The sequence below is a fragment of the Electrophorus electricus genome, chromosome 12 (assembly GCF_041902795.1).
Source record: "Electrophorus electricus isolate QZ-2024a chromosome 12, ASM4190279v1, whole genome shotgun sequence".
Lineage (NCBI taxonomy): Eukaryota > Metazoa > Chordata > Actinopteri > Gymnotiformes > Gymnotidae > Electrophorus > Electrophorus electricus.
In genome coordinates this window covers 7,343,357-7,404,097 of record NC_137508.1, presented here as the reverse complement: position 1 = coordinate 7,404,097, position 60,741 = coordinate 7,343,357, and the positions used below count along the sequence as shown (strand labels likewise).

General features: G+C 37.0%; 6 protein-coding genes and 1 pseudogene across 9 annotated transcripts; 5 read left to right on the top strand and 2 right to left on the bottom strand.

The window, feature by feature from the left end:
* The first annotated feature begins 2,504 nt into the window (after positions 1 to 2,504).
* On the top strand, positions 2,505 to 3,264 carry LOC113580945 (DNA damage-inducible transcript 4 protein pseudogene; annotated as a pseudogene).
* Positions 3,265 to 3,498: 234 nt separating this feature from the next.
* On the bottom strand, positions 3,499 to 8,264 carry dnajb12a (DnaJ heat shock protein family (Hsp40) member B12a). Of its 2 annotated transcripts, XM_027015808.3 has the most exons (9): positions 8,103 to 8,263; positions 7,503 to 7,680; positions 7,215 to 7,360; positions 6,916 to 7,089; positions 6,625 to 6,704; positions 5,503 to 5,612; positions 5,160 to 5,332; positions 4,696 to 4,829; positions 3,499 to 4,570 (listed from the first exon to the last, which is right to left on the bottom strand). In XM_027015808.3, exons 1-8 carry the CDS (start codon positions 8,233 to 8,235, stop codon positions 4,705 to 4,707), a joined length of 1,119 nt encoding a protein of 372 aa, XP_026871609.2. In that variant the 5' UTR covers positions 8,236 to 8,263; the 3' UTR covers positions 3,499 to 4,570; positions 4,696 to 4,704. The 2 variants fall into 2 exon arrangements, with proteins under 2 accessions (XP_026871609.2, XP_081581106.1); XM_081724980.1 differs by lacking the exon at positions 6,625 to 6,704 and having other exon boundaries at positions 6,916 to 7,061; positions 8,103 to 8,264.
* A 66-nt stretch (positions 8,265 to 8,330) lies between these two features.
* trmt2b (tRNA methyltransferase 2B) lies at positions 8,331 to 10,888 on the top strand. Its single transcript, XM_027015807.3, has one exon. The coding sequence runs from the start codon at positions 8,441 to 8,443 to the stop codon at positions 9,899 to 9,901; it is 1,461 nt and encodes a 486-aa protein (XP_026871608.2). The 5' UTR covers positions 8,331 to 8,440; the 3' UTR covers positions 9,902 to 10,888.
* A 778-nt stretch (positions 10,889 to 11,666) lies between these two features.
* On the top strand, positions 11,667 to 17,959 carry scdb (stearoyl-CoA desaturase b). The gene is made up of 6 exons (XM_027015804.3): positions 11,667 to 11,836; positions 12,027 to 12,292; positions 13,058 to 13,188; positions 13,435 to 13,640; positions 14,528 to 14,760; positions 15,292 to 17,959. The coding sequence occupies exons 1-6, from the start codon at positions 11,799 to 11,801 to the stop codon at positions 15,489 to 15,491; spliced, it is 1,074 nt and encodes a 357-aa protein (XP_026871605.1). The 5' UTR covers positions 11,667 to 11,798; the 3' UTR covers positions 15,492 to 17,959.
* A 173-nt stretch (positions 17,960 to 18,132) lies between these two features.
* On the top strand, positions 18,133 to 24,363 carry wnt8b (wingless-type MMTV integration site family, member 8b). The gene is made up of 6 exons (XM_027015801.3): positions 18,133 to 19,785; positions 20,283 to 20,316; positions 20,931 to 21,069; positions 22,039 to 22,164; positions 22,297 to 22,439; positions 23,600 to 24,363. Exons 1-6 carry the CDS (start codon positions 19,715 to 19,717, stop codon positions 24,161 to 24,163), a joined length of 1,077 nt encoding a protein of 358 aa, XP_026871602.1. The 5' UTR covers positions 18,133 to 19,714; the 3' UTR covers positions 24,164 to 24,363.
* Positions 24,364 to 29,690: 5,327 nt separating this feature from the next.
* hif1an (hypoxia inducible factor 1 subunit alpha inhibitor) lies at positions 29,691 to 41,046 on the top strand. Of its 2 annotated transcripts, XM_027015806.3 has the most exons (8): positions 29,693 to 30,091; positions 31,752 to 32,002; positions 35,730 to 35,878; positions 36,179 to 36,324; positions 36,661 to 36,767; positions 37,402 to 37,465; positions 37,959 to 38,069; positions 38,693 to 41,046. In XM_027015806.3, the coding sequence occupies exons 1-8, from the start codon at positions 29,930 to 29,932 to the stop codon at positions 38,747 to 38,749; spliced, it is 1,047 nt and encodes a 348-aa protein (XP_026871607.1). In that variant the 5' UTR covers positions 29,693 to 29,929; the 3' UTR covers positions 38,750 to 41,046. The 2 variants fall into 2 exon arrangements, with proteins under 2 accessions (XP_081580967.1, XP_026871607.1); XM_081724841.1 differs by lacking the exons at positions 37,402 to 37,465; positions 37,959 to 38,069; positions 38,693 to 41,046 and adding an exon at positions 37,174 to 37,395 and having other exon boundaries at positions 29,691 to 30,091.
* Positions 41,047 to 41,253: 207 nt separating this feature from the next.
* On the bottom strand, positions 41,254 to 50,438 carry cuedc2 (CUE domain containing 2). Of its 2 annotated transcripts, none has more exons than XM_027015788.3 (9): positions 50,268 to 50,438; positions 49,323 to 49,401; positions 49,090 to 49,233; positions 44,348 to 44,409; positions 44,094 to 44,212; positions 43,704 to 43,868; positions 43,313 to 43,377; positions 42,598 to 42,658; positions 41,254 to 42,441 (listed from the first exon to the last, which is right to left on the bottom strand). In XM_027015788.3, the coding sequence occupies exons 2-9, from the start codon at positions 49,394 to 49,396 to the stop codon at positions 42,295 to 42,297; spliced, it is 837 nt and encodes a 278-aa protein (XP_026871589.2). In that variant the 5' UTR covers positions 49,397 to 49,401; positions 50,268 to 50,438; the 3' UTR covers positions 41,254 to 42,294. The 2 variants fall into 2 exon arrangements, with proteins under 2 accessions (XP_026871589.2, XP_026871588.2); XM_027015787.3 differs by having other exon boundaries at positions 50,289 to 50,438.
* Between the last annotated feature and the right edge of the window lie 10,303 nt (positions 50,439 to 60,741).

The window sequence follows — 60,741 nt, the reverse complement described above, 5'->3', positions numbered from 1 at the left end:
CCGTAGGCTATTCGGGCCCTGAATCAGCGCAACTGATGAACTGTGGGGACTCTGCACTCTGGGTATGATGTCAATAACATCATAACAAACTGTAAAAAACTGTAAAATTGTACAAATTGTAAAAGCTGTAAGATTGTATCTTCATTGTATATATGCATATCCATACACTCCCCTTCCATTCATTATTTATCTGGACAATATTTATTCATTAGTGCGCATCTGTTTCCGTGATCTGCATATTTTATGTAACTCTCCTCGGCTACAGGCTACAGGCAGAGCAGTCACCAAAGGCATTTCACTGCCAGTTATACTGTGTATGACTGTATGTGACAAATAAACTTTGAACTTTGAACTTAATATTTTCTATATTTTGTTCAGGTTTTGGTGTTTCCTAACCCCCCCCCCAAAAAAAAGACTTGGGCCATTATTTTTAGGAAGGTGTCGATATTGAATAGAATGCGGAGGTTGGTCACGTTTGAGCAATAGAACATCTGTGGTTTTATGACTTGACTCAGGTGTGATGTCACTGCTTTATTGTTTTGATTGGATTTTACTGAGTCACGTTTTGATCTGGAAACAAAAGTTTTGACTATGCGTTAGGCAGTTGAATTGAAATGTATTTAATTAAAATAAACATTTTTTAAAAGAAACTTAGTTTGTCTCTTGCTCGCGTTTCGAAAACGTGTTTGTTTTACTGACTCCAACGTGGTGGTACAACTGCAGTGAATAATATAGAGTGCCACGACTCTATAGAAATACAACATTTGTTAAGACTAGGATTGGATAAATGAACGGATAAAAGTACTCAAAAAAGATTAAAGGTCTGGTACCTAGATTCTGTATTAGCTAACTGGCACAATCTAAGCACCACTAAGAAGAATATTAACAATGTGGTACAAGCCTTTTTGAAATTCCTGGCATGGCAAATCAGAGATTATTAAGGTCTACTTCACGTAGTAGTCAAACTAATTAAGTACAGAACACCACGTTTTAAGGGAGACAAAGCACTTTGATAAATTCGTTTAGTGTGTATTTAAGTGTGCATACGTCTTCATAGTGGCATTATAAACAATTTAATGTGTTTGATATCCTGCATGTCTTAGGCTTAGCATCTTACTGAAGCCTACTAGTTTAAAATCAATCCATATTCAGTATGAGCACTGTAAAACCTAACAATTTAGCCCTACAGAAACGGTCCTGTCATCCGCAGGAAGGACGACGCGTGATCTTCGGCATTTACCAACAACGTGCTAGGCTAATTTGGTGAAATAAGGCGGCTGGGATAAAAGGGAGGGGTGTCCCGAACTATCCAAGGCCAGTTTCAGCAGGATAGAACGTTGTAAACGTGCTCTAGCATCTGATTGGTTTAGGGGTGATAGCGCGATTCATTTCTTTGCCGCGAACAAAATAGTCCTTGAAAAATAAAGAACGTTGGCACGTAGATACGTAAAAATAACAGTGGAAGTGGCACATGTAATGTAGCACTTTATCAAATACTTTTTATTATTATTTTCGCTGCTAGGTCTGCTAGGTCCTTGGGACTTGTAAGAAAAGATGCTGAATTGGACAAATGGCTAGAAATGTAACTGACATCAAGCGTAAATAAAAGAAGCATGTAAAGAATTCTATACTATGGCGATATTTTATGTAAACATGCTTCGAAAACAAACTTGCGTCCTGGATTCTGTTTACCACTTAGTAAGATGGTCATTCAATCCATCACTGTAAACCTTCCGAAATAAAGGACTGGATGCCATTTTCAATGCGAAGACATTGGTCATTATCTTATCTGAGCTTTCCTCAGATTTGTATTTTTATTATCAAGTAGTCGATCTAAATTTGGTAAGAGCATTTTAGACCACTTACTGTGCTCCGTCAACTTGGATTGATTTACAAAAACTTGGAATTGGAGCAGTTCGTTTCTTCGGCTAATTTAAATATGTTTAAAAGTTTGTATTGCTATGTCGGCTCTTGTCATTAACTGATATGAGGGCCCCTTCCTCCCTTTATTATAATGTTATTTTAATCGTGTCATTGTGCTCTGCCGTCTTGACCATTGGCTCGCTTCTAAATAAGATTTTAATCTGTGTTACTACACTATCTAGATAGATACATTTGATTTATCTGGGTTACCTTAAGCTAATTCATTCCACGCTCCCACCTGTAAACCAAATGTCCAGAAGCCTAGCTAATAATTTGACATCATGACTTCAGCGGATCATCAAAGTTTAAACTATGGCCAATAAATTTCACCTTCCGCACGTACAGGGGTTATAGGTGAGGGTATATTTAAACCTCGAACGTGACCCAGAGGGGTGTGCTAAAAATCTGATTTGCCTAGAAGTGTATAAGTAGTTCTTGGAACAGATTCTGTAGTTCTCTAGGTAGCAAAACACGTATTCAGTAGCTAGTCTGCCTAACCCAGAAGAAGAACCTACTTTGTGAGATTCTGCATTTTCTGATAACATTTAGGCACACATTGCCACAGAACTGGTTAGTTTACCATGAACTATTCAATGCCAGAATCTGATATTTTAAAACGCCTGTCCTGGGGAAAAGGCGTACAAAATCTATTTGGAAGGTAATCACGTAAACGACACAAAAACAATCGTCACCTCCGGAAAGAACCATCCAGGTGTGTCTAAATAACCTAGTATTCGTTTTAAATCGCTTTGTTTTGAAAAGTGATGCTAAACAATAGACTAAGGTTATAGCGCCAACCTTTAAAATATCAGTAAAAAAAAAAAAAAAACAACTTACCCCTTGTAGGATTTAAAGTGGTTTTACCAGAAAGCGACCCTTTCGAATAGGCTCTGGGTTCATGAGGTGGCCGATGTCAGAGCTCTAGGATGTTCCAGGCTTTTCGTTCCACATCATTTACTGGACCGAATTGGACAGGAGCTCCTCCATCTGGCAGCTAGTGAACCCTGTGGCCTGAGAGGAGCTCTAATTGACTTACGTGTAGAGAATGGTAATACCTATCAGACTATTGGGCAGATATCTGTGGACTCTTATACTGTACCAACTTTTCATTTGACATTTCTGCTGCGCCCTGACTGTGAAGGACTGCGGCCAAAGTTTACAAGTAATCTTAATAATTCTGTTAGCACAGGCTTCACAGTAGTCAAAAGTAGTTTTACAGTTAGATGTAGTGTACATAGAAAAATTATGACCAGATGGTGTTCAAAGTGGACACCAATGTCTATATGCAAAACCCTTATGGGTCTCTTTGCATTTTTTTTTCTTATTCAAGAAACTGTGTAAATATTTATTTATGGGTAGACATTGACATTGTTTTCAATCAAAGTAATATAAATTGCCCATTACTGGACTAAGAGCACTTAAAGAAATGCAACTCTAAAAGCACACTTTTATCAGACATTTTGTTCCATCATCATGACACTGTTGTGCTTTATTTCAAGATTTATAAATGCAAGATCAATTTTATAAGCTGCAATAGTGTTAATAGATGTTTGTGCAGAAAAAAAAGCAATACCATTACATTTGCATTGATTTATTTATATTTATTGTTATGTACGTATGGCCCAGGGAATTGTATACAAATAAAATCTGTGTGATGCCATTAAACTTAAATTCTTAATCCAGTAATTGATTGGGTGGTTGTAAATACTAGCTATTTTAAGGAACAGACTTCTCCAAGAGTCAAAGTTTTTTTTTTTTCCTTCAGTTCAATAAAACACAACAAATAGTGAGTATTTGGCAACTGTAAAGCTACCAGTGCACTGAAGTATTTCAGTACTCTCACATAACATGGCATCTTGAGTTTCTAACAACAAAACCTGTTTAATGCCCAAAATATTTTAAATAATTTATACTTTCCAAGAATATCAAAAGGCCATCATCAACATTGTTATAAAAGGGGGTGTCAGGATTACTGTAATGGAACCATATCTTTAAATCATGACTTTTTCAATGAGACGTTTGATAGATAAGGGACCTTATAATAAAAATGACTCAATTTTAGGATGAGTCCATTTTAATACTGATCAAAAATTATTTTCATTTAAGATTAATGATTTTTAAAAAAATGAACAGGCAAATCTACATTGAACAATTAATTAAATAACAAATGGTAACAACTGAATTTAAACTGCTCTTGCTTAAAGTTCTTGCTTTAAAAAAAAGTAGGTCCAAACAAATACTATACATCTTATGTGGCTCAGATAACCCAAACAGTGTTCTAAAATTGCTTAGAACTGGGGTGCACAGACTTACAAGAAAGAAAGCATCAAGCTAGCAGCATATATCTTACCACTCAGAATACAGCTATTAAGTCCTTAACCTCCAAATCCACAGGTGATCACTTTGACAAATAATATTTTTATCATTGTACCAGGTTTCAGCAATAGCTACCCAATAACGTTCAACTTTGCCAATATTATGAGGGTGAGGAAAGACAACACATTCCACAGCCACACCGATATAGGTTCTTTTTTTGCAGTTTCTGGAACTGGCACAAATTCCCACCCTACTTTTAGTGAGGTTTAGTGAGAGCAGACGTTTTCTGTGCTTGGCCACCTTCAAACATGATGCTCATCATTGAACCTACCTGAATAAAAGCAATTACATTAGATAAAAATACCATAGAAAACCAATCAAAAGTTTAATTACAGATGTTGTAAATTATGATTAAATAACAATCTGGCCAACTGTTTGTAAGATTATAAAACTTACTCATTTCTCTCAGTGTCTGTGTAGCAGAACCTGAATGTCTGATAGCTTTGAGCAACTGGGTGTACCCATTTTTTGTGCCCTTTGGTACAAGTCTGAGTCTCCAAAATAACGTGCTCGGTACAACAAGCCTTCCTCTGCAAGTAAAAATACATAATCGAAGTTTGATAATTTCATGTGTCAGGATAATTTTAAGTTTGTTTTTATTATCATATATAATCTTAAACTATTTTCTAATTAAATTACTGGCCACACAGCTGTAGGAGAGTGCAAATCACTTAACCACTTCAGAAATTTGCAAATGTCATGATAGTCCTACCATCCAAGTGAAACTACTCAGGCTGCAATTTTGCAAGATCACATTGCAGTGTGACTTAATTACATCTTAAATGTTAATGCCATGTTACTGTTCCACTGCTATGAGTAATTTTACTGTGTGCATCAAGAATAAGAATTAGGTTACTTACTCTGTTGTTTTTCTTTCCAACAGTTGTTTCTAAGATTTGAAATGTAGTCCTCCTCCACACTACGCTCAACATTCTTTAGATTCATTCCACTATATTCCTCTGAAAAGTGGTCACCCACATAGTAAGGCACCTTCAGATTAGCAGTCTGTCGCCTGTTGGTATGACCTGAAGATCTGCATAGATTAAAAGGTAAGGAAAGGTGAATTTTGAAAGAAATGTGTCAATGTTAATATTGTCCAAGGCAAAATCTTTGTTTCATTTGAAGGTGGATTAGGAAATGTATATTATGTCAAATAAGAAAAAGTTTAGTCTAGGAATGAAGAGTGAGGCATTGCAAACTCACGGTCTGTGGCTGAGACTGTAGGGAGGGCTGGAAACAATCATTTGGCTGAGGGCCGAAACTATGATGAGGATAAGGATGGGCATCAGCTGAACAAACAAAGCAAGGCTTCCCTAGATTATGAGAAATAGCGCAACGATAAATTGTTACACATTGTTTACTTTTCGCCCATGGGGTCATTCATCTTGTACCTAGTCATTGTGCAGTAATTAGTAATAAGTAATTCATATATTATACTAAAACCTACTGTGATATGTAGAAACTGTCCAAAGAATGTTTATTTAATGCTTATTAAAGTATTCAACCCTCTTAAAAAGTTAACAAATTCATTTGGACCACAAATTATACACGTTATTCCAAGTCAAACTCCATATGTCGGATCTAATAAAATTTCCCAAAAAAAAAAAAAAAAAAAAAAAAAAAAAAAAAAAAAATCAGAAGCATTTAACCCCTTCAGACAAATGCTCAGTAGAACTACCTTTTTCTGCATTAAGTTTTAAATCTGTGCAGCTAAATTTCCACCAGATTTGCACAAAGATTAGGATGTTTTCACCAATTCTGCCTAGTAAATTTGCTCCAAGTTGATCTGGTTCAAGTGCCACAGATTTCTTTTTTTTAATAGGTTGTTCTATAGTATCTCCATGTTTTGCACTGTACTTCAGTTTTAACAAGATGCCCAAAAGCATCTTTTGCTTTTATGCAGTTTTTTGGGATTGCCTTGTCTAGGCACTGCCTGGGTAGTAGGATGCAGCCCACAACTCATCCAACAATGCTTACTGGGATATCCAAACATGTGAGTAATATTGGTTAGTCTTTAGACTGTTGATTTCTATAAGATCTCCAATTTCCTTCAATGCTCTTTGGTTTTCATTTTAACAGCTTTCTTTCAGATTCAGAGTCTGACCACTTGAATTAAAGGGATTGTTTATACAAAAGACAATGATTAATGATTCACAGGTAGAGAACAATTGTAATCCAAATGCAAATTCATTAGAGCACTATTTTTCATCTGTGTAAACTAGGAAGTTCCACAGCACAGAATGCAAACAGAATTTTTAGTTAATAATGTCACTGTATAAGGTTTTACTATATATATTAATTCATTCCCAGCATACTACCACTTACATCTCTCTGCTGTTCTCGTCGTTCTTGCCTGTGATTATGCCCAAATCTCATCCGGCCATTACTATAAACATGGACATTACCTGGGGAGAAGAGTCATGGAAATAGTCATGACCCAACTTTCCAAAGTCATTCAATATGCAAGTGCATAAAGTGTTTGTTTTCCTGAAACCCCCAACATTGGCTTCAACAGACTTCCAGAGTGCTATCAAAAAAACAACAAAAAAACCAACCAAACAACAACAAAAAAAAATCATAGAAAAACTTGCACATGGGACCTACCACCTTACTTACTAGATGGAAATCCACCCCCGAAAAACATGTTGAAGAGATCCTCAGGAGAGATATCTGCCTCAAAGCCACGATGAAAATGGCCATGACGCGACTGATGGACTTTCTCCTCACCGTAAAGGTCATACTGCTTCCGCTTCTCAACGTTACTAAGAACAGCATACGCATTTCCTATAGCTATGACCAAACATGGAATAGGCAAATTGCTTTAGAAAATCAAAAGCTGACATGCCTAGTAGTGATTTAGTGTTTATTTATTGAATGCTGAGCTGGAAGTTAAAAAGCATAAGCATTAATATTACCTTTAAATGCTTCTGTAGCACCAGGGGCATGGTTTTTATCTGGATGAAATTTTAAAGCCAGCTTTCTATAAGCTTTTTTCAGATCATCATCTGAGGCATCTTTGCTGACTCCAAGAATCTCATAATAGTTTTTGCACTTTTTTATCCTAAAAGGGTAGGATATAGTTAGAAATTGCAAAGGAAAGTATTACAATACACAAAACACAAAAACTAACGTAACTAAACTAAAAGCAGCTAAACCCGCATGTGGAGGAAAGCCAAACAAACAAAATACAGCAACAAACACACCTTTTGACTGCATCCAGTTGATCTTGTGTGTATGACTTGGTTCCATCTGTGGCACTTTCCCCTGGTGTCTGCTCGCCAGCACTGTTAGTTTTATGCTTTAAACCAATACCGTCATTTTCTCCACAGTTACTGTGACTGCAGTGTACATTTCCATTCGGAGATATGGACTCTAATAAACCTATAACAATAATTTATATGAGGCAAATAGGCATGTGCTAATCCTGGCTGCACCTGTAGTTAACAGCAAGCAAGCCTAGCTACAACATATGCGTCTGACGTGGAAAGATAACATACTGGCTAGCTAGCATAGTCTGGCTACCAGTGCCAAGCATAATACAATTTGAAACTGCCATAAAACAAGAAAGACTTAAACAGTATATAAACAACAACAAAAACTGTAATAGAAGATATAGAAGACAAGGTTCATTCGCTTGTGCACAAAAGCTAAAGACTCCCAGCTAGTGTTTGCTAAGATAACGCTAGGCTTATTAACTTTGGCCAACAAGATAGCTACCTAGCTACATAAGCTAACAGCTACAGACTTAGTTCTAGTGGTTATTCCCTGTCTTGATTTAATACTCGAAACAAATCTTTACGTACGTTTCGCCTTCTCGGTGGGAAACAATTTCTGTGCCTTCTCCAGAAATCTTTTAGCTTTGTCGGGTTGGCTATCCCGAAGTGCTGCAATTGATATTTCAATGCACCGTTCCGCTTCGTCCTTGTTTGATTCCATTGCGACGGCGGAACTTAACTAGTTATTAGGCGCCGCATAATGACGTTACAAAAACGAGGAGCCAAAATAATGCGTCATGGCCTATGCTGCTGCAGGCCTGCGGAAAGCATGAGCGGTCCATTTTGTCGTTCTTTGTGTCTGTTAAAGAAAAGTTGCGTTTCGTAGTCTATAATGTTATTTGAACGTCAGTACTCATTGTACCTCGATGATTTCAGCTTTCAGAGACCGTGTTCTTAAAATACGCTTGAATAATATGTTCACAGCATTGTTAAAACGTGCTGGTATCCTAGCGAGATCACCTGTTAGATATAAATCAGTTAATCGCAGTTCAGTTACTGCTGGCAACATCGAACAGAAAAAGAGAATAAAGAAACTCAAGCCTCCAGGCTGGGATGTTCTCTCATGGGAAGACATTTTGGCTCAGTCTGTGACTCCTTTATGGCGACTAAGCTATGATGAGCAGCTCCAGTGGAAACAAGAACAGCAACACAGGATCTTACTTCAGATGACAAATCAGCTGGTACAGGACTCATCATTTACATCCAATAAGGGAGAGCTAACTTTTCCTCTTCTGCCCATAGTGCCTTCACCAGTGAGGGACGGATATCGTAATAAATCAACCTTTTCAGTTAACATTGGAGTAGATGGAAATCCAAAGACTGTAGGACTTTACACTGGCACTGGGAAAGGTAGAAACATTGTTTGTGTTCATGGTGACCATCTTCTTAACATTCCATCAAAGCACAAGTTGGTTGGAAGGTGTTATGAAGAGTTCATACGTTTCTCACCATTAAAGCCATGCATATTGTTTCATGATGGAGGTCACTGGAGAGAAATTACAGTGAGAACGAACTCTGCTGGTAACACACTGGCCATAGTATACTTCCATCCACAAAATTTAACTCCTGAGGAGGTTGGTGTCCAAAAAGCAGCTCTAGTAGATTATTTCACAAATGGTCCTGGGACAGTTTGCCAGCTGGACTCTCTTTATTTCCAGGAGAGCACCATGACCAGATGTAGTCATGAGGACTCTCCATACCAGCTCCTGTATGGAGAACCCTGTATCTACGAGGAGATCCTTGGCATGAAATTCCGCATATCTGCTGATTCATTTTTTCAGGTGAACAGAAGTGCAGCAGAAGCCTTGTATAAGACAATAGCAGACCTAAATAAGACCTGTGAAGAGGGAACTCTGTTGGATGTGTGCTGTGGTACGGGAACTATTGGCATCTCACTGTCCACACGGATGAAGAAGGTCATTGGTATTGAACTTCTTCAGCAGGCTGTAGAGGATGCAAAATATAATGCAGCATTTAATGGCATTCAGAATTGTGAGTTTCTCTCAGGAAAAGCTGAGGCTGTTCTTCCAGACCTGATACCAACCTTGTGCGCTAATGGGGGGCTCACAGCTATTGTGAATCCATCCAGGGCAGGTCTGCATTATAGAGTAATAAGGGCACTGCGCAACAACTCAGTCATACGAAGACTTATCTACATTTCCTGCAAACCAGAAGGAGAAGCAATGAGGAACTTCAGGGAGCTTTGTAGAAAGCCTGATTGGCAGAGAAAGCTCACTGGAGAGGCATTTATGCCAACAGTGGCAGTCCCTGTGGACATGTTTCCACACACACCTCACTGTGAACTGGTACTTGTTTTTGAACGATAGGGTAAACTACATATTTTTTGCAAAAAACCTTTTCAATGTCAGTTTACATGTTAAGAACAGGGTTACTGTTCATTTTAAGAATGTTAGAATTTTTCAGTTTAATACTTACTATACATAATATGTCTAATTATGATTTGTTGTGTGGTCTGAAGCATTTGTGAAAATATGGAATATATGATAAACCATTTTGAAACAATTTGGTATTCCAGAGAAACCTTGTTCTCAAGGTTGTTTGGATAATCAGTATTCAGTGTTGCTTCATAAAGTCTGTTTGCCTAGTCCAAAATGCTGAACACATGTTAATGGTATGATTTGCATGATATGGTATGATCACAGAAGATTAACTAAAGCTTTTAAGGCTTGGCCCCAGAAGATATACATGCAGAAGAGTGTCATAGTACTGTGAAATGTGGCAATTGTTGCTGTTTTGCATTTAAAGGCATTCCAAATCCACACAAAAAATGGCACAAATCAAGCTGTTGCAATGGATTTGTCAATCTGCTGACCTAACCTCTTCTGTGAAATGTTGTGCAAATACATGGTCTGCTTTTTTTAATGAAATAATTCTCCTGTGGTGCAAGACACAGTTTGACATAATGATTTTTTGAGTCCTCAATTTTTTGTTCAGATTGAATGTCAGTAGTTCCTGAGGTGACTGCAACATATGAAAAGACCGTTCTAAATGTAGTCTTATCTTCCATGTGTTTTACTCTGCACAGATTGCCAGTATTTTTTCAGGTATTACGATAAGTGAGCTTTGCAGAATGAATGTGTGATTCCTTTATTCCCAAAGTCATAAGAATATGTAATAAATCGGATTACTCTTGGTCTAATGTGCCCACAAATCTAGATTAGCATTTCAGAATGTGCAAGCATGTACATGACGACGGAGACAGACTGTTAAAAAGATGGTCAGATTCTACCCCAATAGAAAAGAGACAAGACAGTACGATTCTTATGGGTTAGTAGGGGGAGTAGTGTGAATCAGAAGAATAACGTTTTGTTTCATGTGGATGCTACGGAAAATGGATCCGTTTATCTGCCTGAATTCTGCTTATTTTTTAAAAAGATATTCAGCACTTTGTCAGTCTTGGCAGAGTCGACTGTTGCCTTAAATTATGAATCCAGAAATTTATATTTAAGGGTTTGAAACTGAAACCTGCTGATATTAGATATAAACCAGTTTAACACTGAATCACTGCTATGTATTTTCATAAAAACGTAGCTACGGAATCTGAACTTTTGTTATAGCATATAGGTTTTTCGTATGTACTTATTGGAAACTATCAACAAGTTATGAAATGAAATGAAACCGGTTAGCTAATAAGGTAATTAATAGCATGATTGTTGCAGCCATGCAGAAATGTGAGGGCGAGACGTCTACGGTGCTCAGGTTATGTAGGTTATTCTCAGTGTTCACGCGCTAGCTGTAAGAAGATCGTGCGTGCATATTAAGCTCTGGTGCGCTGTAGCGGAAGATTTGCTGTAGGTTTTTTGCCACGTTTTCTGGGTATAATATCTTGCTTCAAACCACCTCTTTAAAAGTTATTCTAAGCAATATTTTTAATAATTTTTTTAGCTTCTAGTTTGGACTGTTATGTTATATACTGGACCCCAAAATATCAATTCCATGGCCTGTTATTATTAGGTAATTATGTGCCATCATATTAATAGCCATTGCAATAGCTATCTAGAAGGGACGCGGCGAATGGTCACAGAGGGGAAAAGGGTTCATCCTGAACGTCAGACGATCACGCGACCAATGAAAGTGGCAAGAATAGGTGGCATGTATTCCGCCCCAACCAATTGCAGTTATTTAAAGAATCCAGTGGCATAGGTAAGTAGGTGGAAGCAAGCGGTAAAAGCCCGTTGCCTTCTACTGGTCCTGTTGTACGTCATGCATGTTAACTCGTCTGTGCTGCAGCAAAACAAAAGGTAAGTTGTGTGAATTGGAGTTATGTGAATCAGCGCTTAAAACCACTGTGTATTCTGCGTTAAACTGGTCACCGCGGTGTCGGCCTACTTTATGATGTAGATAAAGACCCACCCATAAAGGACCTAAATGAATATTGTTCTATAGTGGTGATGGTGTACCCTGTAAACAATGATGCCTTCTCTTCCGCAGAACGCGGTTGTTAGAGGACAGTTGTGAAAATATGACTGACACACAGAGGAGAAATTCCTACCAAACTAGACAACAAAACCCTGAAGAAATAGCTGAAACAAGCTTGGACGACGATATTTTTGATGAATCTTACAAGGAGAAAGATGGCCCGCAACCTCCAAGACAGATAGTATGGAGAAATGTTGTGTTGATGACTTTCCTTCACATCGGTGCTGTTTACGGACTGATAATAATTACATCCGCATCTGCCTTGACCGTATTATGGAGTGAGTGTACTGTTACAATGTATTCCATGAGCAAATATGTTATCAAACTGACAATATGCACTTGTTTAGGCGAAGATCTTTTTGAATGGCTATGCAATAATACGCACTAAGAGAAGGCTTTCTGTACTTGGAGGCAGAGGGCGTTCCGGTTACGTTCTTTCGAAATTAAGGATGGGATGAGCGCATAATCTATTGTTGGCGAAGAAAGTCTATATCGCTAGGTGCATAATATGTCAAATTTGGCCCTTTTCTGATACAGTTTTAAAAAGTAATTTTTATCAAATAACATTGTTTAAAAAAACCCAAAACATTTTATTACTGTTTATAAGAGACTGGCATATGTGAGGGAGAGAGAGAAAAAGTGGAGGGAGACTCTGCAACCTTGCCAGCAGTCAAAATTGTGTCCCTGTGTGGTTTTATTTGATTGTTGTTGTTGGTGGCTTTTTGCTTGTTTGTTTGTTTGTTTGTTTTTTTGCATCATTGTACTGCATAATATTTTATCCAGTTGAACAATGCACAATCAGCATTCCGATAAGCACTCCATTGTAAGCTGGAGAGGCTCATAACAGTATGTCTTTCTCCCCTGGGATCTCAGTGTCTAAGCAGCCTTGTCTGAAAACACATAGTGACATTCAGCTCTCATGCAAAACATCTTTGAGGAGGAAAGGCACACGTCCCAGACATAGAGGCATATTAAAACTAGCAACTGTATAGTAGTGAAGGTTAAATTAACATTCCACTCTATTTTTTCCCTTTTCCTTTAAGCATGTGTGTGTTATGTCATAAGTGCCCTGGGAGTGACAGCAGGAGCTCATCGACTCTGGAGCCACAGGTCCTACAAAGCTAAACTGCCATTAAGAATCTTCCTAGCCATTGCCAACTCCATGGCTTTTCAGGTAACTAGATGAAGAGATTGAACTATGTGGAAAAATTCTAAATGCAAATATGTATGTAGACTCTGGGGGCTATGATCAGATAACATGCAATATGGCCTGAATAAAAATACTTTAAACCTGAGTGCAGCATAGTTCTGTATGAGCTTTACCTTATTTTTTCATGATGACGCACGTCATGTTGTTTCACTTGGAATGATACTGTAATGGTTTGCTGATGGTTTGTCATTGCAATCTCTGTCCTTTCAGAATGATATTTTTGAGTGGTCTAGAGACCACCGTGTTCATCACAAGTATTCAGAGACTAGTGCAGACCCACACAATGCCACAAGAGGCTTCTTCTTTGCTCATATTGGCTGGCTGTTGGTTCGTAAGCACCCAGAAGTTATTGAGAAAGGGACCAAACTCGACCTCAGTGACCTTAAAGCAGATGAAGTTGTCATGTTCCAGAGAAGGTATGAATGATTATGATTTGATGGATGATTTTTAAAAATGTTTTTTCATATTTTTTCAACATTTTTTGGGGTGGGGGGTTGTTTATTTGAAAACACTATCCAGATGAACCATTAACTATGCATTTAATATTGTGGTTGTAAAAGCTTGGGTTTGACTTGGTTTATCAATCACAAGAGGAGCAAAACACCAGGGGAAAGTTAATGAAATTTGCAAAATAGCTAGCAACCATTTCTCTTAAACTCCTAGTATCTCACATTCACCCCCCCACGCCTCACACCCAAGACGAAATTGTTCAACTCAAATCTATGGCCTTGACATAGGTTATGGAGAGGAACACTGGCAGAATATCAGGGGTACTATGTAAGAGTGTTGCACACATAGTGGTGCTTGTTCCACTGTGTTTCTGGCATCTCTGCAGCCAAACCTGCTGATCCAGGGTGCTGCCTGTGCCAAAGCACACATCGGGCCACAGCCAGTGAATGAGCAGCACACAGTCACCTGACCTACTCTTGTGAGCCCTATCCCACAATAGCCCAGAACCTCTTTGAAAAAGGGATTAAGAAAGCATTCCTTTAAAACATATTTCAGGGAGTTGGCAAATCAGATTGGTGACTGGCTTGTCAGCATTTTTTACAGCAAGTAAAAGTTTTGATAATCATGTTTAACATAGTTCAGATTTGTAAGCCATCTTATGCAGGGGGTATTAGACATGGATAAGAAACTACGTCAACACAAGGTAAATATTTTGCTGAAAACATTGGTCAAGCAGTTGGGTATCAGTAACATGTATCAGTTTTCTGTGATCTGCATTCTCTGTCTTCCTTTGTACTTTGATAATAAGTTTAACTTGAGTTAACCTTTTTGGATTTCTTCACTATTCCTTTAGGTATTATAAGCTGTCTGTGGTGGTGATGTGCTTCCTCGTACCCATGTTGGTGCCTTGGTACCTGTGGGGGGAGAGCTTGTGGGTAGGATACTTCATACCAGGCCTGCTAAGGTACACTGTGGTCCTCAATGCCACTTGGCTGGTCAATAGTGCTGCCCACATGTGGGGTATGAGGCCCTATGACTGCAACATTAACCCCAGAGAAAACACGTTTGTTGCCTTCAGTGCTGTAGGTAGGACATTTGTTATACTTCTGCTCTTGTACTTTGTATTTTTAAATCACATAACAGTACATTTTACAAAGCTGTTAATACATCGATAGAATCTGTTCATGTTTGTACAAGATGTCTATACATTAAATGCTGACAAAAATGATAGGATTCGTAATAAGGCAGGACTTTATCATGAAATGCCTATAATAAGAGCACAGGATACATTTATTTTTGAAAATAGACAGACATAATGGGGCATTTGGAACAAGTGTATTAAAGTTAATCCTAATGGTAACACATCCACGACCACTCAGTATTAGTGTTGAGGGATGTTTTTGTGATGTTAGTTAGGTTTGTTCCTTTGCAATTGTGTTGACGATTCAATCCATGGGTTCAGATGTTCAGTTTGATATATTTCAGTTCTGACTACAGTCAGAACAACACAAACTGGTTGTCCTATCTTAACATACATTTATCTGTGGTACCATCAGACCACTTGTGAACTTTTACCGATATGTTTATAGTGGGATGACATTTATTATTTCATTTTAGGAGAAGGCTTCCACAACTATCACCACACATTTCCATATGACTATGCTACAAGTGAGTATGGCAGTCGGCTGAACATCACCAAGGCATTTATTGATCTAATGTGTTACTTTGGCCTGGCCAAGGACTGCAAGAGGGTGCCTCATGACACAGTCATGGCTCGGGTGCGACGCACTGGTGATAGCAGTCACAAAAGTGGTTAGCTTGTTTTTAATGTTTCAGAAGCCAAAATATATAATGACAAGCCAAGCTCACTATTTAAACATATTTTCAGTGAGTGTGCAGTGAAGGTCCTAGTAATGTTTTCACTTTACAGTGAAGTAGGAATTCCTTTCTTAAGTTGTCAGACTAATATGGGCTCTAGGATCACACTTCCATTTTTGTATTTATCAGTATCAAAATGTGGTCCTTACTTTGCAGAAGAAGACTTTAATTTGGGAAAAATAGCTTGCTTCTTCTCTGCCTCAGAGGCAAGAGCTGTAAGAGTATTTTTTAAACAGTTGCACACCTCCTTAGGGCACTTCCCTGATAGACATAGTAGTTGGTCTGCTGTCTGTTAAAATTCAGCTTTGACTTAAGAAAATCATTCCAATATACTATGCAAACTTCAAGTACAGCTTGTAATAAACATAGCATGTGTGTGCTATTAATTTCTTGGCACTTTTGGATTTCAGTCACAAGGTATTGTGAAACTAACTTTGAAAATATTTTATACTTTAAAGCTATTCATCAAATATATGTGTTTATTTTTTGGTGCATACTATCAATAGACTTTAAACTAAATTGAACTATGATAGTAATTTCTATAATTCATGTATAAAAGACATCTAAACAGTCCTTCAGAATTATTATCTTGGAAGACACTCCTGCAGGCCAGATGTGGGTTGTTTGCATTAAAAATTCTGGCAGTGTTACAACATTTAACATAAATTTCTCTATTGCCCACTCCATTTGCCACAGCCCCAAGTTTTCATCTATGTGTGATGAAGTGGAAGCAATGGAGCAGAGACCATGTGCCATACATAATGCATTGGCTCCTGGCTCTCTGCTCCTCTTCAACTCCACCAACAGATGTTCAGTGAGGTCTATGTCAGGGCACAAAGATGTCTATTGCAAAAAACAAATTGTTGTAAATGAGCCATGTTTGTATCTGGAAGATTGTTGTTATTCAGAGCCCAGAACCCTGACACTGGACAGTTCCCTGCTAGACTCTCACCAAGTCTGCACTTTAAAAATATCTTGGAACTCTGTTATATCATGTAACATCTATCCTAACAAAGTTGTTAGGGACTTTGGAAGTAAAACAGCCCAATCCACCAACAAACATCATAGTTGGGTTTGTCTTGGTATGTATGACCACCTATCCATTACCAACCCAGCAAAAAGTTCTGTTTTGGTTTCAATGATTTCATATGACTACACAATACATTCCTATGGGAAGATAAACAAACAATCAGACAAACAAACAAACAAACTTCCATGTGCTTACTTTTTTGGTATGATGAGGGTACAGGCCAGGGATGGTATCAATTCAAAACTAAAATCATAGCATTTGTGGGGTTTTTTTCCCTCTGAGGCCATACTTCTAATTGTTTTGGATGTAAATGTCTTCATGCAGGCAGGTTTAACATCTGTTTACTTATAGAGTCAGTGAATATATCAGAACTTATAATAATTGATAAACATACCTTAATGAAAATGCTTGTACAAATTATATTTTATAGTTTTCTCTCAGACTCTTAAATAACACCCTGATGCCCACCATGTTTACCAAGGATTTCAATAATTTGTGGAGGGTTTGTCTACTTTTCAATGTGCTTTTGAGAATTGAGGATTTTTTTTAATTAAAGTGAAAACGAAATTCAGAAGTGTTTTTTTTTTTTCATTTCAGTTTTGCAAAATCCTGTAGTTTTGGCATCATTGCATATGATTTTACATACTGGAATGCAGTAATCCTAATTAGAATATTTTTTCTAAGGGAATTTTTCAAGCCTCATTAAACAAAATTTTGTGTTTGTTAAAGGTTATTGTAATAATACTGCTGACAGATGAATACCAGTGATGGCCAGTGCCCTATGGAAAATAACTGCCAAGGCCTAGTGCTGACAGCCAATCATATTTCTCTGGTGCATGTAATCATGAAACTGCATTGGATTCATGAAAGTGAACTGGGTTCAGTATGAAAAAAGTGTAATTTTTTTTTGGTGGGATTTGAAATATTCTTTAAAATGAGCATGTTTATTAATTTGGCAAACTAAAATGTACTTTACAAAAATGGCTTAATCATTATTTGGACTCTACAGTTGACATATATTTAATCAAAGAATAACTATAATGATCTCCCTTAAAGTATTCCATAATTACAAAATATACAGAAAGGAAGTTAAAAGTAGACATAAGCTTCCAAATGCTACACATACAATGTATACTACACATACGTATACTTGTTTATCACATGAAAACCAATTTTATAAAATTTGTTACTATTTACCCATATTTTAATGCAAGTAATTTTCACACTCCAAAAAAAAATTATTTTTTTTTTAAAGAAATGTTGTTTCCACTTTAAGTAACAATAAACCAACTTTTCTAAAAGGGGTTGTGCTGTGAAATTTTGAATCAATATTAATGTCTTCTTCTTAATTTAATAAAAATTGTGTATTTATGACAACTTCAGTCTGATATCAAACATTTTTTTTGGACGATCAGTCACGTAGTGTCATAACAATTTCATGATTCCCCCCCCCCACCCCCTGTCAATTTCATGAAAATAGAATACCGCCCGAAAACGGTAATGACGTGGTTTGGCAGCAGCTCTAAGGCCGCTTAGAGCAGCTCTATGATGCATAGCAACGGTACTCTTGCGCCATCTTCTGAAAGCACGTAAGATACACATAACCGAACAGGATGCAAATCAAGACTAAGGTTGCATGTCATGGTTTTTCAGTCCGTCATTGCCTTCTAAATATCTTCACTATAGCTTATTGTCCTTGGGGCTATTTATTGGGATGTTGACTAACACACAACACATAAAATAAAATAAAGCGTCACTTTTTTTTTTTCACGAAATGCATTTGTAATAAATTACTTGATTTATCAATTAAACCATAAGTTTTAAAGGTTCTGCAAGCTATATGCTAGTTATTAATGGTTATCGTCAGTGAAAAAAGTTAAAAGTAAAATAATAATTCAATAGGTCTGAACTTAAATAGACAATCACACTGAATAAATTGACTACATTAATACATTAATAAATTGAATTCTACTTTATCTGTATATTTGTTTCCTTTGTAATCTTTATTGTGAATATTGTGTTTTATATTTTGAGACCCGCGAACAGTTTAATTAAATCCATTTACCACTTAGTCCCAAACATTCCACGGAATCTTCCAAATAATTTTACTTTACAAAGAACAAAATGAATTATGCAGAAGCTAAAGCAGTGGGCCCGAAGGCCATGGGTAGTCAGACAAGGGTTCAAAAAAGAGAAAAGGCTACATCACAAAGAGTTTAAGTGAGTCCTGATCAGAAGTGCAAATGGTGTTATCATTGCTTCGTTTTTCTACACCCTGTTCATCTACTTATTATCTATTTATTTTATTCCTAATTTGTCTCCCTTTTCCGATTAATGCAGTTTTCGTTTGATAGATTTCGTTTGACACGATTTTTTTTTAATCGTGTCCATTTTAAATCACCTGAATATACGGATTATGTATTATTGGTATGGTAGATCTCAATCTTTAGTGTTTATACTCGTTACACTAATTCTCTTTAATTTACATTCAAAACAAGTCAATGCGTCCTAATAAAAAAAAAATCAAACAGTAGGTCTATAAAGGTATCTAGAAAACCAGCAAGTAACCATTTTCAGTATACTTAACTAGATCGGCCTGGATTAGGAACGATTTGATCTAAATTGCTTTTGTAGAACCGTGCTAATTTCCTTATCAGAAAAGAATCCAAATAACATTTGCTGTTTGATCCACGCGATGATTCCAGTAATCCCTCACCATTATCATTCACTAGGATACTGTATCAAACTCTTTCAGGTTGCTCTTTAAATTAAGTTTTAAGGCACAATTTGAGGAGATCAGTGATCCCATTCCGATTTCATATTAATTCACTCCAACTGTTAACACGCAGTGAGCTCTTCCCAGCTATTTGTCCTCGAGGAACCCAGGGTGCCCTTTTGATCATTTCAATCTCTCCTTGGTACAATAGCTCTGATTGGCTGAAGGAGTAAGAAGGGGAAAATCTTTAATTAAGCAGATAATCTCTTGTTGGGATGAGAGTGGCTCCATTTCAGAGCCCCCCTTGGCTCACACATGAGACCCTAGCCTCTGAGTTCTGCATGTATGTAAGATTTATAGCTTGTTTGTAGGTTATTTGGCTTTTCAAGGTAAAGTACTAACAGTCCTCTCTCAGGATGTTCATACACTTGGACATTTATTACTACATTTTCATCTTGATGGTTCACATGAAATCTTGCTGCAGCTGGTAAGTTATTGTACATTTTTTGCTTTTATTTTTAAGATTTACTCTTAAACTAATATTTGCATTGTGAAAATGAAAACTAAATACTAGCAAATACTTTTTTCCATATGATAACGAAGTATATGTTTTTGTAGTAAAACTATAATCTAGAAAAGAATTGGGCCTGCTTGATGATGAGGGAAACATGGCAGTTTTCGTAATAACCATCAGAATATAGAAAAATTGCTGCATGCATCGTATGAAACTGCATTATTATGCATGGTATCTTGGTAGCAAAATTTTATGAGGCAACGTCATGAGGTTTCAAATAATTTAGATATTTCAAAATCTCTGTTTTTGGATCTCGCCGTTTTGAACACATTATGTATGAGTACAACTGAATTTATATTCATATATTAGATGCTACTTTGTCACGTGAATTTATATATTACTTAAAATACAGGAATTTGGGTGAGCGCTTACACCCTTGTACTTAGTTAATAGGCTGCTCTGTCTTCCAGGTCAGTGAATAATTTCCTGATGACTGGCCCAAAGGTAAGCTTGTGTTCTTTTAATCTTCTCGCAAGATCTTTACCAGAGAGATAGAGGGGAGTTCTCAAAATGGTCTAGCATTTACCAATTTAAGTATTCCATTATTTTATGATGTAGATGATGGCCCTGCATACAGGCCCAAGGACAAAGATTCAAATATTTATTAAAAAAAACCTAATAGCTTTCATACACTTGATCTCATTTACACTGTTAAGTTCTTAGAGACCCAACTGTACTGAATGGCCAAGGCAGTGGGCTTTGAATGGTGGTCATTATTAGCACACCAGTTGCCTATGAGAGTATTTGTAGTGCAATGTTTCCTAAACCACTTGAGACATATTAGTATGTATCAGTGACAGTTTCAACAGGCTGCATAGTTAAAAAAAAAACAAACAAACAACCCCATAATTGACATCTATGTGTTGTTGGGTTTCAGTGGTTTTGTTCATGAAATATAAGCTTCAGGTTAAAAGTATGAATATATTATATTACTATTAGTCTGTGTGCTACAAAGATTCATATATATATATATATATATATATATATATATATATATATATATATATATATATATATATAAAATTACTATTAATACATTAAACTGTCTATTTTTGCAGGCCTACCTGATCTATTCTAGTAGTGTGGCAGCAGGGGCTCAGAGTGGGATTGAAGAATGCAAGTATCAGTTTGCTTGGGACCGCTGGAACTGTCCAGAGCGAGCCCTTCAGCTCTCCACCCATAGTGGACTTAGGAGTGGTGAGTGTTAGTGCCTAGTCAAGGATCAACTTGCTTAATCAGGTGTCCAGTTTTATATTCCTAATAAATATAAAATTATATCATTTAGAGAAAGCTTTCCTAAAAACAAAACAAATAAACAAACAACAACTTTTGGGATGCGCAGTGAAGCCTGATATGGTAATGCTATATCTTTGTTTGTTTGCTTATTTATATGCAGTTTGTATCTATGCAGAGGCAGATATGGTTGCCATTAAATGCAATGCTTTAGGATTGCTGTCTTGTGTCTTGGTTCGCTGTCTTTGAAACTGTATTTTAAATTTTCTCTGGGCCACTTTAGAGTTTATTCACTCTAACAAGGCTTAAATAATTAGGACAAAATCAATATCTATTAATAACCCATCACTGACTCTGTTTCTGTCTATGGTAGAAACAAGCAGCCATGTAGTTGGGGAATTAGAAAATAAACGTAATGAAGTTAAGTTCATATACAGAAATGGCATTAAGTCTGGTATTAAGTTTTACAGTAACTCTACCTAAAACAAACAGGAAGCATGTTCTGTATTATATCTCACTGTTTGCTTTGATCATACATATTGTTTTCTCACGTGGATTAAACCTAGTCTGTTGGAAGGTAAATAGAAAGGCCACCTAGAGGATGAGACAGTGAGAGATGTGCAATCAATGTCCTGTTGATCTGAAGGGTGTGGGTCAAAGGTTTGCCTTAGGCTCCTTTCACTGGACATTTCTCAAGTGCCACAAAGGAACCTGACCCAGTCTAGTGCTGACCTCTGTCCAGCTGAGATCTTATTCCAGCTGTGCGCTTTGCTGTTTGATTCAACTAACAAATGTGTGAACAACAAAAAAGCATAATTAATATCTCATGAAATGCAGAAGAAATTAAATATAGTGTCTTATCAAAGTACACCATTCAGTGCTGTATATGAGGAGTGTGACTACAAAAATAATTTTTGTTACTTCCATTTGCAGCAAATCGGGAGACAGCTTTTGTCCATGCCATCAGCTCTGCTGGGGTCATGTACACTCTTACAAGGAATTGCAGCCTCGGAGACTTTGACAACTGTGGTTGTGATGACACCAGAAATGGTCAACGAGGTATTTCAAATATATATAAAATGTATTAATGTTGATTAATTTATTTTTATTGTCAAGCTAGTTTATTTGTTGTCTAGCTAGTTTATCTGGTGATCTATAACTCACCACTTTAAAATGCTTTCTGTGTTTCAGGTGGCCAAGGCTGGTTGTGGGGAGGCTGCAGTGATAATGTGGGATTTGGAGAGGCCATCTCCAAGCAGTTTGTAGATGCCCTAGAAACTGGGCAAGATGCACGAGCTGCCATGAACCTACACAACAACGAAGCTGGTCGCAAGGTATCCTTCCACCCATCCTGAATGTTCCGACAAGGGTTCTCCAGTTCCTCTCACAGACTTTAGTCTATGAGAGAGTGCTAGAGATATTCTGGAGGAGAGGGGATTTAGTCTTACATTATAAGATGGGAAATGTAGGCAGCTCCCTTGGCCACCAACAGAATGTAAAGTGCCTTTTGAATCATTTTTCAGTGCTTCCAATGATCGCTTACCACCCAAGAGTTTCATTCATGGCCTTATAAGCAAGGTGCCACTCGTTCCCTTAGCAGTGTGTGCGCTGTACCAGATGGGCCTATTTACGGCCTGTGAATGTCTTTTATGACAAGACCTTAGCTCAAGATTCTTGGGATCAGTGGTGCAAGCTTAATTAGAAGACCTAGGGGGGCACACGTTGCAAAGGTTCTGTATTCTGTTGCTTCCCAAATAAGTGTTTAGTTTTATTCTTGCGATAAGGATCTTACATTTATGTTGGTCTTTGTTGCACTTGAGAGAGCCACAGGCATCACATCCATGCAGCTGAAGTGTTCTTTGTTTTTCCTGCCAGTGCCCCGTCTGCAGGTTTTGTCAGCTCACTATGGCACCTGGAGCATCATTGTAACTGAAAAAAATGCAAAAGAATTCTTTCATTTCCCCCTGAATGGATTAACCATTGGGTCTGCCCATGGCAGAAAACATGTTGACAATGGCCTTGCAAAATAAATACTCCCCTTTCCTGTGTCGAACAATTCAGCTCGCTGTGAAACCTTGATTCTGTCTCCCATCAACAGCAAATACTTCTCTGAAAAAAGAGACGCCCCTTTCAAATGACAGATGTTTGTTTCGGCTGAAGTCAAGAAATATTGTGTGGCACAAAAGGTGAAGGAAAAAAAACCCCCACGCATGAACCTTGAACCAACTCTTTTTAATCCACTGAATTCCACGTTTTTGTCAAGTGGATGTTTTGGACATATAGTATGTCTGATAAAAAGACTGCATTGTATGATATCTTGAAAAATGGTGATTTCAAACCTAATCAAAATGTCTTTAAACATTGAAAAATTGCTGCTAAAATGAGTGAATGAAACAGGAGGAACTGTTCATTCAGAATAAAATGCTGAATAAGATGTGCCCTTTGCTGAAGTACATTAGTTATTTGTTTAATTTGAGACCATTTCTTAATCCAGGCTGTAAAAGGAACCATGCAGAGGACTTGCAAGTGCCATGGTGTATCTGGCAGCTGCACCACCCAGACATGCTGGCTGCAGTTACCTGAGTTTCGGGAAGTGGGCAACTACTTGAAAGAGAAGTACCTCCGTGCCATTAAGGTGGATCTGCTGCGCGGGGCAGGAAACAGTGCAGCTAGCCGAGGCGCCATCGCCGAGACCTTCAGTTTGATCTCTCGTAAGGAGTTGGTGCACCTGGAGGACTCTCCTGACTACTGTGTGGAGAACCGCACACTTGGCCTGCCTGGCACTGAAGGGCGCGAGTGCATAAAGAAAGGCAAAAATCTGAGCAAGTGGGAGAAGCGCAGCTGCAAGCGTCTGTGCAGTGAGTGTGGCCTTGCTGTGGAGGAGCGCAGGGCAGAGACAGTGTCCAGCTGTAACTGCAAGTTCCACTGGTGCTGCGCTGTGAAGTGCGAGCAGTGTCGCAAGACTGTCACCAAGTACTACTGTGTGAAGAGAGCCAAGCAAGTTAAAAATGACAGTGCAAGTCAAAAGAAAAGCCTTCGCTTCAGGAAGAAACACTAAATAATTCCTGATGGGTTGCACATTGTGCAGTGTAATCTTTTATTTGGATTCAATAGTGATTTGCATTATGACACTACATTATCAAAAAACACTGAAACTGAAAATATAATTTTGAAAAAGTGCATAGAAATTAAATTTATGAAAAAAAAACATTTCTCTTAAAACATATTTCATACCTTTGAGCATGGATTTTAAGACAACACTGAAAGCTATATTTAATTACAAAATAAGAGAACATGAGACTGTGAATAAGGCTTGCTTCAACAGAAATCTCTCTGTACTCTCTCTATTATACAAATTAATTTAGTTAAACTAAATGTTTTATATTTTGAAATTGGGATAATTATAATGCTCATTGTCAATTCTGTAAATTAATTGTACATAAGATGAAGCACTTTGTATATTTTTAATTTATTGCATATATGTAGTGGTTATGTTTGTTATTAGTACTTTTTGTATTTCATCCAGCATTCTTTTATAATTAAAGCTGTGTTATCTGTGCCTTCTCTTAACTTATTTTTAAGTTTAATGGCATGTTGGTATTAATTGATTTGTAAGATGTATTTTTACAAAGTAAGCAGAATTTTCCCTGATAATTGGCCATGGTTAAAGAACTTATGAATTTCTTATTGTTGATATCAAATTTAACAATGTATTAAAACACTAATATCCTATCAAATTACATACCATTATAGTATAGATTTTGACTAGAAATGCTTATTTTAAATGACACATATATCTTATCTATTTATTTACTATAGATTGTCCCACTAAAACCACTTATTGTTTAGTGTGTGGTTTATATTCCCTTATTCATGTTGTATTTAGTGTCAGATAACCTTGGGGCAAGGAAACAATAAGAAAAAAGTTTTAATTATACTCTTCCTTCCTTCACGCCTTTCTCGATTTCTTCTTTTCAGTGCCTCTTTTTTCTATCTCAGTAATCCTCAAAGAACTGCCAACGCCTTGGCACTTGGTTGTTTCTTTACTATTTAATACTAGTTTAATTAACTTTGTCGAGACAGAGGGGAAAACATGAACCAAGTCGCCCCTCAAATTATCCTGCCTCCGATTTTGTATGCTAATCTCCTTTTCACTCCATCATCTCAAGGGAAAAAAATGTTGGGAAACTTCATGTAGCCTGCGTTGGGCTTCCTGTGGATGTTTTATTTCAAGCCCACCTATTTGGCTCCTTTCACTCCTCTAGGGCCTTCCTTTGCTTGATTTAACAATGAATGGCGAGCTAATCAGCTCCTTCGGAAATGCACCGCTGCAGGAGAAGCTAATCCCCCTCTCCTCCTCCTTCAATGGCCTGTCGCCTTCAAAGGGACTTTGGGAAAAGGCTTTGCATGGATTCACACTGTTTCATGAATAGAAGTTAGTTCAAGTATTGTACCTAAACAAGTAGGGTTTATAAACAAATACTTGCCAGCTACCATCCCACCTGCAGAAGTGCCAACTCTACTGCAGCACACACTGACAAAACTAAGGCTCTCCAAAAGTGATGTTACCTTTAAAAAAGTAGATTAAACCTCTATTGAGTTTGATAAGTTCATTCCTGCTAGTGTTGTGCTCTTTAAGAGATGTGTCAATGAAGCACCTCATTGACATCTTATTTACGAAGCAAAGATCAAACTTCCCATTGACACTTCACTAAACCAAATGAGATAAGACTTGAATTTTGGATTCCTCTTGTCCAAATTACAACATTCCCCTATCAGCAAGTGGAGTACCCAGTGGACCTGGCATCTATCCGGCCACCTTCTAATAATACATTATACAATTAATTAACAGACATTATATTATTAGCAGGCCACACAAGATTTTCACAAGGCCACACAAGATTTTCAAATAGTTGCAACTATATCACACCGCTGTCTTCTAATCTCTTGAGGGCACATTAATTTGTCTTTTCAGTTCATTGCTAAGTAAGGCTGTGATGGGGACGTTGATCATGCCACTTGGAATTTGCACTGGGTCATGAGGTTCAGGTGACTTGGATGGTGAGGTGACACTTTTGAGAAGGAACAGAAGATTAGGAGTTGTCCACACATGTAGGTCTAATCTACTCACATAGTTCAGAAGATCAGTATGCATTTTTGCTTTCACATAATTAAAAGTCATCCATCTTGTGATTTTTCTGGGGAATGCAAAACAACAGATGCACAAAAACTGCCAGCTGTTCCAGAAATGAATGTTTAAAAAATGAATGTGTGATATCACCTGTGTTATGAAATTACACATTCAATAGAACATAAAGTAAAAAAAAAGCCTGCGAACTGAGACTAACTACATTAACGTGCATAAAATAAGGCACAGTTATATTTTTCATTTCATTTACAGCATAAAAGATAAATAGTCTAAAAGGAAAATTACAATCAGTCAAGTGAAGTGATGATACAATCCTTGGAGAATGGGAAAATTACATGTAATGGTTCTGAGAAACCTTGACTAATAGGATTTGTATCTTAGGAGCTTGGGATACACAACACCAAGAGGGGGTTAGGGTTAATGTGGATGCAAATGCAGTGATGGCTGGGAAAGTGTATGCTGAAAGTACTTTTTTAGAAAGATAATTTATGTGCCATGGACAAGAAACTCTACTGTATTATCTGGTACAGTCGATAAAAAAATTGCAACACACTCTTTGAAACTATAACAAGTCATGAAGAGCGAAGTCTTTTGGGCCTTCTCAATTGTGTTTACCTTTTTGCATATTAGTTGTGGGTAATACAAAACTTCTGTGAAATTGATGAGAAATAATATTCTTCTTGTTTAGATTCATTTTTAGATTTTATTCTTATTGCCCGAAAATCTGTAGAGCCAGTTGTCTAGGAAGATTTGCTTGAATGACTTGAATTGCATCCTATAGGGAAGATTGGGAGGATTACTTTAAAAATGTATTCCATATTAAAAATGTATCTGTAACCAAATCCAAAGAATTACTATACTAATGTAATGTAGTATGATTACTTTCCGTTGCTTTTGGATTACTTTTAACCCAATAATTGCCAAACTGTTTCAGAAGATTGGTTCCCTAGTCAGTATGGTCAGCAACAAGCTCCCGCATGCTGCTGTACATTCTTAGTGCAGACTCATGAACAACTTATTAGATGTGTAAAAGATGTCTATATAAACAATATGTCCCTTCTTCTGAAGTCCAGCATTGCTGAGAAGGCCCTTGGCTACAGAATCCCCATCCCTCCACTCTCAAATTGGTAGGCTTCATCAGTGTAAAAGTCCCACATAGGAATAGAATGTTTAGGCACTAGTGAACACAATTAAAACACTCCTGCAAAAGAAGATAGATTGTGGACTTTTTAAAAAATGTTTTGCCCAAGATAGTACATCAGTAGCACTTGGTTGAGAAGGGGAAGTATCTCAAAAAGCAGATTATAAAACAGCTTCTTTTACTCCCACCACCTTATACAATGTAAGCAGGTGTTTATTATATGATAATGATTGAGGAACATAACATGAAGAAAACTTGGCGTCAGACTGGCTGTTTGAAAATAAGCTGCTATATGAACACAAAAGAAGCTTCGTTTCATAAAGAACAACTTTTAACTATCATGTAGGCAGTTATATAAAATAAATACCATATCAACAACAAACAAATCTCATTGGCAAAATCCCATGTCAACAAATCAACAAATTCCGTGTTCAGGAATAACAAAGCTATTAGCACTCAAAGAGCGTGGTTTGCGTTAATGTATCAAGTCACCAGCAAAACCTCTCAAATGCACTTCTGTTCCCAGTAAGAACTTGCAAATTTTAATGTAATCCTGCTAGTGATCATCATGTTTTTAAAATGTACTCATAATGTAATGAATGCCTTTGTCCTGTAACAGAATATAATTACCTTTTTTGTATCCTGATTACATAACACTGTTTCCATTGGAACCCAACCCTGTCCATGAGTTGTAATTGCTTTTAAAGCATATATGAGTGGTAGTAGATTTCCATCTGCTGGTGAACTAAATGAAGTTACTCGTAATGTGACTAAATTAGTGATTTTAATTGGCAGATCAATTATATTGTCCTTAATATTAATGTTCCTCTATTAATAGACCTTATGAAGCAAGGTTGCATATTAATTTAGCATTTATAAAACAGAAGAAATAGCTTTCTTTCTTTTTCTCAAATCAACTATTAACATAGGGAGATATGTTTTCACCTTCCTTCATGACCAAAACAATAAATGAGTGATTAGGTCTAAAAACCAACAAAGTCAATATGGTTCACAGTTTGTTAAAGGCAAGCAATTTATGTGAATGTTTTGTGAAAGGATGGTATTAACTGTTGGGTAAATTGGTTAACATTGTTTACACTTAATAAGTTTATGCCACATCTACTGGAGCTATAAAAGGTTAATCATTGCTGTCTAATTATTTGTTTATTAGTCAGGCATTTGGAATTTTCCCCATAAAAACAAACATATTTAGCATAGTTCAAAGTTCAACATAACATTACTGTTATGACAAAGCCCCTGTTTTTTTTTTATTACATGTGCAGCACATAAATGGGTAAAGCTGCTTACTATGTAAACTATGTTATTATTTTTACACAATATAATGGCATAAGCCTTTTTAGACAATAAGAAAGAGATTAATAAAAACTCTTTCATCACAAACATGACCTTGCTGATCCTAGACTTCAGGTCTAGGACTGTATCATAAAAAGCCCCCAGGCAGGAGTGGTCAGCCTTTTTGTGTGAAAAAAATAAATAAATAAAAATCTGTCATTGGATTAATAATACTTTGCATAGTCTATGATGCATTATATATATATATATATATATATATATATATATATATATATATATATATATATATATATATATATATATAATAATGAAGTACCAAAACCCTTTCAAAAAGTTTCTTTATGAAAAAAAAACCAAAAAACAAAACATTTATTACGTTTGTTCTGACAAATTATTATTGGTACAGACCCCAAGAGCACAACAGTGGTCCAGTCTTTAAAAAAAAGCATGTGATAGAATATAGTTTACTCAGTCTAATTGCTTTGTTCGTTTGTTCACTTCCCCCACGTACTTCCCAAGCAATGGGACATTTTGGAAAGGCACTGTGAATTTCTGAATCTGAGACTTAAATTTAAAGATTTAGCTGTTTTTTCTGGAACAACTCAAATACCCGAATTTAGGTTTATATCGATATAACGCATTAAATTATACTTTAGCAATTTTTAAAAAATCCGTCAAAGACTAAAGTATTGTTAGGCCTATTGCATGTATTCTGGGTTGCCAAGCACAAACTTCTCCTTTCAAAAGAAAAGACCTCAGACGATTGTTATTCTGTACACTGACATGTTATGTTTGTTTGTTTGGGTGTATCACAAACTAACTGAAAATCCCACAATCTACTGATTCAAAATGTAAATAGGAAGATATTTAAAATTAGCTAAGGTGTTCGGGAATGTGTGTGAGATGCTCTGAGTCGGAATACTGTTTTGAAAAAAATATTGTCCAATTGTTTCTGACTTCACGCCTTTGTCACAGAAAACCCAGACTGAACACGCTACCAAAGAAATCTGACAACCCACCAATCTACCAATAGCAATGATTACTTACCTGTTGGGTAGTTAGCTAGCTAGCTAGCTAGCCAGCCGGTCAGCAGAGTTTTTCCATCTACTCTGGATCATTTAGATAGCTAGGCTGTGCACATACTCGTTTGTTCACCTCATATCGGAAAACAAGTTTGCATTCTTATTCTGCTAGGACAATCATCCAGAGAGACGGGGGAAATGGCAACTGATCCAACATCGAACGGTAGTTCGAATGCTGCTTCGAATGGTCTTGATTTAGGTTGGACTGACTCGCAGCTTCGAAAGTACCCTTTTCAAATAAGGCAAATCCCACGTCTGTCTCACACGGACCCCCATGCAGAGATCCTAATTAATAAAGAGGTAAGTTAATGATAGATAGCTAACTAATATAAATTAAAAAGATATGTTAGTTAACGCTAGCTATTTAGCTAGCAAATCTGCTCAACAAACGTAGCTACTGCTCCGTCAGATAGGTTAACTACCTGCCCAGGTGGACATGTAGGAGTAGCGTTAGCTTATCAACGCAGTATCTTGATGGCAAATATTATTTAATGCTAGCCATGAACATAACCAGTTAGTTAACGCTAGGTAACTAGCTTGACAAACGTTACAAGCGCAAGATATACTTCTTGCCAACGCCTTCGTGACGCTTAATTGGGTAGCTAGCTAGCTAGCTAGTTGCTATACACCAGTTTAGTTCTCTTTTATTAGGAAGAAAAAAAAGGAAGCTGTCCAATGTTAATTTGGCCCGATAGCTAGCTAGGTAAGTCGTACTTGAAGTTTGATATGGTGTTAGCTGTTAACCTAGCCGGCTATATAGCTAACGTTAGCTTTGTGACATGAAAATAAGACGAGAGAAAGCTCTGCGAGCTAGTTAGCTAGCTATTGCTAGTAGTTGTAACTAACTATTCGTTTGGGAGTTATGCAAACGTAAAATTTACACTCCCATTTGTAATCTAAATAAAACCAAAAAATAAAATGGACTATCTAGCTAGCTAACCTGACTATCAACCCGCTTTAGTGAGCAGCAAGTCTAGTGGTTATCACGCCTCCGCGACTGCTAGTACAATTGCGAAATATTTTTATTTACAACAACCCACTATTAGGCGACGTTAATAAATCGAATTTCATAGTTAACTAGCTATATCCAATGCGTTCTATTGCATCATTCTAGTTATGTTATGTAGTGCTTGTACGCCCTGTGTAGTATGATTTGATCTGCATGGTTTGATTTAAAAACACGTGATGTTTAGAAATAGACTTGCTAGTTATATATCATGGGCTTAGCTATGGGTATATAATTTATCTAACGAGAACAAAACAAAAAAACATATTCAGGAGATTCGAGTTCCCCATTGGTAGAAAATGTATTTATTTATTTCTACCGCTTGTCGCTTAAGATACGTCTGTTTGGTTTATGGCTTACAACAAAAAGGAGCACTCGAGCTGGTTGCCTACGTGCCACGGAGTGTACGTTCCTTCAGTCACGTAGCACCTCTTCTCTTTCAGAACGTAGTACGAGGCTAGCTGTTGCTCATATATTATGAAAGACGCGCCGCTTATGACAGTATGACTGCTCATGTATACGGAAGTTTAAAATCAGAATGTTGCTTTTACTAAGTGGATTTATTAAGTTTACAAATGTGGCGCAGGCATGCCCAAAAATTAGTAAATGACTACAGAGGCAAAAATGTGGTATATTCTGTTAGAATATATTACAAAACAGGTGACTACCATACTGACTGCTTATGATGGACGATATTGGGAGGAAGGGGTCATTAGCTAATCTAAATTCAAAGTGTTTTTTCTACATGGTGTTTTGCTTAATTTTATTCATTTTTGCCACCTCTGTAAATGTCTGTTTTTATTTTTTCTATGTTTTGCCCCTGTATTTGCTGCTGGCACGGTTGTAACTAGATCTTAAACCATATCTTGATCTACTGTCACTGACCTGTGACCACAACTTAAATGGTACATTCTGTATCCATGCACCTTAACGCTGCAAATTTCTCTTTTATAGGAACCTGTTGTATTAACGGATACCAATTTGGTATACCCAGCACTCAAGTGGGACAAAAATTACTTGCAAGAGAACATAGGGAATGGGGACTTTTCAGTGTACATTTCTGAAAACCACAAATTCTTGTATTACGATGAGAAGAAACTGTCAAACTTTGAGAACTTTGTACCAAAGTCACGCAGATTAGAGATGAAGTTTTCGGACTTTGTAGACAGGATGCACCAAGCTGAAGAATTGGGTGGAAGAGAAAGGTGAGTCCTGGTTTCTATTAGTAATATTAATCATATCTAAGCAATTGTTGGTTTAGATGGATTGAAACTGCTCACTGGAATTGACTGCTATGTACAGTGTTTTTAAGACCAAGTGTGCAGATTTGAAATTGACAAATTTGAGTTCAAGTTGTTTATCTTACAATGATGTGCTGTAAAAGCATGTGTGCAAAGTTGTGGAAACTATTGAGGCTTTCTTCTATTGAGAAGAAATAAAACCATTGTAGGGCATGACTAAGCATTTAGGCAGACAGTTGACCCCTCTGTCCACTGTTTTAGCGGCTGTGCCTGACCTCATTTAGACATTTGATTTACATTTGTGAAATCCCACAATAACTATCCCATCATCAATCTCATAATAACTGTGGTAATTATGTAAAAAAGTGAAAGGAGAGGTTTACTGAATGTCTGTGTTTAAACCACACTCTTCCAACCCTTAGTACAACACAATGTATGAGGGTTCTGTCTCCCAGTGTCTTTTGACATGAATTTAGCATAATATTTAGCTAAGGGCACTTGATTTTAAACTATTACTTGGAGCTCACAAATATTTTTATTTTACTTCCCTCCTCCTTCATCAGCCTACAAGTATAGTTGGTGATCATTGTTTTGGGTTTGTTCATGTAGGCAAATTGGCACTAAGAGCTTAATTGTGTACTTAATTTATGATGTAATAAAGTTATATAGTACCACTTGTTTTATGTGTGCAGAGTGGATTGAGCAGTGCCTTAAAATGTTCATGTAAGCATGATGGGCGTTGGGTGGTGTGCTTTATATATGCTGCCTATGCATTTGTGAAATAGTGCATGTGAGGTGCAAATTGGGCAGGGTTGCAGGTAGTGACAGGAGTGTGTCTCAATCATATGTTTTCTTAGTACACCAGGATGTAATGTACTGGTAATACCTGGGTGATGTACGAGAACTGCCGATAAATTAGCTGTGTAGAAGGGCCGACACTTTGCATTCAGAATGCTTTTTATAGAGGAAATAGAGGGGCTGTTGGAGACCACTGCAGTTTTCACACTGGCTGATGCACATAACAAGAACTGGTACATTGCACAGATTTGAGTTAGATGGTTTTGTACTTTAGTTACTCCATTTGTATGTGGAACAGATTAAATTGGGAGCAAACATTTAATACTGCTTTTTTCCCTGTCTTTTTTATGTGTGGTTATGTGGTTGAGGCAACGTAAGATACTTCAGAGTAATTTGCCATTTTCATTAGCCTAGGGTAAAACATTAGTGTTTGATTTGAGATGTTACTGCCCTGCAAACATCCAGGCATGAGGTAGTAATTTCATAGGATATAGTTTGAGTACTAAATTGCACATTGTGCACTGTACAGTGGCTTATAAATATAGTAAATAAGTTGCTGGCACTGTTTGAACGTGTCTAGTTGTCTAGTGCGGGGGAAAAAAGAAAACTACTAACAACCACTCAGATTTTTATATATATATATGAGAGAGGGGGAGGGCCTGAAAAGGTATTCATACCCCTTGAACTTTTCCACATTTTTCCATGTTATACCTACGCACTTAAATGTATTTTGTGATAAACGAACACAAAGTAGCAAGTAATTGTGAAGTGAAAAAATGATGCATGGTTTTTAAAGGTTTTTAATAAATAAAAATCTGGAAAGTGTGGCATGCATTTGTAGTCATTCCCCTGTACTCTGATACCCCTAAATAACATCCAGTGTGACCAATTCCCTTCAAAGGTCACCAAATTAGCACACAGAGTCCACTTGTGTGTAATTTATTCTAAGTATAATGAGTTGTTTTGTGAAGACTTCAGAGGTTTGTTAGAGAACATTAGTGATCAAACAGCATCATGAAAACCAAGGAACACAGAGAGATCAGGGATAAAGTTGTCGAGAAATGTAAAGCAGGGTTAGGCTATAAAAAAATATCCCTAGCTATGAAAATGTCATGGAGCACTGTTCAATCCATCATCCGAAATGGAAGGAGTATGGCACAACTGCAAACCTACCAAGACATGGCTGACCACCTAAACTGACAGCCCAGGCAAGGAGAGCACTACTTGGAGAAGCAGCCAAGAGGCCCGTGGTCACTCTGTAGGACCTGAAGAGATCCACAGCTCAGGTGAGACAATCTGTCCACAGGACAACTATTAGCCGTGTACTCCACAAATCTGGCCTTTATGGAAGCATGGCAAGAAGAAAGCTGTTTTTAAAAGCAAGCCATAAGAATTCTCATTTGAAGTTTGCCACAAGCCATGTGAGGGACACAGCAAACGTGGAAGAAGGTGCTCTGGTCAGATGAGACCAAAGTTGACCTTTTTGGCCTAAAATGCAATACGCTATGTGTGGCAGAAAACTAACACAGAACATCACCCTGACCTTTAAACGTGGTGGCAGCATCATGCTGTAGGGATGCTTTTCTTCAGCAGGGAGAGGGAAGCTGGTCAGAGTTGATGGGAAGATGGATGGAGCTAAATACAAGGCAATCCTGGAGGAAAACCTGTGAGAGGCTGCAAAAGACTTGAGACTGGGGCGGAGGTTCACCCTCCAGCAGGACAATGACCCTAAACATACAGCCAGAGCTACAATGGAATGGTTTATCTCAAAGCACATTCATGTGTTGGATTGGCCCAGTCAAAGTCCAGACCTAAATCCCATTGAGAATCTGTGGCAAGACTTGAAAATTGCTGTTCACAGAGGCTCTCCATCCAATTTGACTGAGCTTGAGCCATTTTGCAAAGAAGAATGGGCAAAAATTTCAGCCTGTAGATGTGCAAAGCTGGTAGAGACCTACCCCAAAAGACTTGCAGCTGTAAAGTATTGAGTCAGGGGGCTGAAGGCAAATGCACACTACACTTTACAGATTTTTATTTATTAAAACATTTGAAAACCACACATTTTCTTTTCACTTCACAATTACTTGCTACTTTGTGTTCGTTTATGACATAAAATCCCAATAAAATACATTTGTTTGTAGGTGTAACATGGAAAAATACAAGGGGTATGAATACTTTTCCAAGGTGCTCTAATATATAGATAGATAGATATAGATTGATAGATAGATAGAGCGCCATGGAAAAAACAATAGCTGTCTATAAGCATGTGGACAGTTCTAGATGACATGCAAGACCAACACAGTGTGTTGTTTTCCCATAAAAAAAGTCAATAAATGTTAGATTAATAAACCTGTTTTGATTGTAGTGTAAATTCATAAACTTCATATTGCATGAGTTCATGACCAAAATCTGCACTTGGCAGTGATTTCTTCCAGTCTTGTTCTTTTTCGTCTGTCTCTTATTTCCAATAACTAACATTTATAATTTTTTCCAAATTACTATTGGTCAGTGGTGAAATTTAATTTTGAATGTTTTGGCTGAGGTGACAAGTCCTATAATTTCACAGGTTTTGAACTTGACACAAAAATATGCTAAATTGTTATTTGCGGAATGTCTCATTTAATGTCAATAACTTGTAGTATAAAATTAAATATTTGTAAAATGTTACTCAGTCAGGTTTATCTAGATAATACACTAACACTGTACAGATTATTATTATTATTATTATTATTTTTTCTGCTGCTGAACTGATTCAGAGATAAACTGATAAAGTCTTCCTGGACTGGATCTGAGTGGCCAGTTCCAATTAGTGATTTAATTTGAATGAAGTAACAGTTAAACACTGCAAACAATTTTTTTTAAAATTAATTTACATGGATTGTATGATTTTTAGAGTGTATTTGCAGCAAACCCTCAATGACACAGTTGGGCGAAAAATTGTTGTGGATTTCCTGGGATTCAACTGGAACTGGATTAATAAACAACAAACCAAACAAAACTGGGGACAGCTTACATCTAACCTGCTACTCATAGGCATGGAAGGTACATAAACATGGCAAATAACTCATTGTTTGCTTTTTAGTAGTATAGATGCCCACAATCAAATCCGTAAGCTATGGCTTACATAGTTCTAGCTCACCTCTTAGAGCACACACGTATTGCCATAATGAGGAAGCTTTGTCTGGATGTGCTCTGGATAAGAGTGCTAAATGTTGCAATCAAAATGTAATCAATTTTGCTTTGATATTTGATATATTTTGTCTTTTAGTAGATTATGTATTTCAAAGATTTCACTTGTATGTTTTGTTTTCATGCATTTTTTTTAAATCATTCTCTTCAAAGGTAATGTAACACCTGCACATTATGATGAGCAGCAGAATTTCTTTGCACAGATCAAAGGTTACAAGAGGTGTATCCTCTTTCCTCCGGAGCAGTTTGAGTGCCTCTACCCCTACCCTGTTCATCATCCATGTGACCGGCAGAGCCAGGTACTACATCTGTAGGAATGTGTGAGGCGGTTTTGTTTAGCTTCGAGTGCTATGTTATGAGTGTGTATTATGTATATATGACTTCCACATTTCTGTGAGCAAAAACATCAGTAGTTTTTCTTTATGAGCCATGCTAATGATGCTCGTTTTTGCGTTCAGAGTTTTAGAGCTCCATACCTTTCCCCAAATCAATTCCTTTAGTGTTATAACAAATTACATTTTAGGGCTGCCACATTCTTCTTTTCAAATCCCCGATTATGCCTTAAATGAGTTTAATGATACATGGACATTTTATAACATTTATTTCAAATTACATGTATGGATTTGCCATTGCAGGTAGATTTTGAAAATCCTGATTATGAGAGGTTTCCGAAATTTAAAAACGTTGTGGGTTATGAAGCTGTTGTTGGACCAGGTGATGTGCTGTACATCCCAATGTACTGGTAAGTGGTGTATGTAAATTATTCATACTGGGGCATAGTTGGAACAGCTTCAGGCTAACATTTTATTACAAGCTGTATGTTGTAAATAAAATTGCAGGTACTGATCTGTACCTGGCATTTAATTTAATTGTATAAATGTGAGGTTTATAGACAACTGGCTTTGTATTTGCTTGATCTAATATTTTAAATTAGCAGGTCAAATGAGGCTTTTTAATCAGTGATGTATAGAGCTTTTAAAAACATGCCAAATCAAATTTTAAAAAATCCAATGTATTATACTGTGCAGTCTGCCAGTATTTACAGTAACATTTTTGATGTTTTGGCTTTGTAGCCACTTAAATTTGAAAAGGAACAGTATCTGAGGATAAATGGTGGAGTAACAGCTTTATTTATTTATACGTTGCAGGAACCATAAAGAATTCTCAGCTGTGTTTTATACACAGCCCTCGTTCTCTCAGATCAAGTTTGCTGGATTACATAGCAATAAGAATTGACAGCCCAATTGGTTACAGACTGCACTGTGTATATCTTGAAGATATTTTTCAGTCATGGATTACATCAATGAAATTAATACTTAAAATTGATCTTTGAGTGTTGTTAATGTGTTGATGTATGGTTGTGTTTAATAATGTAGGTGGCATCACATCGAGTCCCTGCTAAATGGAGGTGTAACCATCACAGTCAACTTCTGGTACAAGGTATTTTTGTGCACGGTGGTTTTGTAGGCTAGGTCCTAGATGATTCCCATTGTTCTCAAGTCAGTAGAAGCTTGTGATCCATACCCACAATAGCATAGGGAATTGAGTCTTTTAGATTTAAGAATGATAATATAGGGTTTATAAAGCTAGGCAAGTCAGACACATTTACAAATTTCTAACCAATTTGGAAACAGAAAGAAGACAGGAGTGAGTCCCTATCCAACATATTCTATTAAAAAAAAACCAAAAGCATACCAGTTGTATGTCTCCGAAATGTCTCATGAGTGCCTGCTTACTTATCTTGGCTTGGGGACTGAACAACTTTCAATATGATGTTATTTCTGTATGCATACATAGGTTGAAGAACTAGGTGCCTGCATAACTCTTAGGGCCCAGTTTTGAAATTACATGTAGTGTCAGTTTAGCCTTAGAGTCCTTTATATTGTGTGATGCTGTAAATGGAAACTACAAGTTCAGTGTCTTTTTTTTTTAGGGGGCGCCCACTCCGAAGAGGATAGAATACCCACTGAAAGCTCATCAGAAGGTGGCCATTATGAGAAACATTGAAAAGATGTTGGGAGAGGCCTTGGGGGATCCACATGAGGTACTAAAAAGTAGAACAGTCCATCACAATGCTTTTCTATTTTTAAACTCTTCAGCAAGAGTAGTGCGATGGAGAAATTCCCTCTGTATGTTGACCCTGACAATAACCTAGTTAAAGGTATTTTTGTAGCTACTCAGTCTAAAGCAGAATCAAACTGAGCATACCCATGTATTCAGGAGATCATGAACCTTTTTACATTGTGTTCCCATAGGAAATAGTTTCCTGGTGTGAATCCTTGAAGCATTTGCAGAAATTTTACTAAAATAGTTGCTTCTTATAAAGTTGCTTCTTTCATGGTACAGTGGACAAAGCATATACTGTATTTTAGCTACACTAACTTGTTGTCTTGGTTTCTGTAAGCACATGTTGCTTGAACAGTAATGCCAAATTGGCTTTGCACTCCCAGAACTGATCCAGCCCACAAAAAAAAATTATTGGTCCAAAAGCCAACTGTTTCTTCCCATTTTCTAGCAGTACTTTCCCTGACAAATCAGAATAGGTGTGTTTGAACTGCTCTGGACCTTAAGACAAGATGTTCTGGAGTACTTTAGATGGGCACTGGCCTTTTAAAGTTGCAGAACTCATACAAAGGTAAGTCATTAAACATTTTCTTCATTTCACAGGTTGGTCCATTGCTGAACATGATGATCAAGGGACGTTTCGACCAAGATCTGAGTTAATTGGGTATCACCTTATTTTCCTGTATTATGCTGTAGGGTGTGGGGATGGGGGCTGTATATATTAGTGTATTGGTGTGAATGTGTCCTCTAAACATTCACAAGGTTTAAACTGACATGGCAGTATTTTTGCCTGTATTTAGGTCTGTTTTGATTGCCTCAAACAGTTGTCTTGTTAGTCCTGTATCTCTTCAAGGAAGGTACCACTAGAGAGGACACGTTTCATCCATCTTTTGAGACCTCATAAGTATAATGTGATTCATACTGCTGAGTGATGTGTTGCAATAGAGGGGAAAAACACCTTTCAGAAGACAGATACATCCACCCTAGCACCTAAGGTTCACAGTTTCTTCCATTATATAGGACAGCTAAGGTGCCATAAGGAAGCAACATTAAATTACTAGTTACGAGTCAAAACCTATTGGCCATTATGACAGTACTACTTGTAAGCTTAACTTGAAAGACTTCTATTACTATTTAATTTTTACTGTATACAGTAATTTGTGCAGAAAAGAGACATTGTAATGAGGACTAGTTATGAAATTGTTGCTGATACCCTTTTACTTCCCTGAGTTGTTTTTGTCAGAATAATTAATAAGCAGAGTGGACAGAAGGATAGGTTTATGAAACACTGAAGGAATGTTTGGCCCAGTTCCTGCTTGAATTGTTGAATGATGTTTGTTTGATTATGCTAAACATTTCTAAATGTATATTTTATTACCTGTTGTGTACAGGCATATTTTTGTTTTCTTTTTGCTTCACTTATATATTTCTTTAAATGTAACCTTGTAACATGGTACTATTTTCAGGACTGTAATGGTAAGTTAGGAAAACATTAATGTATTTACAAGGCATTAACATTAATGATTTTTTTGTCTGAATTCAATAAATTCTATTGAATGGGTAGAAACTAATCTGTCCCTTGCAGGATACGTGTGTATATCATTTAATAATGTTCATGAATTTTTAAACTAACATTTAAGATTTTGTTTTCTGAGCTTGTGTTGTTTTTTTTGTATAATACATTCTAAAATTGAATGAACAAAAGCAATGTTTAATCATCTTTTTGACCATTGCCACAATTTTACCCAACAGTAATTAACCAAATTATTTATCCATTGCCTGTTTTGTATTTGCTTGTCCCTGTAGTGAACACATACCATTCCATCTCAGGATTTGTTTACATAGTCTGTTCTTCATTTAAAAATATCTTAAACTTGAAAAAGGCAGGCTGAGCAATGATCAATGGTTCCCATAATTATTTTAAAATTATTTGTCTTTTGTCATAATTCTTAATGATGCTTTGAAAGATTTGACATTTAAGCACTGGAAATAAAAAGGGTTATCCAAAAAAAAAACCCAAAAAACCTCCCACTCCAAATAAATAAGTAGATAATTAAATACTTGCATATCTGATATGTATATGGAGTTACAATCTAAATTTAATTTAGTTGAATTTTTTATTGATATAAAATTAAGATTTGTTTTACTACGACTTGAAAGAGAGATTGTGGATATAAAACCAAGCCCTTTACAATCAGGGGCAAAAATACTTGTCATTGTAAAAGCATTTCTGACTGCTTCTGATTACTTATCGAGGGATAACTTAAAAAAAAAAAAAAAAAAAAAGACTATGCTGATGTTGATACTTTTTTTTTTTTTTAATTGTAAAGACCCAGAGTAAACAAAAATAAAAAATATACATATCACTTGGTGTGTATGAAATGTAAGGAAGTAATTTAACATGGCTTGACTGTAAATAATAATAATAAAAAAATGCTTAGAACATGAGAACCTGCCATTTCCTAGTCCAGAGCATTAAGTGAATCTTTGTTGTGTACATTTTTTTTTGTTTGTTTCTGATTTTTATTTATTGAGCAGCATTTACTTCCTTGTACTTGTAAACTCACTTCTAGCTTTTATAAGTTGTTAGCTAATATCAGCTCCAAAGTGTGTTGAAGATTAGAAATTGCAAATTTGTTAGCAGGGCTTGGGAATTTGTATGAAACATCGCCAGGATGTCAGCTATTGTGTCTTTGGCAGCCCTTGAAAGACCCTTTCTTGGTTGTTGATTAAATACATCAACTACTAGAACAACACAACTGTAATGTACTTAAGCCTTTATGTATATTAGTTAACGTTTATCATGATCCCAATAAGTTTTTTTTGTGGCTTGTTTTTAAAAATGGCTTCTTTTCTTGAATAACTTGCTCTTCTGTGTTTAACTGAGTTGGATGGCTCCTGAGAGTTTGAACCAGTTGTGCATGTAGTTCATAAATAAAAGACAATGTATTCTGCTATACTGCCTCAATGTGTATTTGGATAAAACCTATCATGATCTCTTGCAGAAAAAAACAAACAACTAATTGCCTGTCTCAAAATACGTATGAATATGACAAGGCTTAATGTCTAATGGCATAAACAATGCAGGGGGTGGGAGGGATAAATAGGTATAATTTGACCAGTGTATGATTTTTGACAAACTGCGGCTCAGTCTCTGGTTTTAGTACATTTTTGCTTTATTGAACAAAATACCTGCTAGTATTTAAACCATAATGCCCACAGGTGCCCATTAGTCCCTGCTCCTGATGGTAGTGTTGATTCCATAGAAGGGTACTGATATTGTTCTTGTAAGTTTACAGATTTTGGTATCCCAACCTCTCACCTTATTTGCAGTTTCATGAATGGTAATAGCAGCTATCACCTGAGACACAGCACAATTTGAATACAAGCATGACACCAACACAGTTACAAATATAGTACATTAATAAAACAGTAGTTATGAATAATGAACATTAAGGTAGAGCAAGGTGCTAACATCACCAAGGTCATGGGTTTGATTCCCAGTGAGCACACATTTTGTCATACCGATAAATATGCAAAGTTGCTCTGGCTAAGACAATGTGAAACGCTGTAAATGAACTGTCTGCATCCAATCACAAAAAAACCCCAAAACAAAACCAAAACACACACACACACACACACACACACACACACACACACACACAACATGCAGGGTTCTTAGCACCAAAGTACACAATACTTCTAATACAGAATAAATAAGTCAAATGAAGGACTTGTCAATTTAAATGAAATGTGATTTACGCTAAATACAATTTGAGCCCAGCTTGAGTTAATTTATACTAATAACCTGAAATCTGTTAATCCTTCTGTAAATAAATATTTGCATAAAAAAAAAAAAGTGAATAATTGTATAAGCTTCAGAGCATTAGGGTAACTCCCAGGAATTAAAAATGCACAAGACATGGTAAAAAAAAGAAAAAAGAAAAAAAAAAAAAAGCCATTTAGAAGTTGTTTTTTTTTTGTTAAATACCCCATTACATGTCCAATTTTAGTCTCAGTAAAGTGTATACCTTAAACTGGTGTTAGTACAAAAATATATATTAAAAAAAGGGAAAAGGTATGAAACTTGAAGTGATCACTCCAATTAGAACAGAATTATCCAAAAAGAAGGAAACTCAAATAATTTAAAACAAATTAAGATATTTGCATTTTATTAACATAACTGCACACGCGCTGGATGCTCATCAATGAAAGCGGTATTTGCGAGCTGGTTTGAGGCTAACATAAGTCTTTTTCATATCCTCCGTTTCATCTTTCTTAACCAGATGGTAGCGCTCCCCCTTAGTAGTCACCACTTGGTTGCCATGGTAACGCACCAGCTTCTTTGGGGCCTACAAGACATAAATCAGGTCTTCAATACTGTGAATCTATACTGCACACCGCTATAGAGCCTACTTAGATGCCTTACCTTATTCATCAGCTGTAAAACAATAGAAATGCTTTAAATTTTCCAGCAAAGGCATTAAACAACCAAAAAGATAACTCACATCTTTTGGTATGACTGGTCGGTGGATTTTCTTGTCTTCCTCGCTATCTACCAGCATATATCTGAAATAAAATAACTGTTAAAGTGACTACTGTGCATCTTGTGAAATTTGTCTGAAGGATAATACGATTTTTCAAACCTGTCCACAATTTAAGAGATAGGAAAGTAGCATGTTGACAAAGCAATGTACAACAGCAGGCAAAAAACAAGCATCCTTTCAACAAATGAGAAATGTGAAAGCAAACATTAAGTTTGAATCTTATTGAATAGGTTAACTGTTCCAATCCAGACTTCATTAGAGTAGCCACTTCTCAGTGCAAGTCATGCAAAATACAATACTGCCAATAACTTTAGTACTTGGAAACACTGCTCTGTAGCTTCTCATTGGCCTTAATTGCAACACAATTTGTGGCAGCCTTTAAAGATTTCTGGTATATATCCTTTTTGAAAGCAGGAAACTCAAAATATGTTTATTTGGAAGACTTTCTAAATAAGATCACATTTGATTGTTGGAATTCTGGGTTGAAAATACATCTCTTTTAAAATGTTCTTGTGCTAAAATAATGGTCTCTAAATCCAAATTTAGAAACCAAATAGGAAAATATGAAATTACCTGCCATAATATAGGTTAACCTCCAAGAAATTGTAGAATGTGAATTTGTACTTATCCTACACAGTTTAACATGTAAAAAAGAGGGAGTTGAGGGCACACTCACTTTTCTAAAATGCTAGCTTTAAGCTTCTCATCCGCCTGTGTAGAAATGTTCTTTCCTCGATTTGCCTGAAAAAAAAAAAGTTGCCACAACACATTTCAAGCAATACCTCCTCTTGTACTACACAGTTTAAGGCCTTCTTACATACCATTCAACATTTTAGAATAAGCTTTCATAGTACACAGCATTTTATTCTGGAACGTAGTTGGAATGTAAAAACTCTACTTTGCCATTGGTTCTAGCATGGAAGTTAAATGTACTTTAAGCTAATTCATAACATTACTGTGTACCTCAAAGTTGTGTGTTTGAAAGGCAAAAGGACTTATGGTTCAGGATCCCAGATGCTCAAGGAACAAATCAAGTATCACTAGAGTAATTTTACTCATTTACTCACGCCGAGAGGAGTGTGATTGAGCTGTACATCTCCTTCAATGATAAGTCTCACAGCTTCTTCCATGTCTCCTTTAGCGATAGACAATGCACTCCTGGCTTCCGTCACACTGCACTTAGGAAACATCTCCAAAAGGTGCTCTTGTTCATCCCACTCAGAAGTGCTCATCTATAATTCACACACCCCAATCATAGCCCCCTTTGTGTGTAAATATCAGATCATAAAGATGGCAGAGTACAAACAAAACTGTAACAAAAGATTTAGTTAAAAATGTTCTTATCCCATGGTAAACAATGAATCAAATAAGTAACCATTTCATTAAGATGGCTTTGAGTTTTATTCAAGAATGCCCTATTGTCAGGGTGTTGAAATTCAGAAAAGCATCCTGAAGACCTTGGCTGTGGCTCCTTCTACTGGTGACCCGTGACCATGAAGCTTTGGTACTGAAACTCCGTGGGCTAAATCAGGGGTCATGGGACAATTCCTTTCTCCCGTTTGTAACTCAAGGGATTCTTTAAAAGAGAGTATGATTTACATGTAGCATAACATGAAACATTTAAAAACAATGCATGTTCTTCACATAAATATGTAAAAAGTAAGAAGACTTGTTAAATGAATATAATTGACTTTGTGCCTTGATACATTACCTGGGTTCCGTGCTGAAGCCAATTTTGAAGCAAGACTGAACATCATTTCACAGACCTGAACACTGGAAGGATAAAAACATTACATAGTATACAGAATTATAACTAGGATTAAGTTATAATAGTGGAGAATATTTCCCCTGATGTAGTACAGCAATATACAGTGGTATGAAAGTTTTTACCCCCTTCCTGATATTTCCATTTTATTTATATGTTTGTCACACAAATGTTTCAGATCAAACAAATTTAGACAAAGTAAACAAAATGCAGTTTTTAAAAAAGATTTTTATTATTAAAAAGGGAAAAGAAAATCCAAACCTACATGGCCCTGTGTGAAAGTGATCGCCCCCTAAACCTAATAACTAGTTAGGCCACCCTTAGCAGCAACAACTGAAATCAAGCATTTGCAATAACAGGCAATGAGTCTTTTACAGTACAGTGGAGGAATTTTGGCCCACTCATCTTTGCAGAATTGTTGTTCGGCCATATTGGAAGGTTTTTGAGCGTGAACCGCCTTTTTAAAAGGTCATGCCACAGCATCTCAATCGGATTCAGGTCAGGACACTGACTAGGCCACTCCAAAGTCTTCATTTTGATTCTCAAGCCATTCAATTCAGAGGTGGACTTGCTGGTGTGTTTTGGACAATTGTCCTGCTGCAGAACCCAAGTGCACTTCAGCTTGAGGTCACGAACAGATGGCCGGACATTCTCCTTCAGGATTTTTTGGTAGACAGCAGAATTCACTGTTCCATTTAGCGTAGCAAGTCTTCCAGGTCCTGAAGCAGCAAAACAGCCCCAGGCCATCACACTACTACCACCACATTTTAATTGTTGGTATGATGTTCCTTTTCTGAAATGCTGTATTACTTTTACACCAGATGTAATGGGATAGGCACCTTCCAAAAAGTTCAACTTTTGTCTCGTCAGTCCACAGAGTATTTTCCCAAAATCCTTGGGGATCATCAAGATGTTTTCTGGCAAAACTGAGACAAGCCTTTATGTTATTTTTGCTCAGCAGTGGTTCTCATCTTGGGACTCTGCCACGCAGACCATTTTGCCCAGTCACTTTATGGTGGAGTCATGAACACTGACCTTAACTGAGGCAAGTGAGGCCTGCAGTTCTTTGGATGTTGTTGTAGGGTCTTTTGTGATCTCTTGGATGAGTCGTCGTGCACTCTTGGGGTAATTTTGGTTAGCTAGCCACTCCTGGGAAGGTTTACCACTGTTCCATGATTTCACCCTTTGTGGATAATGGCTCTCAGTGTGGTTTGTTGGAGTCCCAAAGCTTTAGAAATGGCTTTTTAACCTTTTCCAGACTGATAAATCTCAATTACTTTGCATCATTTGTTCTTGAATTTCTTTGGACCGCAGTATGCCATCTAGCTTTTAAGAATCTTTTTGTCTACTTTACTTTGTCAGGAAGGTCCTATTTAAGTGATTTCTTGATTGAGAACAGGTGTGGCAGTAATCAGACCTGGGTGCAGCTAAAGAAATTGAACTCAGCTTTCCAAAGATGTGATAGACCACAGTTAATTTATGTTTTAACGGGGAGGGGCAATCACTTTTTCACACAGGGCCATGTAGGTTTGGATTTTTTCCCCCCCTTAATAATAAAAACCTTCATTTAAAAACTGCATTTTGTGTCTGCTTGTGTTATCTTTGTCTAATATTTAAATTTGTTTGATGATCTGAAACATTTAAGTGTGACAAACATGCAAAAAATAAAAAAATATCAAGAAGGGGGTAAAAACTTTCACACCACTGTATTAATAAAATGTTATTTTACTAACACAGTACTCTGCTCAAAAATATTAAGAGAACACTTAAATCACATTGGATCTTGATAAATGAAAAATTAAAGTTGAAAGTCTTTGCTTATATAAATTGTGTACTTTGCTGAGAACAAAATGGCATAATGGTCAATGGAAACCAAAATCATCAAACCACTGAGGGCTGGATCACACCGAAAATAAATAAATAAATAAATAAATAAATAAATAAATAAATCACAGGCTGATCCAATTTGCACAAATTTCATCATGGCAACTCAATGTGAATCAGTACTGTGCATTACCCCCATATGCCTGTATGCAGTCCTGACAACATCTGGGCATACTCTTGATGAGATGACAGATGGTGTCCTGGGGGATCTCCTCCCAGACCTGGATCAGGTTATAAGTGAGCTCTTGGACAGTCTGTAGTACTACTTGGCAGTATCGAATGCACAGATATGTTATGTCCCAGAGGTTCTCAGTAGGATTCAATCACCGGAATGTAAGGGCCAGTCAATGTACAGTTATGTGCAAAATAATAGCAGTGTGTTTAAAACAACTGAGAAAAAGCTCAATCCTCATAATAGCATTTGTTTCCATATACACAAAGGAACTGGGAGCACTGTATATTCAATTCCAAATGAAAACAATGAATGAAATATCAATTTTTAAACTGAAAATGAAGAAAAAAAGAATAATGGGCTACTCAAAAAATAGCAGTGTCTTCATTTTCATTTACAAACTCGAATATTTAGAGTATAAACTGAAAGTTGTTTATAGATTTAGCTTTTCTGTTGATCACTGAACTAATATTTAGTTGTATAACCTTTATTTCTGACAACTGCTTTACATCTGTGTGGCATGGTGTCAACTAACATCTGACACCTGCGAACAGATATTCCAGCCCAAACTGACTGGACTACATTCCAAACTTCTTCTGCATTCTTGGGTTTTGCATCAAAAACAGCATGTTTGATGTCACTGCACAAATTCTCAATCAGATTAAGGTCTGGGGACTGGGCTGGCCACTTCATAACATCAATCTTGTTGGTCTGGAACCAGGACGTTGCCCGCTTGCTGTTGTGTATGGGCTCATTGTCCTGCTGAAACACCCATTTCAAGGGCATTTCTTCTTCAGCATAAGGCAACATGACCTCTTCCAATATTCTGATATATTAAAACTGGTCCATGGTGCCTGGTATGCGATAAATGGGTCCGACTCCAAAGTATGAGAAACATCCCCAAACTATGCTTGCACCTCCATGTTTTAGTCTTCAGTGTACTGTGGCTTGAATTCAGTGTTTATGGGTCGTCTCAAACTGTCTGTTGCCTTTAGACCCAATAAGAACAATCTTGCTCTTATCTGTCCATAGAATGTTGCACCACTTCTCTTTAGGCCAGTCAGTATGTTCTTTGGCAAACTGTAACCTTTTCAGCACTTCTTTTTTTTTCCACAGTAATACTTTAAGAGGGTTTCTTGCAAATAGTTTGGCTTCACGTAGGCATCTTCTGATTGTTGCAGTACTCACAGGTAACTGAAGATCTTCTTTGATTTCCCTGGAGCTGATCATTGGATGCTTCTTTGACATTCTTGTTATTCTATGATCTATGTGGATGGTAGTATTTCTTTTCCTACCATGTTTTTCAGGTTTTGTTTTCCATTTTAAAGCATTTGAGATCATTTGAGCTGAGCAGCCAATTATTTTCTGCACTTCTTTACATGTTTTCCCCTCTCCAATCATCTTCTGTCTGGAACAACACATTTTACTCACTGACCAAGGGCTAAAACCAGCAGGTACATTTGCTGCCCTCCTTCTTTAAATAAGGGCCATAATTGACACCTGTTTCTTCATAGAATGAATGACCTCACTAATTGAACTCCACACTGCTATTAATTTGAACACACCTCTTTCATTAAGCGAGTCAATTACAAACAATTAGCAGCGTGCATGTCATGACTGTTGATTCTGTTGGTTGCTTGTTACTCAGCTACACCTAGTCATGAATCCCCCCCCCCCCCCCCCCCCCCGTATTATCTTTTCTGCCAAAACCAGTAATTAAATACATTAGTGATGTTAGACTGCTATTATTTTTCACATAACTGTATTTGTCACCCAGGAACTGCTTACACACTCTGCCCACATAAGGCTGGGCATTGTCCTGCACCAGGAAGAAGCCAGGTACCATTACACTGGTATAAGGCGTAACAGTAGCTCTGAGGATTTCATCCCAGCACCTAACAGCAGTCAAGGTACTGTTGGTTATCACATGGAGGTTTGTGCAACCCTCCAAGGATATGATTCCTCAGACCATCATTGACCCACTGCCAAACCAGTCATGCTGGATGATGTTGCAAACAGGATAATATTTCATGTCACATATGCTCAGTGTGAACTTACTCTTATCTATAAAGAGAACGGGGCACCAATGGTGGACCAGCAAATTCTGGTGTTATCTGGCAAATGCCAGTCGAGGTGCATGGTGCTGGGCTGTGAGTGCAGGTCCCATTAGAGGATGACAGGCCCTCATACCACCCGCATGGTGTCAGTTTCTGACAGTTTATTCAGAAACATGCACACCAGTAGCTCATGGGGGGGCCCATATGAATGTGCCATCCTGGAGGTGCTGGACTACCTGTGCAACCTGAATGGGCTGCAGGTATCACCTCATGCTACCAGTAGTAACAAGGACACAAGCAACTTGCAAAACTACAATACTGCAGAGAAGAATCAGAAGGCTAAGTAGAGAATAATTGTCTGTAGCCACCACCTGCAAAACATTTCACTTTTTTGGGGTGGTCTTGCTGTTGCATTAAACCAATTCACCGATTCACAATCGCTTATGCTTCCTAACCAGACAGATTTATATCCCTGAAGTTTAACTCACTTGATGTTATACTGTAATCATTAAGTATTCCCTGAATTTTTTGAGCAGTCTGTTTTAAAAGGCATTTATGTCCAAGATCTGCCTTACCTGTCAATATCAGAAAAGCCTGGAATGTAAGCTTCAAGCATCTCAACAAAGACCTCAACATCAAAGTTCTCCTCAACGCTAGCCTGTGATCCCAAATCTTCTAACACACCAGTAATGTATGACAGTAGCACGTCGTCTAGAGTGCTGAGGAAAATGTGGAGGAATGTCAGTTTAAGCATTTACCGTTTTCTCTTCTAGCAGGTAGTTGGAGAAAAATGTGCTGGTTAACTTACCTCAGATCTGCGTGCGGTATGTGTGATAGAACGAAATCGTATAACGCTTCATGAATGATTTTCTGAAGCTCCATCTTATCTGTAACCGACCAAGAAGCACAAACCACAAAAAGTTAATAAAACTGCCAATTTTGGAACCAAAACACAACTCTTTAATTTTAAAATGCAGTCAAAAAGAGGTACTGAAAATAAGCAGCGAGTTGGCTGGCTAGCTAGCTAACGATAGATTATAGCTGCCAAACGTTTAATTAACTAGCTAGCTAGGTTAGATAATTTAATTACTGATCTACACCTCTGTGCTAGGTACGGAAACGCCACATTAGTTGCCCATCATCAGAAAACATAACCGTAGCTGTCATACGGCAATCGTTAGCTATCATATCATGACTAGCTAGCAAGCTAACTTATCTACCTAACAATAATTATCCACATTTGAAATCTGTGCGCTTTAGCTGCTAACCAGGTAGCTAGCTAGTTAGTTGCCATAGACATCGCCACTTTGTTGATAATATCACGAATATAGCTAGCTATATGTCATCTTATTTTAAATACCGTACACATCGACAAGTTCGTTACAGCGTTAAGAACACTTAGCTAACTAGTTAGCTAGCGGTAGCTCCAACATATTGACTCTCCTTTAAGGTATCGGCTGTATTTCGCTTTTTTTGAGCAACCTTACTGCTACCTAGCTAGTTAGCGAATCGGCTAAGATAGCTAGATAGGTAAGCTAACCAATAAAGAATGATCGAGTTTGCAAAATAACGTTTGCATTCACAGTGATGGACACATCGATTTGATTTGTACTTTACTCTAAATCCTAGATGGTGGCTGGCTGAATAGTTAACCTAGCTAAACTGTAATATAATGGCAAGTTAGTTAGCTAGCTATACATAGCTAACCAAGATAGCTTTCCAATTTTAGCTTCATGATCTGGGTATCACCTACTTGGCGAGCAGAAAATCCTACCTTTTAAATTAATTATGAAAAAAATAAAACGGGCAAAAGGGAACACGGGATATTTGCAGATAAATCTATGTTGGTAAGGTAGCCTGTTAATGTAACGCTAAGCTTCAAGTCACTAATTTGTTAACCCTACGCGCCGTCATTTGTTCAAAATCTATTACATCATTTCCTTCAAAATGTAAACATAGACTCGTGCTATAGGCATATACTCGTATTGCTTTATTTGGAAGCTTTTACAGAAGGACTAATCTTAAATTAGGAGTCATAAGACTTTGCGTGTGGTGTAATTATATATTAAATGGAGGCATATTTCGACAATTTCGAAATCTTTATGGAGCAATGCTCACTGGAGCTCACTGCTGAGACTAACTGAACATAAAAATTAAAAACAATGACTTTGTAAACCTGAATTACGATAATAGTTAAATAATCATAATATAATCGTAATTATATTGATCTGTTAAGATTATGGTCCTTTGACATTTTTAACACACTTGCAGGAACCACGACAGAAACACTTTGCCAACAGGATGCTTAGAGAAACTTTCATCTTTTGGTCTCGGTACGTCATAAAGTACAAATCACCTATCCAAGTTTACCACTCAAATATTTATCATAATCATTAGGCCTGCAATCATATTAGTCTTTATTAGTAATCTACAGGTTGGGCAAGAATATCTAAGCAATTCAGTTTCATTGCTTACAGTATTTAGGTGACACTTTTATCCAAAGCAACTTACAATAATGACTGAATACAACTTAAGCAATTAAGGGCCTTGCTTAGAGATCACTTGGCAGTAGTGGGGCTTGAACCAGCAACCTTCCAATTGCAAGTGAAGTACCATAACCACTGAGCTACTACTGCTGGGAGCTAGACTTAGCCAGTCCTATTCACATACAATTATACATTATCAAAGACTGTCACAGTATCAAAAGATTAAAGACATGGTCACCCGATTGCTTCTACTTTATAAAATGTGGCAAAAAATACATATGGGCAATTTAAAAAGTCTGTAGATGGTAAGGTGACTGAATTAGTAGAAATGCATATTTAAGGAATCATTTATTCCTTTATTCCTAAAATGCTAAATTGCATTTTTGGAAAATTAATTAACGTTTTCAACTTACGCAAGGAACTGTCAAAATGTATTTAATTTTTTCAGTTACATCCTGTCGAACTGGCAGCAGCAAAGAGTGATGTGAGCTGTCATGGTCTCAGCTATGTTGTACTAGTTCATACTGCTATGGTTGCTGGGCACACATTGGCATTTGAGATGTTTAGTTCTACATAGTAAATGTATTAAATAATAAATATAGCACATGTTAATCATATGCATCTGTGTTTGTGTGTTTCCGTTTGCAGCTTCTCTAGAGTCATCTGCTGCCAGCTGAATGGTTCCATCTGCCCAGGGCAGGAAACATAGTTCATGTAGCTGATAATTAGTGTAGGCAAGTTGGCTGTATTCTGTTTAAACTCTCGTACGTTAGAGGCATTGGAATTGCCTTACAAAATGCACACATCAATGAAACCTATCACCAGCTGTTGCAGATACCAAAGTACACAGGGTAAGAATATATTGGAATATTTAATTGCACTTTATGTTTTTAGTAACTGTGATTGACACTAATTGTCAGAATATATCGGTTTAGAAACGGATGAGATTCTAATGCAATCAAGTTTGTAAGGAGAACACAAGAGAAAGTAAATATAGTTTTTCTTCTTTAGTGAGTTATGGTGTGCATGTCTTTTAATTTTAAAATGTTAGATTAAAATATTATTGTTTTAAAGGTCTTTTGATTAAATCCTCTGAAAATATAAAATTTTGTTTTTTTAATCTTTAAATCAAAGCAATTTCCTTTTATTTGATACTTTCTGCATTGAACATTATTAAGAACATTACTGAGAAAATGAATTATCTCATATACCTACAAATATAAAGCACAGCTCAACACTAGATGGCTGCATTGAGTTACACATACCATTTCCAATATTGCCCTAACACTGCTCGTGTTTGTAATACTTTAATGTATACACTTTCTCTCCTAGTAAGGAATGTAAAATTTTAATGTATAATGATGTTTTGTAAATATGTAATAAGCTAAGTACTTGAATTAGAAATGACTAATTTACTGCATCATTATATAATTTCTTGACACTGGAGTTGCTGCATTTCATGTTTATAGCAGTAGAAAGTTATTCTCATTTGTAACATGGATATAGCATATTTTCATATAAAGTTATAAAGATTAGGTAGATATGCTTTGAGATTCTTTAAAAGGTTCCATTATAAAACAGCATCAAAAACACAGTAAACATTATGGTTATCTATTCAAATAAAAAGGCCTGAACAGCAAAGGCTTTCATTTGGCCTAACTTTGGCTTTGTTGTTTTTGGAGAAACAGTTGTAGTTGAGCCATTCATTCAATTTTTCTTGGCATCCACTTATTTTCCACTTGATGGCATGATGTGGCCCATCTGCCAGTATGCCAACACCCAGGAGCATGAGGTTGGGCCCAGAGACCCCTGCCCCCAGCCTGCAGGGACCTGTGTCTCATCAAGCACATCACATTACTGTGAACAGCTTTACTGGCTGCTTGCAAAAAGTTTAGACAAGGTTTTGCCACTTTTCTCAACCATCCTGATGTTTCATGAGGTCTGCATTTAGTGAGCAGTGAAAGACAATCCATAATTAGCTTTTTAATGTTTATTAAATTCTAAATTGTTGTTAGTGTTATTCTACTTAATTTTCCAAGTGAGAAAGCAATATTATGCTATATAATTTAAAATATATTTATTTAGTTATGTAAGGTGTATCATTAACATGCAAATAGTTCAATACTTTGTTTCTGGTAAATACTACTCTAAAACAGCTAAAAAATTTCTTCATTTATTTAAAAGTTTTTTTGATAGATATGCATGTATCTAGTATATAGAGATTAATTAATATATTTGAAACATTTTGTAGTAAGAAGTTCCAGATTTTTACTTGCAGCAAGTGGTGCCGTCAAGCATGCCATTATTACAATGAATGGTCAGGAAACACAATGTGTATATTGTACTTAGTGCAAAAGATTTCCATCTTATTAGAGACAATGGTGGAAGACTTCAGATCTGATTTGCAATTTCTTCTCCTTCGTTAGATGAACCAAACACAGTGCAAATAATTTACTGCCAAATTAATTACCTTTTACCCAACTTTAGACAATAATACCAGGAGCTGTCTTTTGGAACACTTTTCTAATTATTTTATTAATGCTTGATTTGCAGTTCATGCACAGTGATTTCAAATTTAAATTTTATTATATTTTCTTCAATGTATATTATTGCATCACAAAATGTTATCTTAAATTTATATGTTACCTTAAATTAAATTACGTAAGTGCCAAAATCAAAACAATGGATTTTCTTTTAGAAATTGTGCAAATCTGTTTTTACACTCATCTGTATTTACACTCCTTGATTGTATAATTTCAGCACATTTCTCTAACTTTAATGTTGTTTGAGAAGATGAAAAGATACTGTGGATTTTTAGTGGTGAGTCTGCAGAGTCATGTGAACATGTAGAGAACCACATCATATTTTAATATCAATTTATCATTGACTCTAATGAGGCATTTTTGCAGCCTGTTTTGAATGAGATGTATCATCTATGTTAAGATGCGGTAAAAATGTTATCCTTTTAAAATTCATATAACAACCCATTGACTTGCTCAGCTTATTGCATATTTGAACGTAAAACTTGCATTACCTCCATTCTTTGTATTTTCTTCCCTTCAGAATCACTTTATATACAAGGTTATTCTTGTGGTGGGACTTATCAGTTTTTTGCTGTTAAGTTATAAGTTTTTGAAACTGTAATAATAATAAAATTATGAAGCAGTGTGATTGCTTGAAGTATACCGACAGACTCAGTAAACTTTTTCCTGCTCTGTGGCCAGTGTATCAGGCTTGGGGGTCTGGAGCTGTATCAAGCCATCAGAGCTGGCTTATCCGGCCTCCTGCGAGGCCATGCTTGCCTTTCCGTCTGGCTCCTGCTTAGATCCTGTCTCAAGGAAATGGGCACCAGACTGGTCACTGCCCCCCAAGATCCACCATGAACAGGAGGCATAATACCGTCTTGTGGACTAGACCCAGTCTTACCCTAGTTTAGTTGAGGAACAGCGTGTTGCCAAAGTGAAATCTTCTGGAAATATTTACTCATATTCTGAAAATATTAATAAACACTTTTAAGAAGTCAAATTTTATAGAATAAAAAAATACTAAATGTTTTGTGATTATTTTGTTTTACTAGATTTTCCGTAGCAGTGAAAGATTTTTCAGATCATGATCAACAGTTAAAATTTGAGGTATTCTTAATATATTTTGAATGCTAGGTGATATATTATGGGCAAGAACACGAGTCATTGCAGCCAGTGTCTATGTACTTTCAAACTCTAAAAAGAGAATTTTATTCGACTATTTGTTTTAAACATTTTGAGGGTCAGTTTGTCCCATCATGAACTTTGAAGTTTATAGCAAAGAAAGCCAAGATCATTACCCAGCATACAAGTATTGTAGGTTGACTTTGTGTGAGAACAACACAGAAAACTGTAGCATATAATTCAACTGGCCCCAAGCTGTAGGCGAGTTTTAGGATGCTTCATGTATGAATCAGCAGTGAACTGGTTAAACTGTGCCCTGCATCCATCTTCAGGACCCCCCACATATTAACATTGATCTGCTGAAACTCAAGAACAAGCATGTTATCACTTCCAATGGGAAAATTCCGCTGTCCATGATAGAGTAAGGGCACAACATTTATGACAAATGACCTTACTGATGTCTTTTGTCTTCCTGTCAATAGTCTGGTTTTCGTCCAGGTTGTGGATCAATAGAAGCTTATCTTTTCATAAGGTGAGGCATTGTCGGCTTTCCTTGTTTTGTGGAAATAGAGATTTCGTTCTTATCAAATATATAAATAGATATTTGTATTTTACAACAAATAATCCCCTGTAAATTTGCACATGGCAGGAATATTTTGTGAAATCAGTAGTCAGTATGAGAGATGGCATTCTTACCAGTGTATGTACATTTTTAGGACTGCTTCCAAAGCTTTGGGTGTCTCTCATGTGTGAGACTGCTCAGTGGAGAGTAGACTCCCCTCGGTAGAAACATCTGTTGTAGAAGGGCCTGTCACTTTCCCTTTTGTAAGCTCTGTCTCTTCCTCAGACTTAGACTGTCATCCGGTTTGATCATTTATGTGGCTGAGAGAATAATGTAGAAAAATCGGGCATGCGTTTATTCAGTTCAGGGACTTTGTGGTTTTTCAGTATCAGATTCTTTGTGACTAGCATTAAATATGGTAATGTAATTGAGGTAGATTGTGATTTTATTTTAAAAGAGAAATGAGGTTGCTATTTTCATTTGGCATGTCAGGTTGAAAGATGCTCACTCAAAATTTATGAGACACATTTGAACTCTCTATACTGTACAACTCTTTAACAGCAGAGTTTAATTTCCTAAGTTTTTGTTCTTGTTTAAAATGATCATTATCTTCATACAGGACCACCACAGTCTGTCATTAAGTCAGACAAGATCTGTTGCATTCGATCTCCATTTGTGGAAGCTCATGTAGTCAAGTTTGAAGGGGCTTTAAGGTGTGGTGCTTTTCAAGCAACACAGGAAGTGTTTTCAGAACAGCATCACAACAGTGCCACAAGGCTCTTCACCTCTCAGTATCTTCAGGTCAGCTGCCATTTATCTTGTGTCAGGGAGTACCTTGAAGTGATTCCTCATCTGAGCTCAACATTAGTGTCCCGTCAAAACACTGGGCTGGACTGATGTTTGTGCCACTTTGAAGGAGCCATAAATAAGGGTGGAACACACTGGCTGAACAAAGAGCTCAACCTTCAGTTGCACTTATTACTGTACTGAGACATGGCTGTACTGTACAGCTCTGCCCTAGGCCTTCTGAAGTCTGATTCTATTTTTTTTTTTTTTGTTTATTGATGATATTGAAATAAAATATGTGGTAATAGCTAATGAAATAAATCTAAGTACTAATGTGCACATGTTTTAAATAGATATTTTTATTTTATGGAAAATTTGGAAAATAATTTGTACGGTTTGACTTTTTGTATGAGCAGTATCACATTTTTTAATTGATAACTAAGACCAATTTTGTGACCATTTTCTGAGACCGCAAGATGTCTGCATTATTACAAATACTATTTTTTTATTATTAAATTACTAATTATTTATTACTAAAGTATTACAGTTACTTACAATTATTAGTTTTTTAAGAGTTTATTTTTAGAATTTAATGAGCTCTGTTGATCTTTAACACCTTATTTTACCTCGTAAATATTTAAACTATCAGATGACAAAATGAAATAACAATTTGCTATAACACAGCAAACATAGTCATATTAATGCAGACTAAGCACAAACAGATGTTTGCAGCTAGAATGGTTACATTGATGGGTGCATTCTGTGGCTATAGTCTTGCCTATGAAAATGGAAATTATTCTTGGCTGAAAACATGCATGGCTTAGGAGTAAAGGCCTCATCCCACTCTTGCCTGTCACCATTTTGCTCATCTTGCACGCAGAGTGGAATTCCAGCCGTAGTGTGCTGGTGTGTGTGTTTTGTTCTGTGACTGTATTCCATTCTTCTAACTTTGTTCCATTGACTGAGCTGCCCTGAGTGAGGTATGAAGCACTGGTTTTCTGTGCCAAAGGTACACTAGCATTACTGTCGGAGGAAAATAAAGCCTGCCGTTTCGCTTTGTTGCCACCAGATGCAATTCTGCAGCAAGAAAAAGTGGCAGCACTCTTTGTACTAAGTTTGAGCTTAGACTAGAAATAACACATTTTTTAACACAGTACATATAAATTGAATCTCTACCTGATATTACTGTAATATTTTACATGTTTTATCTTTCACTTATCAACATTTTTCTTTTCCTCTCTTTTTGTGGTTGAATGTAATTTCTAAACATATCTTTGCATTTACTGATAAAATATATTGCCTTTTTTTACCCAGAATGCACAATGATTATAATTCATGTACTGTTAAACCTGTTATTCCCAGTAATTAGACTCCCATTTGTTTTAAAAAAGAAAATACAATTTTACAGGACACTTTGAGTTTGCTATCAATTTTGTGAGGATATACTGTTATGGCAAATTGACACTTAGTAAAATACATGATTACAAGTTCCTGTTCCTTATCTTCTTCAGACAATCCCTAGACACACAGCTGTTTCCCCTGTGACCAATTATCAGATCACCTTTCTAGGCTTCCAGCCTATATGATTACACTCCTACAACATAAAACTGAAATGTTGTCTTTCCTTGCTCAACAAGACAACACTAGTTGCATTCAGTCTTTGAAATGAAATGTTTTCTTTTACAAGACAGGGTCTTTCACAAGACAAAGCCAAATGCCTTTGGTACTTTTGCCTTTTAACATTAACATAACTTTTGTAGTTTCTAATTTTTGGATGGATATTTGGTTGTTTATACAGATTAAATTTGATATGTGTATGATAAAAAAAAAGAAAATAACATGAAGCCAAATGTGATTTTATTTTCTTTGATATCCAACTTTAAAAAAATAATTGAAATATAAGTGAATTGAAAATTTTAATTTAAATGTCAGTTATAAAAGTACATCTGATATGTGAACAGTTATAAACCTTTTTCAGTGGATTTGTTTAAATGGGGTGTGTTCCTTTATAAAATATCTTTATATGACACATTTCATATTGTGCTTTTGTGGATCCATCCTTTTTGAATTTTCAATATCAGAGCATCCAAGGGAAAATACTTACGCATAAGGAAGGCTTTGTGAGCTGCAGATTTAGCAGTAGAGGCCATGTCATTTTCATACTGATTAATTATCTTCCACTCTGATGTTCCGGCAATGAACTGGCCTCTTCTCTATCTCTGCGATATATTTTATCTCCCGCCACCATTCATGTACACATTTATTGGATGCGAGGACCTCAGGATTCATCTTTTGGCCACCAGAGAAGCATAACTAATGGCAACATTAGAGTGGCTTTGTGAACGAGGAGACCGGATGCGAGTTAACCAAGCAAGAAATAATCTAGGATTTTATATTCTGCATGAACGAGCATAGGATATGCCAGGAATAAATTTATCCTCCAAAATAATTTGGGAGTGAGTTTTTTCAATGGGATGATTTTTGGAGGGGGATTGCGGTTGCTGATATGGAAGGAGGGGATTCCTATATGTTCCTGTGACATTTTAAGCAGATAATTGCTGTCAGTTTAATGTCCTGTCGAGGTCAAATGATCTAGTTTGTCTCTGACCATGGGTGTGGATGGGCTCCATTTAGACCTGCAGGTCTCTTTGTGTGTATTGAGGACCTGGCCTGTTCTTCCCCTTGAGCTCACACAAGGATTTTTCTGAACGGATGACATTGCCACACAAGCTGTCTGAAGAATCCCCTTTAATTAAAGTGACATTTGAAGCTTTTCTTGGACACTAATAAACCTGGAAACCCATTAAGATCTTCCTAATTACTCCATGTGGGAGAAAGGAGAAACACATGGGCAGCCAGCGCTAGGGTAAGCCTGCTGGCATTTGGCCCCAGAAGCTTAGCGCCTCACAAAAGAAAATGTCCCCTCAGTTACCCATCCCTCCCTCCCAGCTGAGCTCCGCTCCCCCCGTGTTTTTGCTTCCTATGAATGGAGCTATATGACATGTCAGTCTTAGAGTGTCCATTCATGGAGTGCAGAGAATGTGTGAATGAAGTCTCTTAATTAGTGAGGCCTCTCTGAGTCACCTGACTCATCATTAAGGTGGCTTTTTGCAGGCCCTCTGTTTTGATGTGAGGCGGGCAGGGGCATCCTTTTGTGTACAAGCTCAACATGACAGTCACTGCACAGGCATCCGAAGAGTCAAAATGGAGGAATTGTTGGAAGGTTTATTGGAAATTGATAAACAATTGATAAAATTGAACAATTGCTGTGACTTTGTCATTTGCTTTGTCACTTTGGCACACTTTGTCTCTTTTTGTGACTTTTTCTGTCTTATGTTCTGGCACTCCTTGTGTCAGAGGATAAAGAACAAGCATTTATTAGTATAGCGGTTATTTGGGAATATTAATACTGCTATTAATCTGAAGATTTAGCATTTTAGAACTGAGTGGTGACATTCAGTTTTGTATGGGTTATGCATGCATTTTATAAATAGTGACTGACCCTCATTTTATTGTCATTGCTTATGATTTATAGGGTTGGAAGTGTTATTATTAGGAGGAGATGCACATGCAGTCCATTTTCCTAAAGAATTCAAATATGATTTAAACAAAGTCTGCATGCTGCCAGAACTTACTGCCAAGCAAATTGGTACAGATGATGAAATCTTGTTTTTGGTGTGTCTTTATGTGGTGTTTAAGTCTAAACAGCCCCTGGCATTTTCCTCCTAAAGCTGGTACAAACAGGCTGATGTGTGTTTAGCGCATGTCCTAGCCGGCAGATTAATGACATTAACGAAGTTTCCATTAGGCCAACGATGGGGGGAGACAGGGGCGTCCATGCAGAAAGCCACATGACTGAAGCACTGATAAGAGAAAATGAAACACATCTCTGTGGGCCAAGAGGGCCAGGAAATGCCACTCCAAATTAGCCGTCGGCCAAGTTTGTTGTTACTTCATTAGCCCAACAGCCTTGGGAAAAATAAAGAGGGAGGTTGTGACCTCTCTTGTGTCCAAATGGGAGGCCCCTGAGGAGAGTCTCCAAAGTTTGTATTCTCTCTCTCTGTCTTTCTCTCTAGCCCTTTGTCTCTGTGTGTCTCTCTTGCTCGGTCTCTCTGTCTCTCTCTAACACTCTGTCTCTGTGTCTCTCTTGCTCTGTCTCTCTGTCTCTCTCTAACACTCTGTCTGTGTCTCTCTCTTGCTGTCTGTGTCTCTCTGTCTCTCTCTAACACTGTCTCTGTGTCTCTCTTGCTCTGTCTCTCTGTCTCTCTCTAACACTCTGTCTCTGTGTCTCTCTTGCTCTGTCTCTCTGTCTCTCTCTAACACTCTGTCTCTGTGTCTCTCTTGCTCTGTCTCTCTGTCTCTCTCTAACACTCTGTCTCTGTGTCTCTCTCTTGCTGTCTGTGTCTCTCTCTTTCTAGCCCTCTGTCTCTCTCTCTGTCTCCAGCCCCCTCTCCCCCCATGGCCCACATTTTTTTCAATGCTACAGACAGGTGGCTATGATGGACAGGTCTTTCCCTAAACAAGAAATGAAATGCATTAATAGATAACTATTTATTTGGTTCTCTAACTTACTTCTCAATATAGCTATCAAGAAACTGGCCACCTTGCACTGGACCAAGATATCCGCTGCTTGTCTGGGAGAGAACCGAGCTACTTTGTTTTGGTATGTAGAAGATATTTTTAAGCTCGAGTTCCACAGGTGAGATACTCTAAGACCTTTGTGTTGGTTGATGGAAAAAAAGCAAA

Bases quoted from the DNA above. Each gene is read 5' to 3' on its own strand.
- dnajb12a (XM_027015808.3), bottom strand. From the start codon at position 8,235: ATGGAATCAAACAAGGACGAAGCGGAACGGTGCATTGAAATATCAATT. The intron at 7,681-8,102 runs GTACGTAAAGAT...TTATTGTTATAG, and splicing joins TCCCACCGAGAAGGCGAAAC to GTTTATTAGAGTCCATATCT. The intron at 5,613-6,624 runs GTAAGTGGTAGT...CTCATAATCTAG, and splicing joins GACGAGAACAGCAGAGAGAT to GGAAGCCTTGCTTTGTTTGT.
- trmt2b (XM_027015807.3), top strand. From the start codon at position 8,441: ATGATTTCAGCTTTCAGAGACCGTGTTCTTAAAATACGCTTGAATAAT.
- scdb (XM_027015804.3), top strand. From the start codon at position 11,799: ATGCATGTTAACTCGTCTGTGCTGCAGCAAAACAAAAG. The intron at 12,293-13,057 runs GTGAGTGTACTG...TTTTCCTTTAAG, and splicing joins TGCCTTGACCGTATTATGGA to CATGTGTGTGTTATGTCATA. The intron at 14,761-15,291 runs GTAGGACATTTG...ATTTCATTTTAG, and splicing joins TGTTGCCTTCAGTGCTGTAG to GAGAAGGCTTCCACAACTAT.
- wnt8b (XM_027015801.3), top strand. From the start codon at position 19,715: ATGTTCATACACTTGGACATTTATTACTACATTTTCATCTTGATGGTT. The intron at 19,786-20,282 runs GTAAGTTATTGT...TCTGTCTTCCAG, and splicing joins ATGAAATCTTGCTGCAGCTG to GTCAGTGAATAATTTCCTGA. The intron at 22,440-23,599 runs GTATCCTTCCAC...TTCTTAATCCAG, and splicing joins ACAACGAAGCTGGTCGCAAG to GCTGTAAAAGGAACCATGCA.
- hif1an (XM_027015806.3), top strand. From the start codon at position 29,930: ATGGCAACTGATCCAACATCGAACGGTAGTTCGAATGCTGCTTCGAAT. The intron at 30,092-31,751 runs GTAAGTTAATGA...TCTCTTTTATAG, and splicing joins AGATCCTAATTAATAAAGAG to GAACCTGTTGTATTAACGGA. The intron at 32,003-35,729 runs GTGAGTCCTGGT...TATGATTTTTAG, and splicing joins GAATTGGGTGGAAGAGAAAG to AGTGTATTTGCAGCAAACCC.
- cuedc2 (XM_027015788.3), bottom strand. From the start codon at position 49,396: ATGGAGCTTCAGAAAATCATTCATGAAGCGTTATACGATTTCGTTCTA. The intron at 49,234-49,322 runs GTAAGTTAACCA...CATTTTCCTCAG, and splicing joins ATACCGCACGCAGATCTGAG to CACTCTAGACGACGTGCTAC. The intron at 43,378-43,703 runs GTGAGTAAATGA...TTTTTTTTTCAG, and splicing joins TCAATCACACTCCTCTCGGC to GCAAATCGAGGAAAGAACAT.